General features: G+C 32.1%; 3 protein-coding genes, 2 long non-coding RNA genes and 3 pseudogenes across 6 annotated transcripts; 1 reads left to right on the top strand and 7 right to left on the bottom strand.

Annotated features, from left to right (window-relative positions):
- Positions 1-3,668: 3,668 nt before the first annotated feature.
- LOC114180420 (uncharacterized) lies at positions 3,669-5,017 on the bottom strand. The gene is made up of 3 exons (XR_003603691.2): positions 4,905-5,017; positions 4,255-4,682; positions 3,669-3,953 (listed from the first exon to the last, which is right to left on the bottom strand). It is a non-coding gene; the product is annotated as an uncharacterized LOC114180420 (long non-coding RNA).
- Positions 5,018-10,202: 5,185 nt separating this feature from the next.
- Positions 10,203-11,228, bottom strand: LOC114180386 (uncharacterized). Its single transcript, XR_003603685.2, has 3 exons — positions 11,139-11,228; positions 10,895-10,945; positions 10,203-10,713 (listed from the first exon to the last, which is right to left on the bottom strand). It is a non-coding gene; the product is annotated as an uncharacterized LOC114180386 (long non-coding RNA).
- A 4,780-nt stretch (positions 11,229-16,008) lies between these two features.
- On the bottom strand, positions 16,009-27,617 carry LOC114180828 (pectate lyase 1-like). Its single transcript, XM_085672065.1, has 6 exons — positions 27,608-27,617; positions 25,160-25,575; positions 24,712-25,067; positions 24,485-24,620; positions 24,087-24,278; positions 16,009-16,077 (listed from the first exon to the last, which is right to left on the bottom strand). The coding sequence occupies exons 2-6, from the start codon at positions 25,499-25,501 to the stop codon at positions 16,009-16,011; spliced, it is 1,095 nt and encodes a 364-aa protein (XP_085528191.1). The 5' UTR covers positions 25,502-25,575; positions 27,608-27,617.
- Positions 27,618-28,910: 1,293 nt separating this feature from the next.
- LOC146887217 (dirigent protein 24 pseudogene) lies at positions 28,911-33,751 on the bottom strand (annotated as a pseudogene).
- PKP-BETA1 (plastidic pyruvate kinase beta subunit 1) lies at positions 33,616-39,112 on the top strand. The gene is made up of 12 exons (XM_028069261.2): positions 33,616-34,063; positions 34,150-34,437; positions 35,034-35,199; positions 35,911-36,045; positions 36,191-36,301; positions 36,392-36,480; positions 36,604-36,666; positions 36,795-36,970; positions 37,298-37,400; positions 37,491-37,639; positions 38,037-38,145; positions 38,735-39,112. The coding sequence occupies exons 1-12, from the start codon at positions 33,827-33,829 to the stop codon at positions 38,840-38,842; spliced, it is 1,734 nt and encodes a 577-aa protein (XP_027925062.2). The 5' UTR covers positions 33,616-33,826; the 3' UTR covers positions 38,843-39,112.
- A 947-nt stretch (positions 39,113-40,059) lies between these two features.
- Positions 40,060-41,548, bottom strand: LOC146887216 (pectate lyase 1-like; annotated as a pseudogene).
- A 7,240-nt stretch (positions 41,549-48,788) lies between these two features.
- LOC146887215 (uncharacterized) lies at positions 48,789-50,524 on the bottom strand (annotated as a pseudogene). Its single transcript, XR_014994238.1, has 4 exons — positions 50,520-50,524; positions 49,842-50,262; positions 49,565-49,667; positions 48,789-49,488 (listed from the first exon to the last, which is right to left on the bottom strand). The product of XR_014994238.1 is annotated as an uncharacterized LOC146887215 (transcript).
- A 19,414-nt stretch (positions 50,525-69,938) lies between these two features.
- LOC146887214 (uncharacterized) lies at positions 69,939-70,481 on the bottom strand. Its single transcript, XM_085672064.1, has one exon. It carries the CDS (start codon positions 70,479-70,481, stop codon positions 69,939-69,941), a length of 543 nt encoding a protein of 180 aa, XP_085528190.1.
- Positions 70,482-72,089: the final 1,608 nt, after the last annotated feature.

Raw genomic sequence — 72,089 nt, 5'->3', positions numbered from 1 at the left:
CGGTTTCTCTTTGGGTGCTGGAGTGCTTTTTTCTTTCTCTTTGCTAAATCGAGCTATGTTTACTTGCATTTTAATATTTCCTATTCTTATTGCATCTAGCTCACTTTCCAGTTGCCCCTGATGCTTGACATTCCAGAATCTAACAAAACCAAATCTACGCCCCTTCCTGTCTAACCTTCTTGAGATGAATACCTCCTTTAGTCTCCCCCATCTTTGAAAGATCTTCCACATATCATACTCTCCAAAGTTATTTGGAAAGTTTGAAAAGAAAAAAGTGGTTTCATTGTTATTCATCTCTGCCACGATTTACCGTGTCAATGTGATGATGGAATCAGAAGAACTTGGTTACCAGTGACTGTTTTTTTGAGAATGAGCAAGATGGCGTATAGGATCAACACAGGTATCTATTTAGCTCACATATATAATCCTTCGTCTCCTTCCTTAAATCCTTTTGGTTATTTTATGTAGATTATCTCTTCTAAGTCTGTAGATAGAATTGTAATCTTAACATTTATTTGTTCCAACTCAAAGTTAAATCTTCATTTATCAATTCCTGAACTTCCATCCTTGTGTTTGAACATTCATTTACAATTGATCAACACAAATCCACGTACATAACTACAATTTCTTTGAATGACGAGTTATTTTTAATAAAGTGGCAGCATATGATAATTTACATAGAAGGGTGTGCATTTGAATAAGAATATTTGCGTGATGTATGAAATTAATGTAGAATCTGCTAGCCATTTATTTTTTTGGTATAAGGTGGTTGCACATGTTTGGAAGATGTGTGACTATCATTTGTACATCACAATATAGCAGCTTGACACTTCATTCAATTTGAACTCCTTCAAGGTATGAATAAAAATTGCAACAAATTTGTGGTGATGTATGTGGGTGGCCATTATATATGGTGCATTTGGAATGAAAGAAACAATATCATTTTTAGAAATGCAAAAGTTGATGCTGACAAAGTGTTCACTCTAGCTCAACTTAAATCATGGTCTTGAATACTATATAAAAATCCTAAAGCATTTTTTTATACTCTGATTTGTATTTATGTTCAACCATGTGTTTCCGATCTTTGTGTCTTTAACAAATATTAGGCTCTTTTATTTAGGTTGGTGGTGGACTTGTTTCTTATCCCTTGTATCAGTAGACTATTATATTATCTGATGGGGTGGGGTCGTGAATAATGTTCTCTGTTTACAATGGGTTCATAATGAAATTCTATCTATATATGACGTTGTGTTGCTTAAGTCTTTTTTGATTTTTGGCATGGTAAGAACCTACGAGGATAGCAGGAATAATTTTGTTGAGATAACTTTTTTTTTCGATTATGGAATATATACTTGTGTATAGGATCCAAACTGTAAAATTCCGTCCGGATATTACGAAATTAAAAAAATAAAATAGAAGTAAACAATTAAATATCATTTATTATAATTTCATTTCCCAAAAACGCGAGAAAATTAAAACGTTTATTACATCCGAAATTATTCCAAAATCTATATTTTATAAAGTTTAGATATAATATTTGAGTCTGGAACATAAAGTTTAAAAAATTATTCCAAAACCATAATACATAAAAACTCTGATAGATCTTTCTCCCAGAGTAGACGGCGGTTTCTGAAATTTTTTTAAACATCCATAGTACTACCCTCAATTCAACCTCCCCTTGGTTGCCTTTCTAAGAGAGGGTTTCAGTGCCTCTTCAAATTCAAATTTATGGCATACGAACTCAAATCCTCTCATACAATTGAGTACTCTTAACCATTTGAGTTAATATTTTTTCACATCAAAACACTCAACATTAAATGCCATAAAAACTTCTATTACCCTCATTTATTAATTATTTATTTATTTAATTAATTAAATTTCAGGGATACACAAACTGACAAGAAAAGTGATAGATCATGTTCATATCCCAAGTCTCCTTTTTTAGTTATCTTTTTTTTTTTTTTGCAATTTGGTGGACAATAATTATGGAAGAGAAAGATGTATAGTTTAAATTTGTTCTTGATGATTCTTTTTTCTTCCTTTTTTGTTTTTTGTATTTGAATTGGGGCAATCCTACTTTATTTGCTCATTCATGACTTCTATCCATTGAAATTTCTTCTTAATACTTTCTTTTTTATTAACAAAACAATTTAATAAACAAAAAAGTACTTGGGTTATTTTTCCACCATCCACAAATAATCCTAGTCATAGTTCTAACATATTATTCCTTAGCCAAACCCATTCATCCACTCATAATAATTTAACATGTTCTTGGTCTAAAAAACTAAAATTTATATAACATTTGTGAACAATAATTATAAACAAGTAAGAAATTTAAATTAAGTTAAACATGTTTTGGAAACAAGGGAGTATCAGTAAGGATTATTTCACTTATGTCATCAATTACATTAACTTCAATTTCAGCATCGACTACTTTCATACTCGAATCAAGAACTCAATTACAACTCAAATTATCTTTCCTTATTTAACAATTACATGCATTCCAAGTAACATTAGATGGAGTGCAAATAACTATAAGAAATAGTTGAAAATGTGCAAAATTAATTCAAGAAAAATATTGGAAATCACATAATGGAAAAATAATTACCTTGAGTAGAAACACTCGTACAAATAAAATTTCAATAAAAGCAAACCATAAATTTGACATGTGAGTAAGTAAAGTCCTACGTCCATGAATAAAAGTAATTTTATGTTTCAACATGTAATTTTTCTTATCAAAACTACAAACCTTATACAATCTTTTTTTGAAAAAATTTAAATCCTCCAATAACACATAATTACTCAATACTCAAGTTTCCCTAGACTCCAATAAATTTATTAAGTTGTGATGACAATACTCAAGTAGACTTTTTATTTTTATAGTAATTTTATACTTTTTCCTTCTTATTTCACAATGTTGGACTTTGGTAAATATCCATTTTAGAACCAACATATCTTCCATTAACCAAAATTCTCACGGATATAATAACTCCATAATAAATAGGCTTTAACATTATCTATTCTTCATTTTTTTAAACAAACATCTAACATACCATTAACAAATATGTTTGAACCACTCTTATCACTAATAATATACACATTGACGACAAAAAGTCTTTTCCCTATTATCGGTCCTCATGGTCTTTCACCTCATACTTGTGGTCGACAAACATACTCTAATAATCTACATCACTTAGTTTAGTCATCATTAATGTGAGAGGTTCGTACACCACTAGAGTCATCTAAATCATACCAAAGACTCAACATAAAACTTACAATGATGACTTCAAAGGTTTTGATTCATTACAACAATGTATATAGGACAATGACGTTTGCAAGTAATCCCAGGTCATATCTTTAACTGCTTCATCAACTACTAAAACACTGTCTACCTTATATGAATTATATTTGGGAGTACTACCTTCAATCACTTGGATAAAATTTTATAAATGATTTTATACAAACTTCCCACCAACAATATCGATCTATATTCATCTAAGTAAATATTGTTATCCATATCAAGTTTTAAAGTCATACATAACGCATTGGAAACCTTCGGCATTAAAAAAGAGTTTTACAATAAACTAATCTTATTATTGATATTTACTTGAAACGTTAAAATTACACTTAACAGGAGTAAAAGTAGAACTTCAATTTTATTTCTGACTTCTTTTTTCTTCTTACATGATAATTACTATGGGAAAAAAAAGTAACATTACATTAAAAAGCTAAAATGATGTTGTAAAGTTGGAATCTCCTTCATCTTTCTTTTCACCCAATCATATCTTTTGAATTGCACAACCCATTTCTTGCGATCTCATCATCACATTTTTCAAATAATGTGAAATTAGGAGGATTCATGGACTGCTGAATTAGTCATTAAGTATGTCCAGAGCATCCTCAATTTCTCTCTATACATTCAACATATTGATCATCTCGATTCTTCATCCTTCCTACAAACATGTTAGAGCATGTTGAGATAATATTGTACGAGAATAATATTAATAATGATAATTTACATATACTTTTTAAAAATAAAATAAATATGGTAAAATATAACAGATTTCAAAAGTTGTACCAACTAAAGGTTTAAAGCAATGAATTATTGTCAAATTGCAGAATAAATAATATATTTCAATAATAGGGAATTCGTACAATTAGAGAAATAACATGAAGGAATGTGTAGATATAATAAAAATTGAATCTAGTGGTCAGGTTCATACATCAAATCAGATCATACATTACTTCATTTACCTTGTAACGGTCAGGTTCAACCCTAGAACTATTCATGAAAGTCGAACTATTCATGAAAGTCTTCATAATTAGTTGCACCTCATCGATACCTGTCTTGAGAAACATTAAGAAAAAGGTTTATATTACGAAATAATAAATTTAGGACTTTAACTAAGTAATCAACAACAGTCTTACCCTTATATGTTGCACATCTCCAATTAAGAAAATTGCAGATGTGAAATTTCGAGCAACTACAATCAAAGTTGTTGGTAAATATAAACTACTTGTTCGTGATGTAATATGAAAGAAGAGATACGAAAAACCTAACTATCTCATATGGCAAAATCGAAATATAAAACTTAGAAGTGAAGTAGGAAACTAACCATTTATTGGGGAACAACCCCCAACTTTTTATCCGAAGGTTACCCCAGCGATCATAAAGGTTTCTCCTAATTTAAAAAGAGATATAGAAAAATCAGTAGTGTGATTATAGAGTTGGTTAATTGAAAGAAATTATAAGATGTAGTTTTGCTTTAAAGTTGCTTTAGTCAACTTTAATGGCGTCCTCTGCATAGGTTCTACATAAATGCAGAAACTCTTGTAGAGAAGAATAAAAAACAATATGTGTAAAAACTAAATGTGTTGAGTGTGATTAACTGGAAATCAAATACCTTTGGTATTTCCTTGATCTGATTTTGAGATTACGATCATCATTCTTCAAAAAGTATACATTGTTGTCCTTGTCGTCTTCATCTTTGCTTAGGTTGTCGCTGCCCATTTGATAACTTGACTGAGAACTCTTTGAATGTCACATATATATATATATATAGATTAAATAAGTAGGCCAAAAAAAAATTAAATATTTTAGTAATTTCTTTTAAAATGAATTATTATTTTCATTAAATTATTATTTATGATTTATAAAATGCATATAGCAATTAACAATTAATATTCTACCGTTTACTATACATACATTTATTTATCTAATGGGTGCATTCATCACAATTTCAATAATATTAATTATTGTATTAATTAAATGCAATATATAATTAAATGCATTAATTATATATGAGATAATATATTTAATCCGTGCAGTTAATATTATACACACTTTATTAATATAAATTAATACAAACATTAAATTATATTTAAGAACTATAACTTGTAGCAATTAATATTCTACAGTTTACAATACACCCATTTATTTATTTATTTAATGGGTGCATTTATCACAATTACAATATAATTAATGATTATATTAATTAAGTGTAATATATAATTATAAATATATATATATATATATATATATATATATATATATATATAAACAAATAAATAAAAGAAAATAGATATTTCATGTTAGCAGAAAAGTGACTAAAAAAATAAAGTAGATGATAATTAATTAATAGTGTTAAATTTGTGTTGCAGGGGATTACATCTTTAAAATTATATATATATATATATATATATATATATATATATATATATATATATATATATATATATATATATATATATATATATATATGGGATGTTAAATATGTTTTTAGTTTTTAAACTTTGATATGAAATTAAAATTCATGGTTGTTTCAAATTTTAAAAGTGAATGAATATAGTTTTTTTAATCCAATAATGTTAAATCCTTTTTAACATATCAAACTCATTTTATGCTAATATTTTATTTATTTACATTTAGTTTTCTCTTCAGCTTGGTGGTATTTTTGAATTGTTGAAAAATCATATTTCTTTTAGTCAAACCTCATTACAACTTTTGAAAGACCTTTTGATCTAACTATATATGTGAATTGTGTAAATTAGATGATGGACAATGATAAAATTGTTTTACAACATGCTCATTATGAGTGATAATTGATAAAGATTTGCCTGCATAATGAAACATTGATTTTTTGTGAGCTTTATGGTTATTATCTCTTATATCCTTTTAGGATAGAAGTGATATAAAGAATCATTCCATTCTATCTTGAATTTTTGAGCTTCAAGCGAAATTCTCTTCTACTCCATAATTAGGATTGCGAAGTCATTTAGTCTTATGTTATTTTGATAGGTTGACCTAATGAGTTTTTATTATTAATAGTTTTATATTTCTTAAGGACATGAAAAAGTTTAAGTGTGGGGTATTTTTATAATTGACATTATCAAGTTTTTTATTATGCCTATATTTATATTTTATGGGTATTTTTATTGTTATTTTTAGATAATTAAGATTTGATTAGATAATTTTGGAAAATATAAGTATTTAAATTTTATTTGTAAAATATTGTATAGATAAGTGGAGATCTCAAAAAATTGAAGAATAAATCAAGGATTATCATTCAAGTACATATTTCAAACCCATTCCAGATAGTACATTCACTGAGCGAGAAAGTTTGATTCGCTCAACGAAAAGGCCCAAGTTGCCCAATGACTCTAGCTCACACCCAACGACCAACATGTTACGAAACTCTTTAAATATAAATGTGTCAAAGAATTAGAAAACTATATTTTGGGTACATAGAACTAACCCTAAGAGAGAGACGACAAAGACACGTTCTAGAGCTTGAAGTCAGTCATCATCACCATTATTTTCATAATTTATCTATTTTCTAGTACTCATAATGGTTAAGAGTAACCAACTCCCTTATTGATTGGGTTGAACATAATGTAACTTTACTCTTTGTGATTTCTACTATTTAATAGACTTCTTTTTCATTACTCTTGTGTTTTATTCTTGTTCTTAATTGCATTATTATTGATTGCTTATTTTATAGTATCTAATTATTGGGAAATAGTTTAGAACCTTTATTAGAATAAAATTGTTAATATACTTGGTAAAAGTTTAAACATATGAACTTAATGCGAACTTTATTTTGATAGATTTTTATCAATTAGTCAATTTAAACATTTGAACTTAATGCAAATTTTTGGTAAAATTATTTAAGGGATTAAAATTTTTTATTATTAAGGTTTAGACTTGCCTCTAAAGAATTAGGGCATGTTAGCTTGTGGTATAATTGCTAGAGTAAAAAGTTGAAAGTATATTGTGTAGTGTATTTACATTGCATTAGAACTTGAAATCCAACTCTGACGAAGTCTCTACCACATAGTTAATTTAATCAATTTAATTGTTTCTAAAATTTAGAATTATTTTATTAAAAAACAATATTTTAATTACTTCAAAATTTTTAACCTTAATTAGTAAATAATCATAATTTTTTTCTGAACAAACATGAGTCTCTTGAAAAAATGATATTTGGATTCTCTACTTTATTACTCATGTGATTTAGTATACTCTTCAATATTATAACACTTTTTGAAGCTTGACTCTAAATAATGTAAGCTTAATTGATGTTAGTTCATCATTAATTTTTAAATTTTTAATTTTTAATTAAAACATTTTAATATCATTCAACATGTAAAAGTGGACACTAATAACCAATAGTGTTAGATTTCAATAGTTCTTCAGTACAACTTTAAAATTATAGACTTTAATTCATTAGTGTTAACTTTTCATAGCCAACTGTAAGTGGTGTCGACTCACTTGATGCTAATTTAGTACTACTTTAGAAATTAAAATTTTAATTAAAAGAATTTAGTGCTAGTTAGTAACACTAAGATTTCTTATCTTAAAAAATTCATTTAATTTAACGTGGTATGGTCGATACTAATGATAGTAATTTCAAATAAGAATTTCTCCTACAACGCCTACTTCTTTAATAAAATAAAATATAAAACAAAAGAATCGAAAAATAATTGTAGTGGATGGAGGAGATTAGCGTGAATGAAGACGAGGAGCAAAATGTGAATTAATAAGATGTGTGTGGATAAAACAAAGAAATGTGAGGAAATTATACAAAATGAGAGAGAAAAATTGTTATTGAAAAAAATTATCATCTTTAAATCTAGGCTTTTAGAATATAAATAATTTATGGTTCCTATTCATCGCGCACATATTCAAAACATATAAATTAACTTCGACTTAACTGACATTAACTTTTATATATATACCCAAAAGAAGTATTTATTAGCATCAAACATTAAGCATACTTTATTAGCATTGGCTAAATTGACGTTAGTACGGCTCTAACACAAATATTTATTTATTATATAAAATAAAGTAAAAACTAATTTTACGTTTTTAAATTTTGATGTTGCGTTATAATCAACTAGGCCATCTTTATTAGTGTCCACTATTAAGTGGACTCTACTAACCATTCCTATGAAAATGTTAAATGGCATATATATTTATTTTAGCATCTACTCAGTGTTGATGTTTTAATGCAATCATTTTTTTCCAGCTAGTATACTTAGTAGTTTATATCGATAGAGATTTGGTAAAATACATGATGTTTAAACTAGTTTGATTTAAAAAATATAGTATTTGAGTTGTGTGACAAGTATTTAAAACAATTTTGTTATAATAAAAAATTGAATAAAAACATGTTGAAAAAGACAAATATGATTAACAAGGTTGTATTCAATATGATGAAGACGTGGTGAGGTTAGACTTCACCATTTTTTCCCTCTCTTGTACCAATCCAATTATTATTTATAAATATGTAAGTGTTCATGTCTTGAGAGTTCTTTTAAAAGTAACTTTAGGTCCATTCCTAACACCTAGACCTAACATAATCAAACTTTTAGTATAAATTCTCAGTGACTACTTTAATGAATCACTTGCATTGGGATCAAGACTCTATATCTAGCTAGAGTCTTATATCTATTCCTTGCATCTAAAAGCACGAGGAGAATCATTTGAACCATAACTTGGAACCAGCTCTTACCCAATCCTAGCCCAATAAAATCATATGAGTGATCAATTCATCCAACAACAAGCATAAACTAATTCTTAACATGTAAACAAAAGCATACTTTAATAAATAAAATAATACTCCTACAAGAGAGTTTCAAAGGGTTACATCTTAACATCAAAACAAGAGAGGCTTAACTCCTCATAATGGATGTAAATAATTTAATGCTTTGAGTAGCCATGCTCTTTTATGCTCTATTAACATCAAGACAAGAGAGGCTTAACTCCTCATAATGGGTACAACTTTGTTTTTATAAACTATCCAGGACATTGCTCCACAGTGCACTTGTAGCTCAATAGTAGAGGTTTCTTTACTATGTGAGTTTTCTTTTTGGCCCATTCTCATGGTCTGGTGCTCAACTCCTGAGATAACTTCTTTGAGAAGGAGTCTTTATGGATATCAACCTCTAGTTTAGTGCTTGAGGTTTCTCTTCCAAGGGATTTTCTCTTTGTGGCTCATTCTCAATTTTGTCGCTCAACCGCATCAGTCACAGTTTTACCCAGAATTGCTTGAAATTCATCTACTTTCTTTATTTGTCTAGTTTAACTTTATTTTGGTGCTGGAAACTGCAAAACAAGCTATATCGGGGTAAATTTAACAAAAACTTAATATAATCAAAACAAGATAAGTATCAAATTCATCTCAAAATTAACTCAAATTAGACACTTATCACTCATCTATGCATTAACTATTAGTATTATGGAGGTTGATTTAGTCTCAATTCATTTAGTATTGTGAGATGTTGTTATCTATTTTGCTACATAAGCAACCATATGTAAAGCTTGATATGCACATAGAAATAAAATACTTCCTAATGTAGTCATGGACATAAACATACATATTATATGTCGAAACACGTTAAATTCTTGTAATGTTTACTTTTCTCTCTTTTATCGTCTTGTTCTCACTTTTATATTTACAAAAACAATGTGACCAAATTCATTCAAGCCTTTTATGACATGGAGAATAAATACCTTATTTCAATCAAATGCGATTTCATATAACTGAAATACATTGTTTAAATGTAGTATGAACTACGAACATTTTAGAATAACATGAAAACTAGCAACTATATTATATACATCACATCAAAATACTATACTTTCTGAATCATGTTATGTCAAATCAATAAATTAAAATGACACATAAGTTACCAGAATACTCGTTAAAGTGTTTATATATAATACACTTAAGTGTCTCAATCCTTGTACATATACAGTGATCAACATATGAAATGATTGAGAGTACATTAACGAAGTTATTTCATTCTCTATTTTCAAAACACCAACAAGACCTACTTCTATATTAACACGCTTATTGGGTCAATACATCATCTTATACAATAAATAAGTAATCATTTACCAAACACATGTAATTGGAAAAATTGATTATAGATAGTTGCAGCATTTTAATGAGAATTTGCTTCTCTTTTATCATCATTTGGTCATATTAGAGTTTAGTACATTGAAGATTTGTCCTTGTAGTGTAGTAGTGTAGTAGTGTCTCTTCTCCATTTGATTTCTGGCTTTTCCCAACTTTCCCAGTATCTTTGCTTCTTTAATCTTTTGTTCTCAACATTTTCTTCACTTCTCACTATTATTCTCCAGTATTCACCTCTATTTTAGTGTATACTGCAGACCTACCCTATCACAATTGGGAACAAAACTTGAACCTGCATAGTTTAAGTTTTCACACAAAATTCATCAATTCATAAATTTAGAGCATCAACTTCAGCGAAATTTGAAGCAACTGCAATCAAAGTTTTTAAATAATATAAATTACTATTGCCTGAGATACAATTTAAAATATACCACATTGAAAGCTAAAAATAAAAGTAGAAACTAATCACTTACAAAATAACCTTCAGCCCTTTATGTTCATTCCCTCAGTCAAGAAGTTTTGTCCTGATTCACAAAATATATAGTAAAAATCAGTAGTGTATATATAATCATAGAGTCAATTTAAGATCAATGCAATTTTTTATGAAAATCAATTTATATTATTTTTCTGGTGAGCACAAAATAACAAAACAAAAAAAAATGTATACAAACTAATATTGGTGTGGAATCAGAGTAACTAGAAATCATGTATATATACCTTTGGTACTTCCGTGATTTGATTTTGAGAGGAATCTCCTCACTCTTGTAAAAATATATATTTTCGTCTTTGTTTTTTTTCATCTTTTGCTTAATTGTTTCTGTTGAGTACTCTGTGTATATCCTCTATATATAGATGCAAAATGAAACATGTGAGATGAATAGCTCAAATAAAAGTTATTGATATTAATTATATAATTTAATAATTTTATTTTCTTTTAAAGCGAGTCATTATTATCATTAAATTACCATTTCAGTTTCGTTAAGACTTCTATAATCTCCGTTACATGTATTTATTATTAAGCATCATCTATTAGTTTTTTGATAAATTTAATATATATTCATATGTGTTACTTTTTCATGTTTTTATTTTTTTTAATTAAAGCCTGTTCTTTTCAATCTTTTAACTTTTCAATTTGAAGATAATATTATTTTTCACACCTTTAATTTAATCAACAGGAAGTAAAAATATTTAGTTATGAACAGAAAGAAAAATATATAACACACAAATGCACATTCAAATAAGAAAACTAATATAGGTATGATTGATAATTAACTTAAAATTGCATTGAAAGTAGAAAATTCAAAAATTTTCCTTAAAAATTTTTAAACTACAATTATAGAGAAATAATGATTTAATATTATAAACTGTTCATTACTTAAAATTAATGTAAACATTAAATAATTTATTTATTACATTTAGTAACTATAAAATGTAGAAATTAATATTTATGCTTTTTTTGCAATACACATTTAATATTTATTTTATGAAAGCATTAATTATAGGTAAAATAATATTAATGATATTATTAATTAAATTTAATACATAAATAAATATAATGTGCATTGAATCCTATAGTTAAGTGTAATATTAAATAAAATATGACCTAATAACCATTAATGTAACTTTATTCTATTTAAAGGACAAAAATATCCATAAATATTGTATAGGTATGTTTAATATTTTATTTCATGCTCACCAATAAAGTTAAAAAAATATTTAAACAATAAAATAACTATATTTTAATGTTGCTAAAAATTAAATATAATTAAACATAAAAAAGTTTAAACTAACAGAAAAGATCAACAAAAAAATAGTGTTAAACATATAAAAAGTTTACCAAAAAATAATTAGTAAAGATTTTTTTTTCCTTTTTAGTAGAGACCTTAAAAATTTTAAAGTCATTGTTTTGTATCAGAAAGTTATTGTCTAAAAATTTAAAAGGGTATTTTCAATGTAAAAATGATGGAACCAATGAACATTAATTATTCCTTAACCAGTACTCTTAGGACATTGGTTAGCATTGTGTGTGTGTGTGTATTTGTGAACGTGGGTGTGGGTTTCTATGTATGTTTATATGGTAGTGCATGTGTGGATGCATGTGTTTAGCAGTAAGTAGACAAAACTAGGCTCGCCAAAAATGGGTTGGGTTGAGCTGGCATGCCATTGGAAAACGGGTTGGACACTACAATCCACTCCGCCTCAGAGTGGACTGACAGTCTGGCGCCACTCCTTTTTTCTTAAGTTTTTGAAGTTTTTAAATTTTTTTTGAATATATATCTATATATATATATATATATATATATATATATATATATATATGTATATATAATATAGAAAATTAATTTTTTAGCCAGTTTGGTGGCTAGGCAAGCTGGTCCGATGGTCCTGACCCGCTTTGACATGCCTAGATAAAACTTTAATACTAATAATTTTAGTCAATGTAGGGACTAATTATTTTGATCTCTAAAATTAGTTGTTATTTAATGATTTTCTTGTAATCCATAATAGAAAGTCATTCAAATGTGACAAGGTAATCATTAGGGATGTCAAAAAAATTGGTACCCGCAAGTATCTGCAGATGAAACCCGCAACGAGAGAATATCTATACTCGTGGATACGCGTACAAATATTTTTTATACACATGTTAACGGGGCGGGTTCGGGTATCCTAATATCTATACTCGTGGATACCTGTACCCACTATACTCTAATTTAAATTAAAATAAAAAATAAAAATGATTAAAATATTAACAATTGATTTTGAATGGGTTATTTTTTATCAATTGATTTTAGAAAACTTTAATTTCTTTGTAAACTGTCATTCAACGCTATTTAAATAGGTTATTTGGACTTTGTTTAAAATTTAAGAATGTTATGTATTGTATTTTATTTGAATTTACGATTAAAAGATGTTAAATATTTTATTTTATTTTATTTGTAAATACCCGTGGATATCCATGGATATTAAAAAGTATATGGATATTCGCATAACATACCGGCACGGATGGATATAAGTACGGGGGACGAATATTTACCCAACAAATACAGGAGACTACCCGTATTCTATCTACCCCGTTGACATCCCTAATAATCCATGACCTACAAACATAATTCCTTTTAACACTACAAACTAAGTCATAATAATCTCCTTCAATTTTCACTAATTGATTTTTTTTACGTGAGTCGAGTGAGGATATCTCTTATATAACATTTATGTTATTTACTCATGGTAGTGGAACCAAATAGGCAGAAATTTTAACATTCGTTTTTGCTTAGAATTCTTTTTTCACAGGTTTCACTACTGATTATGCTAATTCATTAATCGCACTTTCCATTCTACATCTGCACTGCATAAAAAAATACAAACTAGGTTATTTCCTTCCAAATCCAGAGTTTAATGTCAACATAATCCCTGCATACACTACTACCACCAATAGAGTGACACCCACTAATTAACAATTGTAAGGCCACAATAGAAGTGTTATATTTTGTGCCATTGGATTATTCTAACCTATACATTATGTTAGTATTAAACCATGGGCATGTACACTAATCAGATAATGCAAATTTTGCTCTAATAAGTATCTTATGTTCATTCATGTCCATGCTTTCAATATTGAAATGATGCGACATCAAAGTGCAACTATGGCAAAACAACATTAGGTTGTCACTAATAAGCTAAAGACTACTTGACTATAATTAAAGGAATCTCATATTCATCAATAAAATCATTCCTTAGGTTTGAGATTTCACGAGGCACAATCCATCCAACTTTAATGGGAGAGTAAACCCAAATATAACATATTGATATTGAGGGGATCTATGAAGTCACTCAATGTCCTGAAGAAAATAATTCATCCTATGTCATCTATATGCTTGCTCGAGAAGTTGAATTTTGGAGGATAGGCATGAAACATAAGATAAAAGATACAGGAGAAAATGCCATTTTAGAAAGCTTCAAAGCAATATTTTTGGAAGAGTATTTTCCTAATAGAGTCGTATATCACTATAAGATAAGAAAATGTTATATTATTGATGAAAAAAGAATTTGTTGATAAAAAAGATTTATTAACAAATTTTAAAATTTTAATATTAATGAAAATATTTGTTGATTTGAAATTTGTTGGCAAATCTGTTGATATTATCTATCGATAAATTAAATTTCGTATTATCAGTGGAATTATTTGTCATTAACATCTGTTGATAGAGATGGACAGTGAGATGAAACTAAATGATCAAATCAATACGGTAAAACTAAGTGGTAGAAATTAATTTACTGTTTTACTTCATTCAAGATAGAGATGGACAGTGAGATGAAAAGATTGAAGCTCAAATTGAAGCATACCATGGTCTTGTACAGATTAGCTTGCAAAGAAAAGAAGCAGGGTCAGCTGAAAGCAGGTGACGTAAATTATGTGATAACTGTGAGAAGTAAGAAAACTCTACTTATGTGTTCATTCACTGCATCATGTGTAAAAAAGACTATTACTCCTTTACTGTAATAAACTATAAGGATAAAACAAGGATACTGATTAATGAGCTTGAATGTTACACTTTGATGAAATCAAGGAAGTGTTGTTAAATGAAATTACTTAAAGGGTGTTATGTAATATATAATATATACAATGGGACCTATGAGGCTAAGGAGATTAACCAACGGAAACTGGAGAAGGAATGTATGGCAGTACTTTTGTTTTAAGTTTCTGATTGGAAGATCATAAGTTAATCTTTGTTCTTAAAATTGGATAATTGGAAGATTTATTATAAATTGACCATGAGATTGGATGAATGAATTAAATTCAATGAAATGGAAGGTTTCTCTTCTTATTATGATATGTAATTTGTTGGTAACTACTGAAATTAATGATGGACTAGAAGTCTATAGTAAGAAAAGAATATTTATATTTTAAATTTGTAATGAATAATTTGAATTATAGTAAAAGTAAATTTTAATTATTGATGATTTATTTTAAAATTAATGAAATCAAATATAGAAATAAATATAAAATATGAAAGATTTTATAGAGAAATAAAACAGTAGAAAATATTTAAAAATAAATTATTATTTAGAGACCAATATAGTAATCATCTTTTGATATTTATATATTTGATCAATAAATTAATTTCTATATAATATGGTTATTAAATTGGGTTCTAGATAATATGATCGGAAATTGGTTTTTATATAAAATTGTTATTATAAATTGGATTTTATATATTTTGTTGTTAAATTGGATTTTATATATTTGATTTTTAAATTGGTTTTTAATGTAATTTGTTACTAAAATGGTTTTATTATAATTTATCGCTAAATTAGATTTTTAATTAAAAATTAAATTGGTGGTTAATATTAGTTAGTTATATTTTAACTAATTATGACTGTTCTATTCTAAATTAATCACTAATTGAATTATTGACTAATTTTATTATTTTTGTGACCAATGATTTTATTTCTAAAACCACATTTTTCTTGTAATAAAGGTGAAGTTAAACCACAAAAACATGTTATGGTTATGTTATTGTTGTGATGCCATGTACTCGTGTTAAACTACCCAATTATTATGTTCTTTTTTAATGTTGTTTTGATATTAAAACTGTACAGAATTTTTTTTATCAGCGAAATAAATTATATTAACGGAATATATAGAGTAGTCCAACTCATAAAAAAACAACACAAGAGTTATGGTCAAAACCCTAGTTCGGGAAGGAGTGGTTAATACAAAAGTTGTTGTTCTTATATCAGTACGAAATCAAATACACCATACAAAATCTGCAAAATTTAGGTAATCAATTTAGAATTGGAAGAGAAGAAAATTTGAAGACAATCTTAAATGAAATTGAAAAGAAGAATAATAAAGCATACATTGAGCTTTCATGTTTGTAACTTTAGCTTTCTTCTTAACGAGAAACTCTTTGACTTGAGAATCAATTCCCACGAGAACAATTGCAACAACACCAATTGATTTACTATTCCTCCTCTTATATGATAATACATTGAAAAGTTAAAATGACAGTTAAAAATAGAAATTACATTTAGTTTGAGATTTTCCTTTCTTTATAACTTGTAGGGTAGAAAGAATACTAAATAAATAATATTACATTGAAAAGTTAAAATGATACTTAGAAAGTTCAATCTTTTCTTATCCTTCTTTCGCTGCAACCATTTCTCTCTGAATACCCTTGCATAACCCAGTTTGTCTTTCTGAATCAGATGAATCAGCATGTTCTTCTGGGTTGTTCGTTTTTCCTACAAACATAACCAAATTACATCATTATTACATATACTAACATAATCATAATTTGCATATACTTTCAAAAGTAAAATAAATATTATAAAACATATAAGATTTAAAAGTTGTTTGTGTAAGTTTTAACAATGTTTGTAAATACAAAGTAGTAAAAGTTATGAATAGTAGAATGTGGTACCTTTGGTACTTCTTTGATTTGATATGGGATGAATATGTACTCTGTTGAAAGTAACTTCTTCTTCGTCTTCCCCTTTCTCTATGCTGGTGCCCATTGGTTGAAGCTCTAAATATTGAAAAAGATAGCTCTAAATGTTTTGTTTTTGGAGAAAAATAGATAATAGGTTGATTGAAAACTCCATGAGTGTACCCTTTATATAGATCTAAACTGACGTAGACATGAGTAGGAAGATTAAAAGATAATATTATGAATAAATTATTTTTAATATTTTTATCTTTTTAATGGATTATTAATGTTAAAATAAAAAAGTAATCAATGTGAAAATAAATTAAAACTTTGTCTTTCTTTTTCTCTTCTTATATTTGTATTTTTTTTCTCTTATTTTATTTGTTCATTTTCATTTGATGATGACATATTATTATTTATATTTCTCAATGAAAAATTTAATATATAAACAAGTAATATTTTTATGATGATAATAATTTGTAAATTTTTATATTAAAAATATTTAATGTATTTGATTTTAGTTTAGAATCACACAATAGTAATCATATATTTAACATGTTTTTAATTTATACATTTTTCGATATGCATATATTATGAATTGTGACCTACTATTTTTAAAATAAGTGCATCAAATGTGTGTCGTATCTGATACACGTATTTATGTTCATCATAGCCATATATATATATATATATATATATATATATATATATATATATATATATATATATATATATATATATATATATATATATATATATATATATATATATATATATATATTACTAAAAAATATTATATTTTCTGTCAATTTTGTTCTAAGAGATTGTTATGAAAAAATTGCAAGAAATTGTGACCAACTTTTGTTATGAAAAAAAAATTGCAAGAAATTGTGACCAACTTTTTTGCAAAAATATTTTATATAAAACACTTTTTTACAAAAAAAAAATATAATAAATATTTATAAATTTTATAATTTCGTAGAAAATAATTATCTATGAAAGAAATAATTGTCAATTGAAATTCTTAAAAAATGAATTTTTCTTTTAAATTATTCTAATAAATTTTCAAGAAAAATCTTATATAATACAGAAAATGTGATATTTATAACTGTATATGATATTAATTATATATTAACTGCAATAAATATAATGATTAATATTATTGTGTTTGCGTTAAATGCATAATTAAAACTCACAGGCTTTTAACTTTATATCATATTTAATAATATAATAAATAATGTTATTAATACAGTTTGCGTTGAATTAATTATATATTAAATTTAGTAAAATAAATAAATACTATGATTAAATTCATGTGTGTTTTTAATAATTATATCATATTGAATAATATATATATATATATATATATATATATATATATATATTTTGTCATGTATTTAATAAGCATAGTTTATTTTTTAATAAAATATTAATTTCATAAATATTATATTTATAAGGTTAAATATATTTTTAATCTTAGAATCTTGACGTGAAATTGGAATTTGTCTTTGTATGAAACTTTGATATACTTTTGTCTTTAAACTTTAAAAATAAATTTTTATAGTCTTTATAAACCTAATTACATTAAATTTTTTTTACATGTCAAATGCATAAATGTGTTTTATGTTAGTATTTAAGTTGTTTATATTATTAATATATTTTCACTTTAATGTCAGTTTCGAAACACGTTTGACAAATAAAATATATATATAATTAGATTAAAAGGATTATATTCCTTCATTTTTAAAGTTTAGGACCCAAATATATCAAAGTTTCAGACATAAATAAATTTCAACTTTGTGTAAAGTTCAGGACTAAAAATATATTTAAACCTAGTAATAAAACACAAAAATATATTTATTTTTTTTAGTTTTCATATAAATTGTTACATCTTCATAAATCTAGGTATTATTAAAATAAGGTGACTTCATTTGCTCTCTATCCATTGAAATTTATCCTTTGTACTTTCTATTTGATAAACGAAACCATTTGAGTAGTTAGGGTACAATATTTCTTTTATCTTTTTATTTTTGTATGATTTGTGTCTCCTTACTTTTTTTTCTTTTTAAGACTTTTTTTTAGAGTTTTGACAGATTACATTCCTTGAATCTCATATTGTCCATGTGTACCAATTTTTTCATCCTCATTTATGGTTAGTATGTTTTTTCTTTCTATTTGTGTTGTTGTGGTTTTTACTTTGTTTTGATTGTATTAAAATTTGAAATGTGTTTCTTTTGCCTATTTATTTAGTTGGAGCGTAATTCAAAGTTAGGCTTTTTGTAGAAAAATAATTCAAGTTTAGGAAAAAAGAGATTTATTATCGAGTTTAGAAAAGTAATATTTTTTTAATTATGAAAATATAATAAATAATTTTGCATAAAAAAATTCCAAAAAAATATTATTTTTTAAGTTTGTTTTAGACCTCAAAACTCTTTATATATATATATATATATATATATATATATATATATATATATATATATATATATATATATATATATATATATATATATATATATATATATATATGCATGATAGGTCTTTCTTGATTGAATGAACATGATTGGTCCGTGTCAGTGCGTAATTCCTTGGAATCTCTAGGTGAGATTTTTAGAGTCGTGCTTCAGTGGTCGGGACGTAATTCCATGGCCCTTGTTAGTGGGTGTCCATGGTGGTGCCACATCTATATAACTTGGTAAGGATTCAAGGTAAGGATTGCATCCTAACACTCTAAGGAGTCAGTTAGTCTCACTTAGAGTGGACTGACTCTAGTGGTGAGAGTAACAGAAGGCCTGAAACTCATTAAGGGTTAACCTTGTGTGTGAGGGAATTGATTCATTGTAACACTTGTAACACATAGCTCGGGGGTGAGCGGAGGTATCCACCACAAGTGCAAGCATCCGCTGAATCCGGCCAGGTTATATGTATCCGGATGAGTCGAGTCGAGTCTTAGTGTATTGTTTTGGAAGATCATAACATGCTTGGGTGATGTATGTATATTGGACTGCGAAAGTATATATGATTGCATTGATGAAATCTTTTGGCTCTAGCTTACCTTTTTCTTGTTTGAATTCTACTCTTGCGATGATCATCAATTTATTGATGGGAGCAGATGTGAGAGATACTCGTGGTCAACAGAGGAGAGATGATTCTGCTGCATAGTCCGCTTGGACTAGATCTGTATCTTTATGGGTTTTCTTTCTAGGCTATGGCTCATGTATTAGTTTACTATTTTAATGCCCTTCGGTTTGTTGTTGAATGTTGTAACTGGTTTACTTTGGCATCGTGGTGTGCCTAGGATCTTGTAGGGGTTGCATTTAATATCCCAAGACTGCGCTGCTATACTATTTGTGCGTGATGTTTCTTTTAATTACGCTTATTAATTAAATGGGACGTTACACAAATTCAAACATATATACATGTAGTGAAATATCAAATAGATGTCTTCCGGATGATATATAGTATATTCATTATAATTTCATTGCACAAATAATTGTACATCGAAGTTGTGTCTAGATGGTGCAAAATTTTCCCCTTAACTTCTTATCACCTAATATATTGATCAACGTGCTTTAGATAGTTAGTGAAAGAAAAGCTTCTTTTTCAATAATAGATTATTGTGCTTAATACTACGGACAAAATTATCATACCAACTTAATTATGTGACCTCAAACAATTTGATATAACAAGAAATCCGGTATTTCCCTGACAGAGATAAAAATTATTTACTCTGAATTGAATTATAACTGGATGGAAAAGATTTAAACTCATTGGCTTTTATAGCGTAGAATATGTTAATGAAAGAGATACAAATTCTGTAAAAGAAGAGTTTACAGGGAGAAGAGAGATGATAGGTGAAAAAGATGCATAGAGAATAAAATTTTAAAAAGAAGAAAGAAAGGGAAGAAAATCTTTGGCTTTGAAATGAGGTTTCCAAACAAATATATTTAAATTAACAAAACAATAACTAAATCTAGGATAACTCACAGTAGTTTATTTAAATTAATAATTTATATTATAAATTAAAAGTAAAGTTTGTATATATAATATGCGGATTAAATTAAAAAATTAAATAAACTCTAATTAATAAAAAATGTGTGATGGGCAAAACTCACTTCAAGATATAAATAAAATTAAATATTTAAACAATAGTATTAATGCAAATAAAAGATTCAAAAGTATAAGGTTAAAAGAGAGGCAGTATTTCTTGAATTTGGATAATCTGCTGGTTTTTTGTGTGTTGTTTTTCTACTGTGCTATTATAATACATTGATTACCATTAATTTTAATGTTTTAAAATATATTAAAAATATATTTAAAATATCATTACAGTATATTTTTAATGCCCAGCAGAGGACAACATAAAAAAAAACCAATAGAAAATCTGGACTTGTCTTTCTTCTATGATTACTAGGGTCGTATTTCTTCTTTGATTCTTATACCTATAGTCACAATAGGATGGCAAAACAGATTTGGGAGTCCGTTAGCTGATGTTAAAAGAGATGGCGGTTGAAGATTTTAATCCGTAAGTTCGTTTTGATATGACCTATTCAGTTCGTCAATTCGGGTCAAAAGATTATTTTTTGTATTATATTTTTTAAAGATATAAATATATAATAGTATTGTAATTTAAATTATTAACAATTACAAATTAATTTTCAATTATAGTTATAATAGAATAATTTAACATGTAAATGTAATAATTATTTTAATTTATCTAATTGAAAACATGAACTAATTAATTAAAAGTTTAGAAAATATTTTATATGATTAAGTATGTTTTTAATATTTATTTATATGTATATATAAATAAATTTTAAAAAAATAAAAATTTTGAAAAGAAATTAAAAAAAAATAAAATAAATAAAAAGAAGTGACGGACTAGCCTGGCTCAATCCGTTAACCCATCCTATACGGGGTGAATTATCATTATTGGTCGTTTCTGTTTGATGGATCAAGAAAAACAAGACAAGCCGGCTCATTTCACTATCCCTGTCACATGACTTGGTCTTGCTCTAGGTCAAGGTAAAAGAAGCTCACCGGGTTAAAAGATTTACACACGAAAAAAATATATGAAACATAATGTTAATATTACTGAACTATTTTTGTAATTTGTAATTGTTTTGATGTTCACATGAATAGAAGAAGAAAAAAATAGTTGTATTGGATCATGGGAAATATGAATATCTCAAGTCACCAATAACATCCTCTGATAATATGTATCACTTGAAGTTTAGTCATCATTGATGTCAGAGGCTCCTACACGGCTACAGTCATCTAAATCATACCAAGAAGAGAAAACTTACAAAGATGACTTCAAGGTTTTGATTCATTACAACAATGTATAGGACAACGACATTTGCAAGTACTATGACAATAATAATAGTATTAGTATGAAATCACTAACTTAGATTAAACATTTGAATGATTATTATATGAAGCCTAATAGGATGTGATAAGAAATAAATAACATTAGATATTGGAAAGGATATATACGAGGATGACTCTAATGTCATGCATTTAGGAGTTGTTGAATTCAACCAAGAGAAAAAGCTTGTTGCAATTGCTTGGACGATAATAATTGATGAAATCCCCTTTAGGTTTATGCAGAAAAGAATGTATGAGGCTTTTACGAGAACTCGGCCTTGTTATAAAATTTCCACTCATGTCAAATATTGCTTGTTTGTTTGCATTTTTATAATGAAAAGGTGAAGTTGGACTCTTTGTTATCAAACATATGGTTTCACTTACAATTGATACTAGAACATCAATTCCAAATCACAAAGTTGAAACCATATAGACATTCTACCCGATCTAAATCCATCTGGATGTATCGTTAGGAACAATCATCGTGTTTCCAAGATATTGTCCGCTTTTGAGCGTGAAGTTCCATCACAGCTTTGTCCTTAAAGGATACATCGGAGGATGGAGGGCAAAGGGAGTTGTCGATCCCTACAGATGATGTCAATGTTCCAACCTGACCTAAGTCCATCTAGCAGCATCGTTAGGAACAATCATTGCCTTCCTGAGGTATATTCCGCTTTGGAGCATGGAACTTTGTCATGCTTTTATCCTTAAAAGGTGCCTAAGAGAGTAGAGGGCAAGGGGAGTTGTTGGTTCCCAAACAGCGCCAATGTTTCGACTCAACCCAAGTTCGTTCGGAAGCATCAATAGGATCAACCACCACGTTCTCGAGGTATTGTCCATTTTGGAGCGTGCAGCTCTGTCACGGTTTTATCCTTAAAAAACACCTCAGAGGGTGGAGGACAAGGGAAATTATCAGTCCCAACAAACAACGCCAATGTTTCGACCCGACCCAATAATGACTTGACTTATTACTTAGACCCAACCTAATCCAATTCATTCAAGAGTGGGCTAATTTGGATTGAGGTTAAGAAAAAAATAAATGTAGATTTGTGAAGGATTAGATATCTTTTTAGTCCCTGAACTTTGAAGCGAAATTATAATTTGTTCTTATATTGGTACATTTTAGTCCCTAAACTTTAAAAATGAATGGATATAGTCCTTCTAACCTAAGTATGTTAAATTTTTTTTTTGTGTCAAACACGTCTCACATCTAATATTGAAGTGAGAACATATAAAAACGTATGAACAACCCAAATGTTAGCATAAAATATATTTGACATGTCAAAAAAATTTAACATAATTGGATTAAATAAATTATATTTATTCATTTTTAAGTTTAGAGATAAGAAAATGTATTAAAGTTTTGAACGAGGACGAATTTCAAAGACTAGAATTATATTTAACTTTTTTTTAATAAGTTGTATAATGGGTTTGTTCAAATGTTATCCAACCTGGCTCTTAATTTATTTATGTGAAATTAATATTGAACTATGATTTTTATCAAAATAAAACTTTAAAACGTAAAACGTAGTCTTACATAATTGCAATAGTATTGTCTATCCCTAAAATACCAGGAAAGAAAAAAAATACTTATTCTAAATCCCTAAACAACTTCGATAAAAGATTAAGTATGGAGCATCTTTCAAGATTTTTATCATATACTCCAATATAATAATAATACTTATATAGTAGATTTACAAAGTTCAGAATTTTAATTAAAAGCACAATTCAATTTTAATACAATTGGAGAAAAATTAAACTCTCCTCACTTATATAGTCTAAATCATAAGAATGCTAAATATTCAAAAGATAATCTCTCTTATATTTTTGTTAATCAATATATAGAATTTTTATTGTATTGCAACACACCAGATGAACGTGTCAACAATCTCACGAATTTGGCATCAAGAACTTTAAAATTTTGTTCTTTAGTATAATTCGGTTTTTTCACACCTCCTCCTTTTGTTATATTGAAAGAAGCTCCATTTTCAAAAGTATCCCTTACCGAATGAAAGTTCCATGTACCTCCACTTTTATCACTACTCTTTCTCCATGTAACCTACACATAATAAATAATTAGTATTAATAAAATTAATATTATATAAATATATATATATATATATATATATATATATATATATATATATATATATATATATATATATATATATATATATATATATATATATATATAAGCAAATACTTAAGTGATTGGTAATCAGTTGGATATCAAATACTTCAAGCAAAAATTTTAAAATTGATTACCTCCTTATTTCCTATCGTTGGTGCAACAAAGAGGTTAGCTTCACTTTTGAGACTAGGTTCCATGCTTCCACCAATGGCATATTGAAGCCATCCTTGATAAAAATTATTGGCTACATGTGCATATCTATGACGAATCCTAGAACACTAATTCTTTGTTAATAAGAGCAAATAGAATTGTTTATTACTTTGTGTATTTTTAACTACTTAGTATAACAATGCTTATTTACCTTGGCATACGTTGATTGCAATTAGGTCCAAAATGATTGTACACCACTGTAACCTTCATATTCTTGTCTCTCACATATCCATCATCATGTCCAAGAAGCATAACCTTATCTTGGTTTTTGAACCAATTATTAGAGATAGTCACATCAGTAGAACCTCGTGTTACATCAAGCAAACCATCTTGACAATCATAAAGTGTATTATGGTCAATCCAAATTTTTGAAGCAGTAACCAATCTTATTGCGTCCCCGTCTACATGACCTAAAGGAATCACCTTTCCTTCAGGCCCCATCACACTCCCAGGGGCTTGAGGTTTGCAATGGTGAACTCGAATGCCATGGATAATTATGTTGGTGGCCTGTAATCAAATAAGCAAAGTTGCATACATATTGATAATTTTTTTAATGTTTATTATCCTTACAAGCTTAATTAGTAGCAAGTATCAATTACCTTAAATATCATTAAGCATGCATTATTAGCGATGTGGACATTAACACCTCGACCATCGATAGTGGTAAAACTACTAATGAGAAGGGGTTTCTTTAGTTCAATTTGCATGTCTTTTTGGAATGTGATCCACACTTTACCTTGAAGAATAGAAGTTCCATATCTCAAGGTGTTGGGCTTGGGATTTATAGGATCATCACTAGAGTCAGTAACTTTATAATGAATGAGGTCATTACCAATGTTGTTTATCATCTTGCCAGCATAACCCACACAACATGTGGCTAATTGATATTGGTGTCTCCTCCATTCATGATTTTTTCTCCAACATTGGTCAATAACATTCATTTTCAACCCATTTATCCTTGATTGCTTTGCAAAACTAAGTTTTGAAAGGAAAAAGAAAATCAAAAGAGCCAAAAACAAGTATTGAGGTTTAAGAAAGGCCATAGCGAAGAATATTTGGTTTTAAGAAAAATCAAGATAAGATAGATAAAAGAAAAAAAGAAGGTGGTTTTATAGTATTTGTTTTTTTCTTTTTGTATGAAGTTGTGGTGTAAGAAAATGATTATATATATGCAAAAACATGTTATTGAGTTAGTTTAAGTTGTTTTTCCAAGCTACGATAAGAGAGACTTCCTCACCAAAGAAGCTATGAATATAAATAAGTGAGTAGAAATGTTTAAGTAGTTTTAAATCTTAACCTCTTACCTTAATATGTGTTAGCTAAAGAAGCCAATTTACAGAATTTTAATTATATTATTTTCCATGGCTGAATTTAATTTAAAATTTATTAAAAACTAATTTAAATTCAACATCGTGTCTTATGGGTATGCAATATCAATATCATAAATGGATATTGTGATGAGCATTAACTGCTTGTTTAGAATCACAACCAAAATTACAATAAGCTGACGAATTGAAAAATTATAAATTTTAAAAATAGAGATTTTAGAATCGCTACCATAGTTTATTTTGAAAAATTATAGAAACACCACAGATAAAGTGTGGTTTGTGAAACCAGATTTTGAATCCAAAAATTGGTTTTGTGTAGGGAAAGGTGTTATCAACCTACAACACTCGTTCAAAAACAATAACTTTAATTAAATATGCAAAATGGATATAGTTTTTCTAAATATTTAATTTTCCCAAAAAGAAGAAGAAAAGACTATGCGAAATAAACAAAACTATTTTTTAAAATTTTGGTTCCAACAAGGATCGACCTCATTCTTACCTATTTCTATTCAGAATGAAAAATCAAGGTTTATGTACTTTTAGATGAAGAGCAATTTGGAAAATGATTTTGAAATTTGATTTTGGAATTTTTTTATTGTTTTAGATGAACGTGACCAGAATTGACCTTACTTCTGCATATTTCTATTCATAATGAGAAATTATTAATCACATAGTTCTTAAAAGGGCTTAATTATCATTTTGGTCCCCTAATTTGTTGGGTTGGTTCATTTTGGTCCCCTTCTTATTTTTTGGTTCAATTTGGTCCTCTAATTTTCTAAAAGGTTCAATTTGGTCACTGTCGTTAAGTCAACTTTAACACCGTCTCCTTGACCTGCCACGTGTCATTTTGTGAAATTTTCAATTTTTTTATTTTTAAATTTTTTTTTAAAATCTTTTATAAAAGTATTTTTAATTTTTTAAAAAAAAATTAAATTGTCACGTGTCACCTTATGGTTGTGACACGTGTCAATTTGAGATTTTTTTTATTTAAAAAAATGTACTGCCACGTGGCAGGTCATGATTATGCCACGTGTCAAGCTAACATTGGTTGTTTTCAATTTAGTCCCTCTATGTACAATTTTGATTCAATTTAGTCCCCCAATTTTTTAAAATGATTTAATTTTGTCCTCTCTAATTTGATACCAAATTAGTAATTAAGCTTAATTACAACTTATATATACACATTAAAATAATTTTTATTATATTTATAGATTAAATTACTCCATCTAACTATTCAAATTATTTTTTTTTTACATGTATAGAAAATTTCAAGCGTAAAAAATTACAAGTGAAAAATGTAAGAAATAAAATAACATGAGTATTTAGGGAGTGATTTGATGTATAAATGGTAAAACATTATTTTAACATGAATATATAAATTGTAATTAAGCTTAATTATTAATTTGGACTCAAATTGGAGAGGACAAAATTGAATCATTTTAAAAAATTGGGGGACTAAATTGAATCAAAATTGTAAATAAATGGACTAAATTGAAAACAATCAACGTTAGCTTGACACGTGGCACAATCGTGACCTACCACGTGGCAGTACATTTCTTTTAAATAAAAAAATCTCAAATTGACACGTGTCACAACCATAAGGTGACACGTGGCAGTTTAATTTTTTTTAAAAAAATTAAAAAAAAAATTAAAAAAAAATTAAAAAAAATTAAAAAAATTAAAAAAAATTAAAAAAATTAAAAAAAATTAAAAAAATATGAAAATTCCACAAAATGACACGTGGCATGTACGGAGACGGTGTTAAAGTTGACTTAACGACAGGGACCGAATTGAACCTTTTTAAAGAATTAGAGGACCAAATTGAACCAAAAAATAATAAGGGGACCAAAATGAACCAGCCCAACAAATTAGAGGACCAAAATGATAATTAAGCCTTCTTAAAAGAAACAAAGTTCTTGGATGTTGATCTTTAGTTTTCTAAAAAAAAATATTTTTTGTTTGATATTTTTAAATTATTCGAAATTGGATGTCAAACAACTTGGACAGTCGTACAAACACCAACTTGGTCCCTTAATTTTTAAAAGTGTTACCTAGGTCCCTAATTTTGATATTTTGTATCAATGAAGTCTCTTCCGTTAAAATGACAGAAACGGCATTAAGAGAACAGTGACGTGGAGATATGAGACTGAAATGTGTCATTTATATTTAAATGCATTTGAAAACAGTTAAAAATTTTCAATATAAATGTGTAATGAATCATCCATAAATACCCCATTGTTCATCATTCTGCATGGGAAGTTGAAGAAAAAAGGTGGTATGAGTATAAAGAATGTTGAAGGTTGTGGTGCGAATATGAATGCAGAATACACTGTTGGAGTGAGGTTTGTGGTGGCAGGAGAAATTGAGAAATGCATGAAGTCAATTGAAAAAAGGCTTAGTGTGTTTACATGGGTAGTTGGCGTTTTGCGTGTATTCAATATAATTGTAGTGTATCTCTTGGTTACAAATCCATGACTGTTTGTAGTTCAGATGGTTGGTTTGTGTTATTTTTGTAATGTTTAATTATGAATGAAAAAATTGCAATAGTTGGGATAAAATATTGAATTATTTGAGTCTTCTTAATTTGTCGAAATAGCACTAATTTTTCATTTGGGCGTAATGAATTATTTCAGTCTTCTAAACTTGTCGAAATAACACAAATTCACAAATGATCTGTATTGAAAAGGACACCTGCTTATATTCATAAACATATAATGCTCCAGCACTTAAACAATCAGCATTACAAAATAAATTTGGTCCACTATGTAACCTTGTTACAGCACAAAAAAAGTGGTCCAAATATGGATGTCATGATCTACAAAACAAATATAACAGGTGCTATTAAGTGTCTAAGATAAAGTTTAAAAGGTAGAATTTTAAGTATGCAACTATTTGAGAACACTTGAAAATTTAGATATCCAACTGTCTGATAATAAATTTCCATTCATGTATAGAAAAAAGTTTTGCTTCTTTAACTACAAAGAATATGTAATCTGCCTTGCTAATTGCTATGATTTATTATCTAAGCTATGTATATAGTAATATGAAGAAGTGTTTAGAAGCCATTTGTGATATGTTGTTGAGGTGAAGGCAGTGTCTGAATTTTGGCATATCCTTTTGCATTATCATGTTTTCCAGTTCCTCCAACAGCAGCAATATGAGACTCCTTTGTAGCTGTCGTGTGCACACCAAAGAAACTAACAACATTCTCCTCATCATCACCTTCATCACCAAACACAACCGTAAATGCCATGGTTCGGCTACTTCCATCCAATGAGCTAGTCAAATGAAATCCATGTGCTTTACCAATAACCTCTGACCCAAACTCGTGCCCCTGCGTAATTTCATAGTCAATAACCGTTATTCTTCCGAACAAAAACTTGTCTAGTGATGCTCCCAGTGGATTCCTATCAATAACAACCTTGTTTTTGTCAATGTTTTTTATGACCATGGTGGTGCTTGAGTGTGTAGATTAGTGGTAGTGTTTGTATCAACTAATGGTATGACACCTTTAAAGGGGAAGATCCTGTTGTTGGGTTTTGAGAAGGGAAGTTTAGCTGTTTGAGTGTCTACAATGGTGCCAATAACGATTCTTTCTGAAGGGGTTGAGCGACCAATGATGTCATGCATAAAGAAAGTTATTGTAGGGGCTGGAGCATGCACCACATTACTGTGCCACTTCACTGTTCAGATTTCATATCTCTACGTCACTGTACTCTTAACGTCGTTTCTGTTATTTTAACTGAAGGGGCTTCATTGATACAAAATATTAAAATTAAGGACCTAGGTAACACTTTTAAAAATTAAGGAACCAAATTCAAATTTACTTACAAAAATTGGGACCAAATGAATAATTTAACCAACAATATATCAAGTACTAACACGATCGCACGTCTACTCGTATTTTTATTTTGAAATATTAGATTCCGTGAACAACCATAAACATTCAAAGAAAAAGTGCAGAAAATTATTTTTTAATTAATTTTTCAAAAAAAATAGTCACATACCAGACAATACACATATCGAAAATTTATTTTAAAATATATAAAACTAATTTTATTTGGTTAAAAGGAATTGTGATTTTTAGATTCCTATAAAAAGCTGTCTATGTTAAAGAGATTTTGTTATTGGGCACAAATTAAAACTTTGCATATATTTTTAAAAATAGGGACTATGCCGTACAAATTCCTTTTTTAATTAAGGAGACTTCTGCCTGCGTATCCGATGTGTTTTCCTATATTTCAAAACCTTCTTTAATTTCTAGTTTGTCCTACAGTAAAAAGTAAAATAGGAGTAAATTTTCTCTCTCCTAAAAAAATATGATATGGAGGTCGATATAAATATTATATGTTATATGTTTGCGGATGGATGTTGATATCTGTAATAGTGTTGATAGTTTCAATTGCAGATGTGCACATCCGCAATTTTTTTATTTTGATATATAATTTTTTTATTGCTTTGATTCTTGATCCATTTGATGTAGTAAATATTCTATAACATGTATAAACATTAATATAATACTTTTTAAATTTATCTTCAATTATATGAATGTGATTTAATTTTTAAAAAATTAAAAAATATTTTACTGGAAAATTGTATTGCGGATGTCGACATCCACAATAGAAAATTTATGAAGCGGATGTCGACATCCGCAACAGACTTATTTTTTTTTTAAATTTTGATATTTAATTTTTTTTTTTGCTTTATTCTTGATCCATTTAATGTGGTAAATATTCTATAACATGTATAAACATTAATATAGTATTTGGTGAATTTATCTTTAATAATATGAATGTGATTTAATTTTAAAAAATTAAAAAATATTTTGTTGGAAAATTGTATTGCGGATGTCGACATCCGTAATAGAAAGTTTCTGAAGCAAATGTCGACATCCGCAACAGACTTAGTTGTTTTTAAAAATTTGATATTTAATTTTTTTTTTTGCTTTTATTCTTGATCCATTTGATGTAATAAATATCATATAACATGTACAAACATTAATAAAGTATTTGGTGAATTTATCTTCAATAATATGAATGTGGTTTAATGTTAAAAAATTAAAAAATATTTTGTTGAAAAATTGTATTGCGGATGTCGATATCCGCAATAGAAAATTTCTGAAGCAGAGGTCGACATCCGCAATGTTGTTGAAAAGCGAAAAAAATATATGAAATGAATGTCGAGGGCTACACGAATAGAAAAGGAAAAAAAAAGGTCTAATAAACCGTGAATAGAGGAGAAAGAGAAAAATGGCTAGGTCAAAATGAAAATGAGATTGAATTTGAGGTGCAGGAGGTGCACTCTGATAAATACATAAATACACAAGAGTTGTTTCTTTTCTTTTACTTTTTTTAAAGGGCAAAATAGGAATTTTTGGAGGTGCAGAAAGAAAACTTGGAGATGCACGGAGAAGTCCCTTAATTAATCTGAAAAGGCCTTCCAAACCCAATGAAGTGGGCCCATTTAAAAGAAGCCCTGTAGATAGTGATTCTAAAAGCGGAATGTACATCGTAAAATGCCACTTTCACAACTGGGCAATGTGATTGGGCCTAAATCTCTCCATACAGACAAATCCAAATTGAAAAAAAATATGTTATCATCAAAAGTTTTATTGTAACAACTTATGCACCAAACTGTTACAAATTATCTCAAGTAAATCTAAACACAGAAATAAATGGGTCAAATGCACTGTACGGCTAGATTAAATTGCAATTGGACCCAAAACTGAAAATGGTCTAAATTGGCCTTCTCCAAAACTGAGACAAGATTTTTAATGGCTACAACTTCCTGAACCCTTAAGTTATAAAATCCAACTTTACCATCCTAACCCTAATCATATTAATCTTGTTTTGGGATGCCAACAGCACCCAAGTGCATATTTTTGTTATGACCTAGATATTCGTGACGAGGTGGTATGTCTTGGATTTACAACATCGTTTCAGATTTATATAACATTAGCCTTAAGGGTTGATATATCTTGGATTTGAGAATATCTTATCTTGAAAAGAAAAATTCATCAACATTGACACTAAAATTATGTTAATTATACTAAAAAAACAAATCATTATTATGTATAACTTCAATTTTATAAAAAAAATATTGATCTAATTTAAGAAATTTAACAAAAAATATCAAATTGCATCATATTTTCAAAAATCGAAACCAAATTGAAACTTACAAAATTTAAAAAATTAACTTGATATTTTTGAACAAAAATAAAAACCAAAAGAGTAATCTCAAAATTTTTATATAAACTACTAAAAATCTTGTATTTACTTTGTTATGATAATAAAAAGTAATAAAATTATTATTATTGATATTATTATAATTATAAAATTAGATATAAATAATTTTTATAATTTTATTATAATTAATTTTCATTTATAATGATCAATCTAAAAAAAATTCAAATAAAAAAATGTTAAATTAAACAAATGATCACATAATATTAATAAAATAATTATTTTAATTTTAAAAAATATTTAAAAAATAAATTGAAAAAAAGTATGAACAACAAAAAAAAGAAGACCTTTCTTTTATATATAGATATAAATATATAAATTGTTTTAGAATATCATATATATACACAATATATTAAAAATATTAAATTTTTAGAAAATATATTTAAAATTATATATTAATTATATAAATTTTAAAAAATTTGGGGAGAGGAAAGTAAAGTCGCTTTGGCATTACACAATTTGCTTGTTTTAAAGTCGTGTTAACTTAATACATTTATCCAAACTTGAAATATTTTTAAAGCTTGCACCATTCTTGTAATTGCAGAATAAAATTGCATCGGAATGGTAAAAAAAAACATGAAAATCTAACAATCAACACATCATGAGATCATGCTCAAGGACATTGCCTTAAAGAAAATCTTTGACTTTGTCCCCAAGTGGGTGAACAACGAACACAAAGTGACACTCTTAAAGTGACACTCTTAGTGCTTCATCTTCATGAAGATGTCCTTTCCTACCATTAGATCCACGATCCCAAGTTCATTCTGAACTATGATGTCTAGACCACCATAGTCATGAATCTCTCCACCACATCAACAACGTTTGTCACCACTTTTCTTGCAACGACACACTAACTAAATATGTAGAGGAGAATAAAAATGCAAAAGATTATTGATGACAAAAGAATAATTACAACAGAAGACTTGGCGTAAAAACATAAATGTAGGACATAAGAAAATGAAACAAGTTAGAAGTTTATTTAGCAATAATTGAATGAAATTTGATGAAATCAGTTATTAACAATGAGTTTAGCCAAAATTTTAGTAAAAATGGTTAATAATTATCCAGGATTAATAAAATGCATAAGTAACATACATTATTAGGATTATGATAATCACAGTTAAATAACCAATTAAAATTAAAAATTGTAGTTATATGTCTTGAAAGAATTTGTATTATTATTGATTTAATTTATTGAAAAAAGACTTTTAACCTTAGACGTACTTGACCATTATTTTCTAGATAAGTGGACAAATTCAGACCCTCAAGTAGGTTAGACCCTAAAATCCCTCTTCCAAAAGTACTCTCTGTCACCAGTTGAATTTTTTCAAAGTTGTTCAGTTTTACTTCTTAATTAACACAAATGATTTACTATTTTACAATTTGAAATAAATTGAGTAAAAAAGTGTCATAAATTGAGTAAAAAAGTGTCAGAGAGTAGGTTTAAAGAAACACAAATCATTTTTTCCTTTAATTAAATTCCCACATCAAACACGTTGAACAAGGTTCAAACACAGTGTTCATTGTTTTTCGATAGAAACTAGGCCTCCTTAACAAGTTGCCACTACCTTGCCTCTTCAGAATCTCCGTCAAACATAGCGGCGATTTTTCCAACTTCCATTTTCCCTTCACCTTCTTCTTATACGCCTCGCATTCCCTCTTTTCTCTCCCAAAACATTTTTCTCTTCCTCTAACTATGGCTCAGGTCGCGGTCTCACGATCCATTCAAGGCACCCTTTTGTGTCCCTCTTCTGGATCTGCACGTGACAGGTCTCAAAACCTGTTAAAGCCTCCATCTTTTGCTTCCACGGTGTTACCTCCCCATGGGAACAATAACAAACGCTCCCAAGTCGCCCCCAGAAGCTTTCAGATCAGTGCAAGGAAATCTGCCCCTTCTGAAGTCATCCCCGTGTCACCCGAAGATGAACCAAAGGTTCGTGTTTTTTGTTTTTTTATTTTTTCATTGGATGGGTTTTCTGGGAGTAATTGTTTTGACCCATTTTGTGTTGTGGTGATTAGATTGAGCAGCATTTGCAACATTTACGCGGGGTGCAGCCATTTGGGGAGAATTCGGTTGGGATGTGGTCGAAGCCCACGTTTAGGCGCAAGACAAAGATCGTGTGTACCATTGGACCTTCTACCAATACGAAGGAAATGATTTGGAAGCTGGCTGAGGCTGGTATGAACGTTGCTCGATTGAATATGTCTCATGGGGACCATGCTTCTCATCAGAAAGTCATTGACTTGGTTAAGGAATATAATGCTCAAAGCAAGGACAATGTGATTGCAATCATGCTTGACACTAAGGTTGGTTTGTTTTTTTGAACAGAGATTTGGGTTCCTGTATGTTTGCTTTGTGGCAATTTTGGATAGGACATAGTAATCAGAAGCCGTACCTGCTTCATTAAAAGTTTACTTTTGTCTACTTTGATTCAAGGTTTTATATTGCGGTTGTGTTTGCGATTTGCTGTCCTTGAATCAATCACGAACTGTTTTTATTGTGGGCAGTATTCTACTGTCAAAGGATCAAGAGCAGTCCTTAGCTCATGTTTAGAATTTTAGCACTTAGCAATGCAATTAAATTGACTAGCTAGCGATTAGGCTATGTAACTTGACTACTGCTTATTAGATTGTCAGCTTTTTCTCTTGGTTGATTTATTGTATTCAAGCTATAAATAAGAGTGCATGCGTGGTGATTTCATTAAACTTTAGAGTGGTCATTTTCCCTTATAAAACCTCTCAGTAAGCTTTTCATATAAGCTGGTTCACAAAAATAAGCTAATATGAACATACACAAGATCGAGGATGCATCATACGCCCACAATTCCTCTTAAACATTCTACTTTTCAAATCAAGAGTATTTGATTCTGTGTTATCTAATATTTATCTTTCTTCATTCTCAGGGTCCTGAAGTTAGAAGTGGGGATTTGCCACAACCTATTATATTAAATCCTGGGCAGGAATTCACTTTTACTATTCAGAGAGGTGTTGGAACTGCCGATTGTGTTAGTGTGAACTACGATGATTTTGTCAATGATGTGGAAGTGGGGGATATGCTTCTTGTTGATGGTATGATGGTTATCTACTGATCAATTAGAGTGTCCAAAATTCCTTAAATATTTTTGTTATACTCTTGGATTGACAAATTAGCACTCCAACATTATGATGATTTATGCATATATTTAAATTTCATTGAAACTTTTTCCCCTGAAATAGGGGACTAATCTCGGTCGTTACAGAGTTAATGCTTTCTTCTGAGATTTGCCACTTGAGGCCACCTACTGGCGAAATTATGCTATAACTTGTTTTTGAGATACATTGATAATCTTTTTGATCCAAGAAACTTGTTCTGGTTAAGGCCTTAATCATGAAAGCATTTGCTTGTATACAAGTATTGTAATCTATTGCATATTGTCAGTAGGTTTGCAAACAAACATGTGATAACACTGTTTATTCTGTCTTCCATCTTTCTTGATGGTTTGTTTAGCTCCATTACATAAATTTCAATTGACTTATTAAATGAACTAAACTGTTGAAAGATGCAAGGCTAATGTTATTCCCAAGAAGAATATTATAGACTAGATAGAATGTGTAACATATTAGCAACTTGAACTCACAAGGGAAACCTTGTGCTATAAAGTTCCCACTATTTGGGGTCCAAAAAAGGTTTGGACCCATTATTTAACACTCTTATAGTTGTATACGCTTGTCCTTTGCACTTAAAATTGTGGAACTTTTGGTTTAAAGCTAGTGTTCCTTACTTTTTAATGTGTTATGTAGGTGGTATGATGTCTATGGTGGTTAAGTCTAAGACAGAGGATTCTGTGAAATGTGAAGTTGTTGATGGAGGAGAGCTCAAGTCTAGGCGACATTTGAATGTTAGAGGAAAAAGTGCTACACTGCCTTCAATCACTGGTCAGAATTCAGATTATTAATCCCAATGTTGACAATATTCTAGTGTATATCTCTTTGTGTGCTTCAGTTGGGTGGGAGGGTAGTTACTGGGGATTGATGTTATGGTGGTTTCCTATGGCGTAATATTCACATTCATTTGTTGCAGAGAAGGATTGGGATGATATCAAGTTTGGAGTTGATAACAAAGTTGACTTCTATGCTGTTTCCTTTGTTAAGGATGCTGAAGTTGTTCATGAACTGAAGAATTATTTGAAGAGTATATATCTAAAAGAATTTAAAATATATTCGATTAGTTTGCTGTGAATTTAGATTATATATATGATGAATTTCTCATTCAATGTCGCAGGAAGTGGTGTTGATATACATGTCATTGTAAAAATTGAAAGTGCAGACTCTATACCAAATTTGCACTCAATTATCACTGCATCTGATGGGGTGCTAACCTATTCCTGACATTATTTCTTTAGGCTTGCGTTTTTGTTATTTCATTTAATTTTCTTAGTAGTTCTAACTAATATAATTTCTGTACTGATTGTTGATGCTTTCTTGCTTTTTTAGGCCATGGTTGCCAGAGGAGATCTTGGTGCTGAGCTCCCTATTGAAGAGGTTCCACTTTTGCAGGTAAACTCCTTTTACCTGATAACTGAGGATCTGTAGTAATGCTAATTCTTGATCAGTATCATGTATTCCGCTGGACTGATGTCAACTGAGTTGAGTTCATTTAACAATTGTAATGCCCGTCAATGTAGGAAGAGATAATCAACTTGTGCCGTAGCATGGGAAAGGCAGTTATTGTGGCAACAAATATGCTAGAAAGCATGATTCTTCATCCAACTCCAACCAGAGCAGAGGTGTCAGATATAGCAATTGCTGTTCGAGAAGGCTCAGATGGAATAATGTTGTCTGGAGAAACAGCTCATGGAAAGTAAGTAAATCGTTACATACACGCATATAAGAAGCATATCATGTCAGAAATGAAGAGGAGTGAGTGTCAACCATAGATCTCTCACTGCTCCTGTTCTTAATAGATACTAGAAGTATTAACAGAAAGCATGGTTGATTATAAATGAATAAAATGCTGTGTTTGGTTTGTAGTAGCATGTATATGACTTTGTGACAAATATGGGTTTTTTGAGGTAATGTTTCTAAGGTTTATAAGAAGCAGGGGCATGGTTGATGCTGTGAAAATAATACAATTATTTTTTATTTTATTGTTGAGCCAAAAAGAATGATTCAACGTATGATACTGCAGGTTCCCACTAAAAGCCGTAAAAGTAATGCATACAGTAGCATTGCGGACAGAAGCCACTATTCCGGGTGGTCAAATGCCACCTAACATTGGTCCAGTGTTCAAGGTATAAGTCAATCTATGTTGTTACCATGTTGAATTTCTATTTAATCCATTGCACTTCATTTGATTGTCTTTTATTTTTGGTTCAATGTAGAACCACATGAGTGAGATGTTTGCTTACCATGCAACAATGATGTCTAACACCCTTGGAACTTCAACTGTTGTCTTCACTAGAACGGGTTTCATGGCTATCTTATTGAGCCACTATCGTCCTTCTGGCACCGTATTTGCTTTTACAGATGAGTGAGTTCTTTTTGTCCCTGTTCTCTTATTGATGAAAAGACCTTTTTAAAAGAAAAAAAATTAAACTTATATTATGTTTTGATTATTTTCCCTTATTTGGTATTTGTTCAAAAATTAACTTGAAGATTTTTCAATTTTTTGGTTGAATGTCTGCAACATACAGAATTTTTTCACTGGTCACCGCATGAAATTTTCTGGTTTTTGGAGTCCTAGGATTTGCAGAGAATAGATTTGATGAATCACTACTATTCCAGTTATTGAGAAGCTATTAAAATTATCAGTTACACAGGATTCCATTTTTTCAGAAAATACTTAGTTTTTTTTTTTAGTTTTTTTTTTTATCTATTTTGTATGCTATGACTGATTTATTATCAACCTAATTTTGCTGTTCTTGCAGGAAGAGGGTGCAGCAGAGACTTGCTTTGTATCAAGGAGTCTGTCCCATATACATGGAATTCTGTGACGATTCTGAAGCAACCTTCAAAAGAGCCTTGGACCTTCTGCTGGTAATATTTTTTGAGGACGTGCACAATAATTTAGTTGTCTTGGATTCAAATTACTTGTCCCGAGTAACATGGTTATACTTGTTTGAACTGATTTGAAAATCCCCATATCGTTCTCCAGACTCAATAGCTTCAGGGTAGTAGCTTTTACATTCAAGATTTATGCTTTTAGATTTTTTAAAAAATGGATTTTAAGCGTAACTCAATCCTACAAAACTAGCTTGTAGGGTTGAGTTAGGCTTCAAGTTCACTTCTTAATATGATATTAGAGTTATGAGTTTAGAGCCTATCCTAACGAAATTTGTTAGGTATATCATTTCACCCACTATCGGGACGTTATCGGATCACTTATTAATGTCTAGTCCTACGCACGATATATATATACCTTGGCGTGAGTGAGATGTGTTGGAAGTTCCGCATCGACTAGAGATAAGGTCAATTTAGAGTATAATAGTGGATGCAATATTTGTGAACCTCATGTCCCCTGATGTATGCCAATGCTTCACATGGAAGAAACCTATGGAAATGTCTGCTATTTCTTTTAACTAACCTTGATTATGACAGTCATGTTTTTGTTGATTTGGATGTGCAGAAGCAAGGAATGGTGAAGGAAGGAGAAGAAGTAGCACTTGTACAAAGTGGTAGGCAACCCATATGGAGGTTCCAATCCACGCACAATATTCAGGTTAGGAAAGTGTAAGCCAGAGGAATGAGAGCCACAAATAATGTTTCAAGACACGGCAAAGTTTAGCATCATAATTAGAGCATCATAGTTTGTTTGGTTTGTTTAGGTTTCATATCCTCTTTAAAATATTATTGCTATTATTTTTTTCCTCTGTAATTTTGTTGTGTTTAAAGTTTATTGAAATTTTGGTTAAGAAATTGAAATCAGAAACATGCTTTCAGCATAATGGACTAACTTGTTTGATACCTTGTTTGGATGAATGACGCAGTGATTTCAGAAGTTAAATTTTGGAACAGTAGTAGCATTTGAATTTTTAAATTTGAACAGTTATGAAAGCAACAAGTTGTCTCCCAAAGTAGCATTGAAGCAGTATCATGATATCAGAACTGTTATTGAGGAGTTACTTTAATTAACTTAAAATTTCTGGAGAAAAATAATTTCGCATTTATTATTAGTCTCAAAATCAATTCTCAAACCAAAGAAAAAACGTCTATTATGACTTTACTGTTTTTTTAGTGCTAGTTGTCCAATGAATTTAGTTATTTGTTAGTTGGCATTATATTTAAGAATATTTTAATTCCATTTACTTATGTATGACAATTTTTTTATATATATAAAAGACGCATTCTACAACTAGAAATTTGATATCCCAATAAAATTCCTACATGAAAACTCACTTTTCATAAATATACAAACCTGTATTTGGGTAACTTTAATATATTTCTAAAACGAATCTATTGGTCATGTAAGCACATCCAATTTGTTATAGTAAAGACCAAGATAAATTAAATATTTATTAAGCAATAGATTATATGAAATCTCATTTATATTTGAAACTTGTTAAAATAAAACTTTAAGAGTTTTATTAAGGGTAGTAAATTATGATCTCACAAATTGCAAGATCATATTGTCATCAACAATTTGAATGTAAATAATATTTATGGAAATATTTTTATAAGTATTGATATTTTTCCATCTTAAATGAATAGTATTTTCTCTCATAAAATATTATTAAAATTATAATAAAATAATTCAAAAAATTTATCCTAAGAGCATGAAGTAACTTTGATAAACTTTGGAAACAAGATTATCACGTTGAAGAGTTCAAATTTGTGAAAAAAAAATTGTAAGATCGGAGCACCTATCAAGATTTTTATCATATAGTTCAATATCATACCAAGTTTACAAGGTTTACAATTCAAAATAAAAATACAATTTTATATTTTAGTTAATTAATATATACAACTTTGTAGAATTTTATTGAATTGTAACATGCCAGATGAACGTGTTAGCGATCTTACAAATTTGGCATCAACAACCTCAAAATTTTGTTCCTTATTATAATTTGGCTTTTGCACACCTACTCCTTTTATTACATTGAACGAAGCTCCATTTTCAAAATTGTCTTTTACCGAATAAAAATTTCATCTATCTTTGTATTTTTCATTACTCTTCCTCCATGTCACCTGTACATGATAAAAGCCAAGTACTAATAAAATTTTATATATATTATATATATAATACACAAATAATTAAGTGATTAGTTATCAATTAGATATAACTGGTGAAAATGAAAATTCTAAAATTTGTTACCTCTTTATTCCCTAATTTTGGTGCGACAAAGAGGTTAGCTTCACTTTTAAGACTAGGCTCCATGCTTCCACCAATGGCATATTGAAGCCATCCTTGATAAAAATTGTTGGCTACATGTGCATATCCATGTCGAATCCTAGAAATTTAACATGTTTGTTAATAAGAAAAAAATAGTAATTCTTATTATTACTTTATGTATTTTTAACTACATAGTTTAGCAATTATTTACCTTGACATACGTTGATTGCAATTAGGTCCAAAATGATTGTATACTACGGTAACTTTCATATTCTTATCCCTCATATATCCATCATCATGTCCAAGAAGCATAACCTTATCTTGGTTTTTGAACCAATTATTGGAGATAGTAACATTAGTGGAACCTCGTGTTACATCAAGCAAACCATCTTGACAATCATAAAGTGTATTATGGTCAATCCAAATCTTTGAAACAGTAACCAATCAAATTGCATCACCGTCTACATGACCTAAAGGAATCACCTTTCCTTCCGGTCCCATTACGATCCCAGGGCCTTGAGGTTTGCAATGGTGAACTCGAATTCCATGGATAATTATGTTGGTGGCCTGTGATCAAATGAGCAAAATTGCATACAAATTGGTAGATTATGAACATAATTTTCAATGTTTGTAGCACACAAGTTTAATTAGTAGCAAGTATTAATTACCTTGAAGATATTAAACATGCATTATTAGCAATGTGGACGTTAACACCTCGACCATCAATGGTTGTAAAACTACTAATGAGAAGAGGCTTCTTTAGTTCACTTTGCATGTTTTTTTGGAATGTGATCCACACTTTACCTTGAATTACAGAAGTTCCATACCTCAAGGTGTTGGGTTTAGGGTTATAGGATCATCACTAGAGTCTGTAACTTTATAATGAATAAGATCATTACTAATGTTGTTTATCATCTTGCCAGCATAGCCAACAAAGCATGTGGCTAATTGAGATCGATGTCTCCTCCATTTAGGATTTGGTCTCCAACATCTATCAATAACATTCATTTTCAAACCATTTATTTTTGATTGCTTTGCAAAACTAAGTTTTGAAATGAAAAAGAAAAACATGAGAGCCAAAAACAAGTGTTGAGGTTTGGGAAAGATCATAATGAAGAATACTTATTCTCAATGAATGGAAATTAAAGAGAAAATTGTTAAATGAGAAAAGATGTTAATGATTTTCTAATATTTTTTGTGTTATGGTATAAGGAAATGATTGTATAAATAGGCAAAGAGTACTATTAAAGTTTGTTTAAGTTGTTTTTTCAAACTATAGCTATAGGAGTGTTTCGATAAGAGAGAAGCCATGAATAGAAATAAGTAAGTATGAATGTTTAAGTAGTTTTAAATCTTAATCTCTGACCTAAATTTATACTTTAGCTAGAGAGACAAACTTATAAACTGTAATACTTTAATAATACTGTTTTGAATGCTTGAAATTTAATTTAAATTTTATGAAATATTAATTTAAATATAATGAGGTCCTATGAGTTTGCAATTTCAATGTCATAAAAAAATATTATTTATTTATTTATTTATCAACCAGATTAAAAATATAATGCATAAATAGATTAATATCCCTATCATAGTTACCATATACAAATCATTTACAAGCAAAATATAATGTACAAAAATAGTTTAACGAAACCGCTTATTATAAAAGATATCCATAATATTTCAACAAAAAATTATCTTCCATCCAAAATAACCCAACAAAAATTTAACTTCATGAGCCACCATAATTATAGAATAAACAAATGAAGAAATTATCTGGATTATTGTTGTTTTATAAAAATATCTACTTTACTATAGACAACATGAATAATTCTTTGAAATATAGGAAAGACAAATATCGGGTCAAAATTGGAATATTGTCTTTGCCTCTTTTATTGCTCACTGTTGATATGATTATCTTCTCATCTTCTTGTTTGTTGTCTCAATGATGCATTTGCATATATTTGTCTTACTATTTAGTTGAATGTGACCACAAACACCTATTTGTACACAAGTGAGTGATTTATATCCATGAGGAAGCCTTCCTTTATACTCAAATTTTTTAATAATAAATTAAACAACTTAATAGAAATTAATGTTAGAAATTAAATCATAAAAAAATCTTAATTATTTAAATAGTTGAATTGCAAGAACAATTTTGTATATTTTGTCATTATTATAGGAATAATAACGTAATTATAGGGATTATACATATTAATTATAGATACTCTCTCTTGTATATATTTTTGTTTTTCTTTTACATAAAATACAACACAAAATTCTTTTTATTTGTCTCCATTACATGGTATCAAGAGCATCATGAATGATCATCAACTCAATTATTCACTTTTTTTTTCTTTTCCTATCCTTGCTTCCATGGGTAACGACGAAAAAAAAAAACAAAATTCCAATAGTTCTTATTCTCTCCATCATTATGACCATCCCAGAATGGTCCTTATTTCAAAACCTCTAGATGGAGACAATTTCTTGACTTGGCGTAGAGCCATGGTCATCTCTTTAAATGCAAAATCCAAATTGGGTTTTATTGATGGAACTCTCAAGGCACCCTCTACGAAAGACAAACTAGAAGAATATGCAACATGGAAAAAAATGTAACGACATGGTATTATCTTGGATCTTTAATTCTTTGACACCTGATATTGTAGATAGTGTTATTTGTTATGACACTGCTCATGAAGTTTGGAAAGATCTTCAAAATCGCTTCTCTTAAAGTCATGCACCACAAATTTTTCAGATTGAGAGAGACATGGCTTGCTTGGCTCAAGATCAAATGACTGTCACAACCTATTACACAAAGTTAAAGAAATTACGGGATGAGTTAGACTCCTATAGTAATGCAACATGCACTTGTGTAGCAGACAATAAAAGACACAAATTGATGTAGGGTTGAATGACTCTTATATAATCGTGGCCAACTTCTCTTAATGAATCCATTGCCTGATGTTACACAAGGTTATTCTTCCACCATTCAAGAAGAAAATCAAGGACATTTGGGCACCACATGTGACACAATAGAAGCTTCAGTCATGGTTGTTCAAAAGAATGAACCAACAACCCTTGTTGTTCGATGCAAACAAGGTCCTCCTTCTTGTTTTAATTCATCTAATCGAAAGTCGTTGCATTGATCTCATTGTGATAAAGATCATCATACAATAGAAACATGCTAGAAGCTACACGATTATCCTCTTGAACACCCAAGGCATGGAGTCACCTATAATGCTTATTCTAAGCCCAATGAGAATACTCAATTTTCAATAAAAAATGTCACAGCGACTCTAGTGATGCAACAGTTGTAGTCCATAATGAATGGATTAACTGAACTCAAACTACAACAAATATTGTCTATTATGCAGGGTAATGCATCATCTCCGTCAACTAATCTAAATGTCAACAACGCTAATGTTCCTTCTACTTTGTCACCACCTAAACTTATAATTGATAGTGGCGCCACCAATCACATTATTTCTTCACAACCTTGCTTGTCAACAGTAAATAAAATAGTTCTTTACCACGAATTGTTATGCCAAATGACCAAGCCCCTATTATCTCTATTGGAATTTTACCTTTAAGTTCAATTGTTTCTTTAACAAATGTGTTTGGGGTACCATCTTGCAAAGTAGATTTAATGTAGTAAGTCGGGTCACAAAAGATTTAAATTGTCAATAACTTTTTTTCTATTGGTGTATTTTACAAGATTTGATGAGGAAAATGACAATTGATTTGGGTAAACAACAAAGTGGACTCTATTACTTGGTTGTAATGACATCAAATAAGTCACACACTCTCATTCCATCACTCGCAGCCCATGTCACTAAGTCATCTCCTCCTTCAAACACTTCTACTACCGGCATCGATGACTAGGACATCCATCACCATGTAGATTAGATTTCATGGCTAAAACTTTGTTAAACCTCTCTTTAGAGTCAAATAAAATTTGTGATGTTTGTACTTTTGCAAAACAGACACGCCTTCCTTTTCCAAATAGCTCAATTTCTTCCATTAAACCTGTTGAATTTCTTCATTGTGATATTTAGGGACCATAAAAAGTTCCTTCTATTTCTGGTACATGGTATTTTTTGACTGTTGTGGATGATTTTTCTCGCTTCACTTGGATTTTTTTCATGCATCATATCAAAACACATTTTAATACCAATATAGCCAATATCCGAGTTGATAATGGAAGGGATTTTTTTTCTAAGCGAGTTTTTTTACACAACAAGGAACAACTTACCAATATTGCACTTACACACCACAATAAAACAGAGTTGTTAAGCGTAAACATAGACATATCCTTGAGTCAACACACACTATTCATTTCAAACTCATCTTCCCTTACACTTTTGGGCAGAATGTGTTTCCACTGTTGTCCATATTATTAACAAGTTGCCTATGTCTCTTTTATCACGTCATACACCTTTTGAGTGCCTATATGGTAAAATCCCTTCTTATTCACATATTCGAGTTTTTGGATGTCTTTCTTATGCTACTAATGTTCATATTTCACATAAGTTTTCTCCTTGTGCCCAAAAATGTGTTTTTCTAGGTTGTCCTCTTGGCCAAAAGGCTTACAAGTTATATGATCTCGAAACTCACTAAGTCTTCACTAGTCGTGATGTTGTCTTCCATGAGGATATTTTTCCGTATGAATCCATTGGCACTTTTTCCACCACCATAGACCATGTCATACCTAATGTTATCCCAAATAATCCTCCACCTACGGCTCTTCCATACCCTCCATTACCACTTACAGTAAACACAATTGTTGTGAGTTGACTTGGTTATGATCATTGTTGAAAGATTTACGGATATTGCATCCTAAACTAACATTGTTGTATTGTGACAATAAAGTCGCCTTACACATTGTTGCTAACATAGTAATTCATGAAAGTACTAGACACATAGAGATGGATTGTCGCTTTATCGTGATAAGATTCAAGATGGTTTAGTTGCAACAAGATATGTACCTTCCGCTAACTTGAGGGAGAGCGTAAGAAATTAAATCATGAGAAAATATTTTAATTATTAAAATAACTAAATTATAGGAACAATTTTGCACGTTTTTGCATTATTATAGAAATAATAGCGTAATTGTAGGGATGCATATATTAATTATAGATACTCTCTTGTGTATATTTATGTTTTTCCTTTCCATAAAATACAACAGAAAATTTCTTTTATTTGTTTCCTTTACAATTAATAATTAATTTGTCAAATCAATGTTAATTAGCAAATCAATGTTAATTGTAAAAATATCATTATCCTTAAAATAATTTGAATCGACTCTTATTCTTTTTTCAAGTTAATTTTCTTCACATTAACTTTACCTTGTATAGCTTGCTATTTTAATTCAGATTTTAATTAACATCAAACTTATACATCAATTATGATTTTGTTATAAAAAACTATGCTTTTTACCACAAATAATGAGAGATAACAAAGGTTATGCACAAAACTAGGGGTGGCAATTAGGGTCAGGCCCAGCGGGCCGGCCCGCAAGCCCGCACAAATTACGCAGGGCGGGCCTGGAAATTGAACCCGTAAGCCCGATCTGGCCTGGCCCGCATAGGCCCGCGACCCGCATAAACTTGAGTTACTGCACGTGTACTACTACTGCAACTGAGTGAGAGTGAGAAATCAAGCAACCCCTAAAGCAAAAACATTCTGCCCCTTTCCTCACTTTCTTCTGCCCTAAAAACATAATCAACAGTGCATCCATCCAATTCCTCACGCCGCTGACCAACCCAATCACGACCAACACCGCTGCCACCGAACAGTCTCCTTCCACCGACGATGACCACTGCACCGAGAGTCACAAGAGCGCACCCCTCCACCCTTTCACGAGTCACGCGCAGCGTAGGAGCTCGAGCTTCTCCCTCAATCCCTTTCACGATTCACGGCCACCGCATCGCGATGCAGCGCAGGAGCTTCTCCCTCCATCCTTTTCACGATTCACGACCACCGTGGCGCAGCGTAGAAGCTTCTCTCTCCACCACTTTCACGATTCACGGCCACCGTGGCGCAACGCAGGAGCTCCTCCATCCCTTTCACGATTCATGGCCACTGCACCGCGGGAAAGCAATTCCTCCACCCCTTTGTTGATTCCCAACCACCGCAGCGTAGTAGCGGCTCTCCTCGACCACTTTCACGATTCATGATGGTCACCACACCGCAAGCCATTCACGGTCGTCACCGCACCAGCAATCACACAGGTTTGAGTCTTCCCTTCGATTTCATTTTTGTTGCTTTCTATGAATCTGCAATAACTTGTATTGCTTCTGAATCAGTGTTTATTGTTGAAGTGGTTTGCTATTGAAATTGAATTGGGTTCGTTTGAAGTGTGTTGCTTTACATTGTTACTGCTTGAAATGTGTGTTGTTGCTGTGTGCTGCCCTTGCCCCTACTCAATTGCTGGCTACTACTGATTTCGTTTGGTAATGTGTGTATTGTATCAGGAAATTGAATTAGATTAATTTAGAAAAAAGAATGGCTGATAAGGATGATGTTAACATACCTCTTTGTGAAAATGAAATTGAAGAAGATGATATTGAAAAACAGTCTGAAACGGTTGAGATTGATAAAAGGAGAAATAAGGCTAACATAGTTGATTGTTGGAGGTATTTTAGTAAGATTGGGGAGGATAAGGATAAGGCAAAGTGTAATGGTTGCAACAAAGTTTTTGTGTGTGGTGGAAGAAAATATGGAACTTCACATTTGAATCGGCATATTATGAAGTGTGATAAAATCAAAACTGAAGATATTGGTCAAATGATGTTAGATATGCAAGGAAAATTGAAGGCAAAGAAAATAGATCAATCAGTACACCTCAGTTGTTGTGTGAACTAATTGTTAGGCACAATTTGCCTTATATATTTGTTGAGTATCCTGAACTTAGGAATTGGATTAGGTACTTGTGTCCTGATGCAGTTATGGTTAGTAGAAACACTATTAAGGTAGATATTGGGAGACTCTATGACAAAGAAAAGTTAATTATTAAAAATCTACTTCTTTCCATTCCTAGTAGGATATGCTTGACTTCTGATTTGTGGACATTTATTAAAAGAGTGTGATAATGAATTAGGTAATAGACTTGGAAAGAATCAACTTGAGACATATTTGGAGGAACCAAATCTAGGTTTTCGATTTATGGAGCACATGGATGTCTTGGAATGGTGGAAAAATAATAGTCTAAGATTTTCTGAGATATCAATAATGGCTAGAGATCTCCTAAGCATTCCAATAACAACTGTGGCATCAAAATCTTCTTTTAGCATTGGGTCTCGGATCCTTAACAGAGTTGACTCTTACCCGAGAATGTCGAATCCAATATTTGCCTTTCTAGTTGGAAGCATGGTTTTGTTGAGGGTAATTATTTGATTCTTACTTTCTATTATTTTTATTGTCAAGTAAATTCATTCCTACTAACTATTTATTTTTTTGGTTTGAATATATGCAGAAGATGTAGAAAATATTAGTTACAAAACTCTGGTGGTAAATGAAGGGTCCTCCGGTGTTGCTTCCAATGTTATAAGCATGGAAGACGAAGAACAATAGACTACAACCATGAAGATGTTTCTATGTTGGACTATTTTTTATTTGAACTTTGTTGGTTTGCTGTTTTCGTATTCTAGGACCACTTTTATGGACTCTTTTATGTTGTTATTGCATTTCCTATGATGTCCAGGACTTGTTTGTTACACTTGTTTAATGCTCTAAGACTTCATTTTATGGATTGTTTTTTATGTTGTTTATTGCACTTGTCCAAGTTTTGGTTGATTGCACTGTTATAATACTCCAACAATCGTGTCATTGCACTGTTTTTATGTTTTTACTGCACTATTTTTATGTTCAAAATGGTTAGAATGCTTTTAAGTAAAAAAAATTGTCCAAACTGTGCGGGCCAACGGGCCAACGTATATGCGGGCCTGGCCAGAGTATGCGACCCGCATAAAATGTGTGGGGTGGGCCGGGCCAACCCGCATTGTGCGGGCCTTATGCGGGTCGGGCCTAAACGGGCCGGGCCGACTCACATTGCCACCCCTACACAAAACCGGCTTTGTTGCACAAAAGGTTACGTGTGTCTTGAAAATTAGTAAAATATAGGAAAAAGCTTAGGAAGCCACAAGAACAATTAGGATGGTGTGGTTTGTAATCTAAATGATATATAGGTCTAGGAGTTTAATCCCTCGCGAATTGAATAATTTATCTCTAGCTAATCCCTAGCAAAATCATAGCAAATTGCATCATTCCAAAATATTCCATACTTTTTTTACCTGTACCTTATGAAATGCATTTTAACATAAATATAAAATAAAGTAATAAATCTTGCCAAACATTTTATATGAAACATGTCAAATGTTATCACATTCAAAATACTAAAAGTAATGAGCATAATAAAAGTAGTCTTTACAATTGTCAACATACATCATTAAGTTTAAAAACAAAACAAAACATCATCATCATCTTCATATTTTGTTCTCGCCATGTTTCTTGACAGACGGTGGTGATGATATCTTTAAAGCAGGAAATATTTGTGTCTTGAAAAACTCCATCTGTGTTTGCATTTGTGTATGCATTTGTTGTTGTAAAAGTTTTTGCATTTCTACTTGTGCTTGCATTTGTGCTTGTATTTGTGCTTGAAATTGTGCATGCATATCTGCTTGTGCTTTCAACTGAGCTTGCACCTGTTGTGCATGTGCCTCTATTTGTGCTTGTAACTCTATCTGTAGTTGCTTTTGAGATTCAGTTTGTAAATCTAACTGTGTCTGCATCTGTTGTTGCATTTGAGACATTTGTGTACCTATTGCAGTGATTTCTTCAGTTGGAGATGCATGATTTGGATTTGTGGAAGGACCTACAACTGATGAAGATGAACCATTCACATTGATGATGGCAAGTTCCAAGCTACGACCGATACCGTGAATTCTACCTTTCTTATTTTCACCTCCCATTTTCATCCATACTTTAGAATCAACTTTAGGATGCTTTGATACATCTTCTCCATATTTTTCTACCATAGCACTTTGATATGATTCCTATATAATAAATCAATCATTTTGTAATATAAGATTAAATAAGTGAATAAATTCTTACACATGTAATAATACTTACAATGAAATTTTTTGCTTTATTGGAAACATATTGATCGTCTTTTTTTTTTATGAACTTTGTTGTATAGTTCACCATAAGAAACAGACCCATTACGCTCCGCCTCCTGTAAAATAATATGTAATTCTAGATAATGAATACTATCAAAATTCAAATGTATATCAAAATTTATAATAAGTATGTTTATATATATATGATTGATGCATTAATGATATCCACCAAATGTATAAAATATATAAGTATTATTATAAAGTCATAGTTATTACTAGAAAATGAATACCATCTTTTTCAAGTGTTGTCCAAAGCTTATTGACCCTCCAGTGTGCACCATAGCCTCTGACTTGGCAGCCCTATTGTTTTTACCAGCAATAGATTTCTTTTTCCAGTCTTGTGTCATCCATATGTCAATTAAAGCGTCCCACATCTCAGTCCTTATTCCTCTTGGCCCAAAACCTTTTAAGTCTTCTATATTATCTGAGTTTGCTCTTTCTCTTGCCTTTTTTCTTGCCTTAGCTAAAGAGTCAGAATAGCGATCCACCAACAGCAACAACACCACCAATAGCAGCAGCAGCAACCAGCCATTGATGATAAAGTTCCTAGCAATGTTCCATTGGCAAACAGTGGTGGCTTTGGAACTGGTTGGTCCGTTGTTCCTGGACACGAGAATGTTCCCAAGTGGTGTTGTTCCTATCAATTTGATTCTGAGAAGAACAGATTTGAAGTGGATGACTCAGGATTGCCAATTATACTAAGTTTACCCTTTGAATCCAACCCCATTTGGCCTATGCCTAATTTGCCACAGAGAACACCACAATATCAACATCAATCTTCTTCATCAGTGGTAAGACACTTGTTTTTAGTTTCATTTTCCATATATTCATCACATTCTCTTCCCATGAAATAAAAGGATTATTTTTTCTGCATTTGTTATCTCACTTTTCGACCACAGAAAACTGACCCCATTCTCGCATTAAATGAACCCTTAAGCACACTCATAGCCCCTGCAACATTATTGTTGTATCATGTTTAATCATCTTTCAGTTCATTCATGATGGTGACTTCAGTTGTTTTGCTAAATGGCTAGTGTTGTTTAAATCCCTTCTGACTTCTTGAGTTGACAGATGATGAGAAAAGAAAACAACTTGATTGGAAAGTAAGATTAAACATTATCAATGGAATAGCAAGAGGTCTTCTATACCTTCCTGAGGACTCTCGACTCAGAGTAATTCATAGAGATCTGAAAGCTAGCAATGTTCTATTAGACCATGCCATGAATCCCAAAATATCAAACTTTGGATTGGGAAAGGCATTTGAAATTGGACAGAACCAAGCAAATACAAAGCGAATAATGGGCACTTAGTGAGTTCTACTTATACCAAACATAACTTAAAAGTAGGACTTTTGAATGCTTATTTCAGAGTTTAATTATTGAAAAAAAGATGAAATTCCTTGTTATAAACTTCAAATAAGAGAAATTAACAAAGCTTTATTGACTTGCATCAATGGATACATGGCTCCTAAGTATGCTATGCAAGGATTCTTTTTAGTGAAATCTGATGTTTTCAGCTTTGGAGTTCTAGTTCTTGAAACCATTCGTGGAAGAAAAAATAATGGATTCTATGTGTCAGAACATGATGAAACTCTTCTTTTACACGTGAGTAATCCCTATGGTCTTATTAACAAATTATAATCAATACTTAGCAGAATTATAACAGTATCATTCAATACGTGAGTATAGGAACCAATCTCTCTACTTTTCAATCATTTTACTCGCAATGTGATATATAAATCAAAGTATGATAAAAGTAATTTGACAACATTAAAAATTAAAAACACAAATAAGAAGACCAAGTCACATTTTAGGCTAATTCTATATTTGCATCTTGATAAAATAAGTAGTATTTTGTTGTGTCTGTAGTGCAGCAAATAACAGTTAGTGCTCTAACCTCTAACAGTTGAAGAAATGGCAAGCTGGTAGAGAACCAATCGATCAATCAATCACTCCAAATAATCATTTTGAGCTCGATGACGTTGTTGTAACCTCCTAAACCTGGATCTCTTCAAAATAGTTAATCCATTAGGAAACTTCATTCTCTAAACAAACTTTAAAGAAGGTGAACAAGAAATGATAGATGCCAAGCTAATTAACCTGGTTTTAGGAACCGACGAACTCGACGATGCTGCCTTCCCTTCTTCTCAGTATTGTTTTCGTGTTGATCAAAACCCTAACGGTCGCACTTCGTCACTATACACACTCCGACAACCTTCGTAGAGCGAGCTTCAGTGCCTGTGAGCTTCTCAGTACTGTTTCTGCGCTGATCAAAACCCTAACGGTCGCACTTTGTCACTGTACACACTCCGACAACCTTCGTAGAGCGAGCTTCAGTGCTTGTGAGCTTCTCAGTTCTGTTTTCGCGCTGATCAAAACCCTAATGGTCGCACTTCGTCATTGTACGAACTCCGACAACCTTCGTAGAGCGAGCTTCAGTGCCTGTGAGCTTTAGTTGAGTCTTACGAGCTTCAGTGCCTGTGAGCTTTAGTACTGTGAGGTGATCTTCGAAGGTTTTGTTCGAGCTTAGAAAGTTTTTGAAAAATAGTAATGTTTCAAATAGTTTGATTATTTTAAGGTTTCAAAAGATTAAGTTTTACGTTTTATGTTTTTCATTTATTAATTTTTATATTACATTTAATATCATTCTCTTTCATTTGCGGTATACATTAATATTAATAATTATTTTTTTAAAAATTCTTCTAATATAAATATTTAAATTTTAAATGAATTTTAAGTGTATAATTAAATTAAATTAAATATTCATATTTTATAAATAAAATACATACATACAATTTATTTTTATATATAATGTATCAAAAATAATTTATTTCATATTTAAAATGTTTAAAAAAATAAAAAATAAAAGAAAAACATACCATAAATATAATAATATATAATATATAACGATATAAATTAATTAATAATCCTTTTATTTGAATAAATTAACATATAAAATAAAGAGAAGAAGCGTAAAAGATAGTAAATAATTATCAAAATAATAATTAATCATTTCATTTTAAATATAATTAATAAGAATATATATATAATTTATCAAAATATATTGTATTAGTTATTATGTTAATATATATATATATATATATATATATATATATATATATAATAATTAACAAATAAAAGATTAATTTATATAATAATAAAATATATTTTTATAATTTGTTAATACATTGATAGTTTTTAAAAATTTATTTAATATTTTTTTTTAAAATTTCATATTATATTTTTTAATTAGAAATTCTATTTATTAACTTTGAATTAGTAACAAAATCATTAATCATAATTAATTAGCTACAACTTAGCTACCATATTATGTTGTGTTTAATCCCTAACTAATTAGCTACAACTTATCTACAATATTTATGTTGTGTTTAATTCCAAACTAATTAGCTACAACTTAGCTACCCTATTATATTGTGTATAATTCATAACTAATTAGCTACAACTTAGCTCCAATATTTATGTTGTGTTTAATCCCTAACTAATTAACTATAATTTAGCTACCATATTAGGTTGTGTCTAATCCCTAACTAATTAACTACAACTTAGCTACCATATATTGTGTTGTGCTTAATCCCTAACTAAATAGCTACAACTTAGCTACCATATTATGTTTTGTATAATCCCTAACTAATTAGCTACAACTTAGCTACCATATTATATTGTGTATAATTCCTAACTAATTAGCTACAACTTAGCTACAATATTTATGTTGTGTTTAATACTTAACTAATTAGCTATAATTTAGCTACCATATTAGGTTGTGTCTAATCTCTAACTAATTAACTACAACTTAGCTACCATATATTGTGTTGTGCTTAATCCCTAACTAATTAGCTACAACTTAGCTATCATACTATATTTTGTATAATCCCTAACTAATTAGCTACAATTTAGCTACAGTTTTATTTTCTCGCTAATCCTTCGCTAATTAGCGACAAATTAGTGAGCAAAAATTTCCCTCGCTAATTTCCCTCGCAAATTAGCAAATTTCTTGTAGTGACTTCAAATGGTGTGATTTTTAAACCTAACACTAGGTTTTCATACACAAGGACTCCATTTATGATTACAAAATTTGCAAATTGTGTATGAAAAATTATAAAATTCAGAGGGACATATTGTATACTTGGAGAAAAATGTACCAAAATAAAGAGTTAGAGATTTGAGATTGACCCACCTTTCTTTGGTGAAGTTAATAGAACTCTAAGATTGAAATGGAAGGCTCAGAGTGATGCATTTCATTATTTAGCTTACCTCTCTAGAAACTTTAAAAAGAGAAAAAAATCATAATTTACAAAGTAGGACTTAAGAAAAATAAGTAAAAATAAATTTCAACTCTAGATTTGATTAAATGAAATTATATGAGTAAGAATTTCAATAAATAGGAAAGGAATAAAAGAAAAGAGAATAGAAGAAAAAGGAACAAAAGAAAAAGAAAAAAAAAAAGAGAAGAAAGTTTATCTTAGGCCTTTCGTTCTCTAATTGTAGAAATTTGTGAGAAAGGTGTGGAGATATTGTTGTATTTATAAGTAAAGTTCTGCACAAGAACAAATACAATTTGTAAGAGAAATATGTTTTTATCATAATAATTACATTTGGAAGGTTGCAATTGGAAGAAAAGAAAAAAAATCTAGTCAAACTTATCATTTACATTAAATTTGCAATGTCACATGGATAAAAGAATCTTCTTACTTTATTCTTCATGGGTGCACCAAATTTAAGAGAAAAATGGGTTTGACCCACTTATTTATATTGTTTTCAATTGGGACCAAATAATGGGCTTGAGCTCATGGGTTTGTAATACACATCTTGCTATTTTAACCCCTAGTAAACCCAAAATCATGTTTTTAATACAAAAAAAAACATTTCAAAATATTTTTAATACATTCTAACATTTATTTCTTTTGGTTTATCTTAATTTTAATTTCTCTAAGATTTTAGAAAAAATTTATGAATCTTATTTGTGATGGATTTTGCAATAAAATTATCAACAAAATTGAAAAATATATAAATTTTAGTTTAAATTCATACTAAAAATCAAATAAGAAATAAGTATCACTATAAATTTAATAATTTTATACTAAATGAATAATTTTCATTGAAATTTTAAGTATTTGAAAAAATCAACATAATTAGGTGATCAACATAATCCAAATCCATTGGACATTGAATTTTCTTTACCTTGTAATTATGATTAGGTAACATGTTAATTTTTTGGAAACATCTCTTTCAACAACGCTAACAATTCTGTTAAACTTGTATTAGTCCATCAATTTCTTACTTTTAAACTCAACAATTTCAAACTTGTCAATAATTGTGTAAAGTTAGCGCATCTTGGATACAATTTTATCTTTGAATTAGACTTCAAAGAATGATATGAATTAGCTCTTCCAAAATTTTCTTCACCAACATTAGATACCATGTTATCTAAATTATAATTTCATTCATTCTTCAACATATATTTTTGTTTATGACATCATAGGCTTATTTAATACTTCTCCATGTCAAGTTCAAATTGTATAATTCCTGACTATAAAAACAGGTGATAATAGATTTTGTCGAAATCCTAAATTATCTGATTTAAACAATGAACGCAAGGATAATAATATGTCTTGTTCACAAGTCTTATGTGTTCTTGAGCATATTTAAAGAACTTAATAACCACTTTTTCATAGTCTTCACTAACATGACATGCATTCATCCAACTTTGATCCATAGCTACGTTGGTAACAAACTCCATCATTCTCACATTTGTAATTCTCACAAGGTCTAGCTATTATAAATATAAATTTTGACTGTTGGTAAAATTCATCAGTAATTATCATGATTTGGTCTTCTTCTTCCTCCTTTTCCTCTTCTTTTTCCTTTTTTTATCATTTTTCTTCTTCCTCGTCCTCGTCGTCCTTTCCTCTTGGCTTTTCTCCTCTTTTACTGTCATAGTTGCCTACTACTTTTGGCTCCTCCTTCTCTTCCTTTTTCTCATCCCCTTCTCTTCTTCATCCCCCTCCTCCAACTTTAGCTCCACCGTCATTGAGCCACCACCATGCCTCTTCCTCCCCCTCCTCTTCGTCTTCCTCTTCCTCCTTCTCTTCTATTTCTCACTCATCTCCTATTAATATATAAAAAAATCTCATCAGACTTGACAGGAAATTTGTTGCTCATTTTACTGACAGATTTACAAATGAAAAAATTCATTGGTAATAGAAATTACAAATTAATGACGAAATTGAATGTTGGATATATTATCGAAAATATTCGTCAATAATACAAATTATAATTTACTAATAGATCATATTAATGAATTTTACTGACAAATTCATTATCGACAAAAGTATTCATTAATAATTTAAATTCTAAAATTCATTGGAAAATTTGAGTTTATATATATTTATTTTTTGTCAGTAAAAATTTGTCGATAATTCTAAAAATTCTGTAATAACATACAATGTATAATTTATGATATGATATGATGAGATTCCAAATAAGCTCATATTACACATCAATTAAAGTTTAACCTTGGTTATGTACGTTGAAATCTTAAAATCCAACAATTTTCATCACATAATTTTTTTTATTAAAATAAAAATAAACGTAACATCATACTAAATGTATGATAAAAAATTACATCAAATCAATTATGAAAACTATTTTAAATAAATACATAGAAACCATGTATTGTTCCCTATAAATTTATATATTGTTCTTCATTAATAAAGTCAATATTCAATTATCATTATATTTTATGAGTTCTTTTATTTTCTAGATTTTGAGAATTTTTTTGTCACTTGTTAATTTAATTGCTTTGGGTTTGTGAGATAATTCAAAGTTTTCAACAAAAATATAAAATGTAGAAATTCTTTACCGCAATCTTTCAAAATAAACGTAGACATATCGTTTTTGAGATTTTAAAATACGTGTACAAAATGATTATGGATTAAAATAAATATATAAATAATTAAAAAACTGGGCCCCACTTGGATATTGTCATTCTAAATAAATTGGAATGTAATATATTATAAATGAGTGGCCACAAAAGTTTTCAACGCAAAATAAATGTGCTAGAAAACATCATTTTCACTTGACAAAGATAAAACGTTATTTTCTATACAATAAATTTTATATTTTAATTTAAAAAAGAAAGTAAAATCTTCTTCCTTTACGAAAGTTGGTCTCGTGACAAATTTCTTTTGTTAATCACACACACAATCACAAACAAATTATATAAAAGATCCAAACAACATAAAATATTACAATAATATATTTATGTGTTTTTTATAGTGCTCAATGTAGGTGAAAATTTTTATTTAACTTAGTCTATTGTATGTGTTAGCAAATTCAATTTTGAATAGATTTAACGCAAAATATTTACCCTACTTATTTAGCCATATGTTTACCTTAACATATTAGGCTCCCTCAGTCAGAAATTAAGCATATTAAGTTTTATGAAAAAGATACAATGAATTGTGATGTGATCCTAATATGTGAGTGTGGACCTGAAGTTCCGTGTGATAATATTAATACAACAAAATACCTATCGGTGGAAAAAGGTAGGAGAATCCTATGACGTGTGAATCATCACATACCGTAACAGGTGTCCACAAAAAGTTTTCAACAGAAAAAGCATCTTTCAGAAAACTTTTCAGAAAACATCATTTTCACTATGAATATATCGAGAATAGTTAATAGTTCAATAGTTAATAGTTCAAGTGTAAGTAAAAAAAAAAGTTTTACATCGGATAGAAAAGTCAAAGTTAAATACTATATAAGAATAAAGATCCATAACAATATTGTCTTAAGATTTTTGTATAAAAATAATGTCTAAGGTCTTATATGTGTAAAACTAATGTCATATAACCATATAAAACCACAATCTCTCAATAACCATAACTATAATTATATACCATATATATGATGAAAATATATATAACCTATCAGACAATAGAAAATAACCTTAACACTATTTTGTATTGTTCGATAATATCTTGAATATTTTGAAAAGTTTTACACTGACGCCGTAAAGTTTTCTACACTTATGAGATATTTAACAAGAAATTAATTTTTTTTTATTTTATAGTCGATTCTTCTCAAATAATTGTATATTTTAAAATAAAAATATATGATTGGTTTTGCATGAATATTTACTAAAATATGAGATATTTGTCTCTCATCACTATTATCAACGGATGGGAGCGGTATTTGTCTCTCGTGACCCAGTTTCAACAATTCATCGTACCGAAACTATATAAAAATAACTTAATGTGTTGCAATTGTTTAATGTATTTTGGAATAAAAGAAATGGAATTACTTTGTAAATGAAAAGATAGATATGTTAAGGATATGGACTTTCGTTATGTTTGTAATCTTTTTCAATATAGGCAACTTAGTTATTTAACTTTCTGGACACAATAACATTGATATCCTTCACGAAGGTCGAACGTTTATAAAATATTGTGGAGTGCTTAAATTTGCTAAATCATGCATTGAGAGATAGAAAACAAGAATTAACACAAAATAAAGTAAGTGGTTAGCACAAGTAATACAAATAAAATTGTCAAATAAACTTTACCACTTCTTACGTGTTTACACTCAATTCTCTCGTGTTTCACTTTTCAAAATGTATTCACTCTCTCTCAAATTCCTATTTAGCTTTTTAAAGAATCTTTAATCAACCCAACAAGAATTTAATATTAAAGTGAAAGATCTAACAGATCTAGCTCGACTTAAGAGATCAAGGAAAGGAAAACTCTATGACAAAACCAAGGAAATTTGAAGACAAACTAAAAAGCACCAAAATCAAGAAATGGTTAAACCAAAGAGAGTAAATTTGTGACAAAACTAAGACTATGACAACGAGAATATCACTTTTAAAGACAAAATAATCTAAATAGTGTATTTAGAACTACTACTAGAAATGTGAAACAAAGTGCTCAAGCTAAATTGTGATGATCAATTCAAATTCCCACAAGCAATATTTTCAACAATTAAGCTCAAGGTACATTGTCCTCACAACACAAGAATCCAAGGAAAATCAAACTCAGAGAAATGATGGACAAAAGACTCAAACAAAGTTATGAATCAAGATAGATGACTTATATTGACAATAAATTTGCCCCAAAAATAAGTACCATATACACCATGGATAAAAACCATAACAATGTCCATACTACCACAAAAAGCAACAAAAACCACCTTAAATAGAAGCCTAAATAGTAGAAAATATCACCACAAAATCATGTCAACAGTTAAACATGAATAAAACAACAACAATTGATTGTTGTTCCAGGTCTCAAATCAGCACCAAAACCAAGGGTAAGACAACATCAACTTGTCACCAAAACAACATTTATTATGTTTGTTTCCAAATTAGCAGAATCCACATCCAAACACAAAAGAAAAACTGTGTTGTTCCAGACTTGAAAATTGTACTTGTTAAGCCACTAAAAATCACCAAAAGTCACCTTAAGCATGTCTCTGTGCACATAAAAACAAACATGAACAACAAACTCTAATATCAACTGATGTAAGTCTCGTTTCAAATGATTTTAGGGTGGAAATCATCTTCGACAAAAATGGGGATGAACCCTATAATAAAAGAGGGAAATTGGGGACGTCGATTCGAGAGATTTCGGAATGGGAGGAAGTCACGCCACTTGAAGGATATTCCAAAATAATTAAGGAAGATTCGCCACTTTGAATCGAAGATTCAAATATAAGGATTGATGGTTCGAAGAAGAACCTCAAGACTTAAGAGAAAAACTCAAATTTTCTTTTACTCAAATATGTCTTTTACAAACAAGGTAGCCCATTATTTATAGTTCGAGGGTAAGCTGAACTAAAAAAAAAATTAACACGCCTAATCACAAGCAACAAATCTAAATGTGTGGGCCTCCTAGACCTCGTTCGCACTCGCTCCTAACGCCAAGTGCCACCTTGATAGGAAAAAAGGATGGCCTCTAGAGCTTTGGCGGTGGGCGCCCTTCTACTGGCGCTGGGTGTTGTAGTAATCCAAAATATATTGTAACAACAATAACTGATTATAACAATTACTCGTTATTAAGTTTAGTTCTGTATAAAACCTCTTGTATCATTTAGTTTTTGGTTAATGAGAAATACTCTCTATTTTTCTCCTCTCTTTCTTTGTTGTACGTGTGTTTGATTAATTGTGTCAATCATTATCTCATTATAGTAGTGGTATCCAAAGCTCACGTTCAAACAAAAGGGTTGTTTGGTGTGGTGCATTTCAGAAAGAAATCACCAAGGGGTGAAATGTAAAGTTTGTTGCGCGTATTGGCTTTCATGGTTGCTGAAGGGTTGATTCTTGGTAATTTGCCTTTGTTCGATGACCAAATATTATGAGGATTGGTACGTCAAAATGGAGGCAATTCTTGGCTTCCAAGAAATGGATGAGATAGTAAAGAAAGGGTTTCAAGAACCCTCCAAGAATGCCACAGATGAAGTGAAGAGTGATACAAAGAAAGTAGAAGATTAGACTACTAAGCCAGAATGTTATTGCATCAATGTGTGTGTGCTTCCATCTTTTAGAAAATTTCCAAAGCCACGACGTCAAAGGAGTTATGGGATATTTTGCAGAAAACTTATGGTAATTCTGGGAAGGTAAAGAAGGTTAAATTGCAATACTTACAAAGACAGTATGAGCTATTGTGCATGTTAGAACAATAGTCAATTGCAAAATATGTTAGAATACTACAAGTGTTGGTTAACTCTATAAGAACGTATGATGAACTAGTGAAATGCACCAAGATAGTGGCGAAAATACTCAGAACCCTAACACCTCAATTTGATCATATTGTTGTGAGGAGTCTAAGGATCTTGAGATGATGTTCGTTGAAGAACTACAAAATCTCACTGAAGCCTCATGAACATAGATTAATTGAGAGAAAAACAGGGAGAAAAGTGTCGATCAACCTTTCCAAACCAGAGTTGATCATCAAAGATTTAGAGGTCGTGCTCGTAGAATGTTAAGACTTTGGCAAGTGTACCAAGTCGCGCAAGTAGTAATTAGTAAGACCGGGATATCGTTTCCCAAGAGACTCGTGTATACTAAATAATCGTGCAATTAATAATTAATTTAAACTAAAGAATGAATCCATAATTTCAGTTTTTGTACATGAAAGTAAATTTTGCATAAACAGGTAAAAGGTGAACTTGGATATTTGAAACTCTAAAATATGGAAAAGACTAGAAATGCAATGGATTGATATTGTTGGAGTTAGATTTCATCGACTTCACTCTGACACATATAAAACACTAAAAATTTTCTCCATTAAATTACTAATGTCAACCCACAAGTCTACTCAAACCGTAATCCCTTAGTTGAATGAGTTTAGATTTCCTTATTAAGAAGCAAACCGGCTTTACACACTAAAGTTTAAGACAACTAATGGGTCAAGCTCCATTCCTAGATACAAGTTCCATTAAGTATCTTGTTCCAAGTCTAGGTTTCAAGAGATATTTTCCAATACCTAATGACCCAAATATTATGCAATGAATAGTCAAAACTATGTAAATATTAAGTAAAGAAACAAAGATACTAGCAATTAATGAAAGAAACATATATATATATATATATATATATATATATATATATATATATATATATATATATATATATGTACACACTCATATGTGTATTCAAAACATTCACAAATACATGAGAGTTTAGTGGCTACATCTACCCCCAAAAAAATGGGTTTAGCTTTCCATTGTTATGGAGGGCACAAGCTTACAAAATGAAGATGGAAGAGGAAGAAGATACAAAGAGCAAGAAGGGATAGTTCCCACAAGCCTAACAGTCCTCCAAGCGCTCCAAATCGTGTTGTTTGAGCTCCAAAATGTTCAAGATGAGTTTCCCTTGAAACAATTAGAAGAAAAAGGGCCAACTTGCCACACAAGCGAAAGTGCCACCTGGTGGAACCTTACACTACCAAGTGAGACCTCAAAATGAGAAGACAAGAACTGTGTTTGCCGCTCGACACCCTACAAGTCATGCTAGGCACTGGCCCACTGGAATGTGTGTTGCCTGGCGGGAATGAGTGTGCCGCCAGGCACTGACTCCCTTGAATCAGGCTGGCACATGGTCCTGGTTCGCCCGATGATGGCTTGGTCTTCCTTTTTATTGTATTTTTTATCTTCTTCTTGCTACTCAAGGTCATTCCTTTGTTTGGGTTTTGGAACAAAGCTTCTTGTCTACAAATGGATACAAAAAATGGGGATTAGTGGTAAAATTATATCAATGTAACCCAAAATGTATTTATTTACAAAAGCAAGATAAAATTGAGGATTCAGTAGGTTAAAAGCTATATAAAAGTTGATTTTGTTGATAAAATATGACTCAGATAATGGTAAAAACTAACATTATCATAGAAGAGGAAGATCGAGGGGTGGCAGAAGTGGAGGAAAAAATGAAGAGTTCTCTAAGTAATTCAGTGAGGAGAATGTAATACCCAGAAAGAAAGTGCTCGTGCTAGAGGAGGCAAACAAGTTAGAGGTAAAGGCAAGAAGCCCTACGAGAAAAGAAAGGTCCAATGTTATACATGTGATAAATTTGGTCATTATTCCAATGAATGTCGGCACAATAACACGATCAAAAAGAACAAGAAAGATGATAAAGCACATCTGGCATAAGATGAAGGCAATCCTAACTCAGAGCGTGTACTATTAATGGTCCTACAAGCAGTAGTGAAGATGAATCTTGTTGTCACTCGGATGTGTGTGGCCCCTTTGATGTTATCACTTGGAAGTATCAAGTTTTTTTTGTCTTTGTAGATGAATGGACTAGAAAGATATGAATTTATTTGTTGAAGGAAAAGAAGGAAGTTTTCTCCTATTTTTGTGAAATTTTGCACTCTAACAGAAAGGAAATCTAGTTTAAAATTAAAAATATTCAAAACTGATGGAAGGAATGAGTTTAACTCAAGAGAAGTTATTGAGTTTTGTGAACCAAAGGGAATAGAGCATGAAGTGATAGCTCCTTACACACCCCAACATAATGGATTAGTCGAAAGAGGAAACAAGATATTACTTGACATGACCATATGCATGATCAAGGGAAAGGGGTTGCCTCATTATTTCTGGGGAGAGGAAGTTTTAACTGTTGCATATATGCTAAATCGATGCCCTACAAAAGCTTTTCAAGAGTGTACACTTGAATAGGCAAGGTCTGAAGACAAACCCTCTAAACATTAAGGAGTTTTGGCTCACTTTGTCATAGACATATACCAGACGAGAGGAAAAAGAAGTTGGAGGACAAGAGTGAGGCTCTCATATTAGTTGGATATCATCCAACATGGGCTTAAAAACTGTATAGTCCAGATAAGAATAAGATAGTTAATCAATAGAGATGTAATTGTTTATTAATCTACAAAGAAGAATCCCTTATATTCTTGAACATAAGATTGCCACTCTAATTAGTGGCACAAATGAGGCTCATAATACCAGAAGGTCACAGAGGTTGAGTTTTCCTTCCACTAGGCTCACAGATCATGAAGTTTTGGCTGATAGAAAGGTTGGAGACACTGGTAAACTTGTGCATTTGGCGTTTCTGGATGATGCATAAACATTAACGTGGAAGCAGACTCTTAATATAAGAGAGTGGAATGAGGGTATGCTTGAAGAATTGAAGTCAATTGAAAAGAACAAAACTTGGGAATTTGTGAATTTGCCACAACATAAACATCTTATTGATGTTAAGTGGGTGTTTAAGACCAAGTTCAAGTCAAATAGTAGTATAATAAAGCATAAAGCCAGGCTAGTTGCAAAAGGCTTTCTGCAAAAACTTGGTGTTGATTTCACAAACGTGTATGCACCAATTGCAAGGCTAGAAACAGTGAGACTTGTTATAGTTGTTGCTAGTTGGAGGAATTGGGAGATAAGTCAGTTGGATGTTAAATCAACTTTCTTAAATGGACCTCTAAAGGAAGAGGTTTATGTGAAACAACCACCAGGATTTGAAAGAAGAGCAAAAGAACAAAAGGTGTTTAAACTGCAAAAAACTTTATATGGCCTGAGACAAGCACTACGTGCTTGGAACAAATGTTGGAACAAATGTATTGATTTGTTTTAGCTGTAGATTAGATTTAGTAAATGCATAGTAGAGTATGGTATATATGTGAAGGCTATCTCACATCAGAATTTTACTAATATGCTTATATGTTGACGATTTGATAGCAACAAGAAACTCACAAACTGAGATCAAGCAATTCAAGGAGAGAATGAACTTTGAGTTTGATATGACTGATCTTGGAAGTTCTGAATTACTCTTTAGGCGTTGAATTCAAACACACTCTAAAAGAATTTTGAATCGTCAGAAAAGGTACATTAGTGAAATTTTGAAGAAATTTAATATGACAAGCTACAATTCTACACCAATACCAATTATTGCTAACTTGAAACTTATAGAAGAAACAAATGAGAAAGATGGTTGATGTGACTTTGTATAAACAAATTGTAGGACCACTTAGATATGTTTGTAATAGTACACTAGATATTAGTTATGGTGTTGGACCGGTTAATCAATTCATTAGTGACCCCAGAGCACCACATTTGACTGCAGCAAAGCATATAATAAGATACCTAAAGGATACAATAGAACTTGGTTTATGTTTCCAAGAGAAACAAATCAAGATGAAGGGATTATGAAAGTCTAGTCCGAAAATGTGGAGATAGAGTGATAGAAGGAGTACTTTTGGCTACATCTTCAAATACATGCAAGCACAAATTTCATAGTGTTCTAGAAAAAAGAATGTAGTGGCATTATCCTGGTGTGAAGCATAATTCATTGTTTTAGCAAAAACAATTTGTCGATGTTTGTGGCTTGAAGCATTTATTGAAGAGGTTAATCTTGAGTGTAGAATACCATTTAGCTTTTGGTAGACAATAAGTCTGTTATTAGCTTATCCAAAAACCATGTGTGTGTCATGGTAGAATTAAAGACATAGAAACAAAATTTCATTTTTTGAGAGATCAAATTTACAAGGGCAGATTGAAGCTTGTATACTGCTTTACAGAAGATCAAGTAGTAGCTGATAAATTCATAAAGTTTTAAGACATAACAAGTCTCTCTCTCTCTCTCTCTCTCTCTCTCTCTCTCTCACACACACACACACACACACACACACACACACACACACACACACACACACACACACACACACACACACACACACACACACACACACACACACACACACACACACACATGTTTGATTAATTGTCTCGATCACTATCTCACACGTACTCACACACACACACACACACACACACACACACACACACACACACACACACACACACACACACACACACACACACACACACACACACACACACACACACACACACACACACACACACACACACACACACACACACACACACACACACACACACACACACACACACACACACACACACACACACACACACACACACACACACACACACACACACACACACACACACACACACACACACACACACACACACACACACACACACACACACACACACACACACACACACACACACACACACACACACACACACACACACACACACACACACACACACACACACACACACACACACACACACACACACACACACACACACACACACACACACACACACACACACACACACACACACACACACACACACACACACACACACACACACACACACACACACACACACACATACACACACACACACACACACACACACACACACACACACACACACACACACACACACACACACACACACACACACACACACACACACACACACACACATGTTTGATTAATTGTCTCGATCACTATCTCACACGTACTCAATTGACTTGTTTGTGAAAATATCGAGTATGATAAACAATTTCCTTTACAAAATTTTATACGTTAAATTAATAACAATATTAATATCAGTTTTATAGTTAAAATACATAAAGTTCGTAACCATATCTAAGAAACCCAAAACAATCAAATTAACCAGATTCACAAAAACAAAATCTCAAAATCAAGAAAAAAAACAAAACGAAAAAGATATAGAATAATTAAAAGTCATATATTATAATAAACTATATAATATAATACATATTATTATTATTTTTAAATTGATTTCTTCTCTCAATGTATTTATATTTATATCTATATAATGGAAGCATGAAAATTCATCGAGAGTAACTAAAACATTTACTAAGAGTGATGAATTATCTAAAACGTTTTTATTTATTTATTAATAACTAAAATACAATTAAAATCAATTAAAAAGTACATAACCTACAGTTAATGATTTTCAATAAATTTTAATTATGTGAAAAGGTGTAGCACACAGAATGAATTAGAATAGAGTTGAAACAAAATGGAATATTTATACAGTAGTTTCAGTACATATCATTCTAGGACAATAGGGTAAAACAACCTCGTAGTAATCGTATTGTCATATGCAGAGTGAAAATGATGTTTTCTAGCACGAGTTTCGTGTTGAAACTTTTGTGGACACTATTCATGGTATGTTTACATTTTTTATAATTGAGTATCATAAAATATTATATTTGTTTCGGGGTAGGGGCCAAGAACCTACTAAAAGAATTCCTCCACTTCACGATCTCTTCCTCTTCTCCAGTGACTTCCGCAAAATCCACTCCTCAGCCCGATCGGGGTACCTGTCTAAAATACTTCGATGCTTAAGTTAGAAGGGACCGATCGGTGTGTCGGATCATCCGTCGTATTAAATGCGCAATTAAGATTCTTACCAACCTACCTTTGGGCCCTATTTATAGCTTTCGTCATGGGCCTGTGATTAAGGTTCCTTAATCACGGCCCAATGAAACCTTAATGAAGATTAGCGACCCGTTTAACCGATAATTAATAACTTAAGTTGTATAACCGTGCGACCGATGGCCGCTTGGCTGGGTTGATGGTGCTATGTTTCCCGCAAATTGATAGTGTGTCTTACCGATCCACCGAACGGAGCTTACGAAGGCCCGCTGTTGCTTTATCAATATACCGATGGCCTATGTAGCTAGAAGGTCCACCAATATTGTTTAGCCGATGAACCGATAGGCGCTCAACGTTGAAGGGTCCATCGCTGTTACTTTACCGATGGATCGATGTGATCCCAAGGTTGGAGGGTCCATCGCTGTTGTTTTACCGATCGACCGATGGGCTCTCAAGGTTAGAGGGTCCATCTCTGTTACTTTACCGATGGACCGATGGGCTCCCAAGGTTGGTGGGTCCATTGCAGTTGTTTAACCGATGGACCGATGGGCTCTCAAAGTTAGAGGGTCCATCGCTGTTACTTTACCGATGGACCGATGGTAACCTGGGAGTCAGTAATGGCCGATTGACCGATGGGACGTACTGTACACAAGCCCCCCCAGCCTCGAGCGATGTAAAAGAGTCGAAGAGGTTTTATCCGGACCGTGGTGCCGACTGACCGCTGGCGTTTCTCAACGGTTACATTGCCTCGTGGGTCGTGCCTGGCAGTTAGGATTTGAAGCGTCGCGAAGCTGCGGCCGTTGATCCGAATGTGATCGTAGGGTCCTGGGGCTGCCACGTGTCACCTGGTCCCCCCTATAAATAGGTTTGTGTGGCTGCCGTTATTTTCACGCTTTCCTTTCTCTTTCTAGCCGAGCCTCCGATCGTTTTTCTCTCTCTGCAGGTAAAAAATGTCTTCAAGCGCATCGGATTCAGATGGTCTGTCGGGTGGAGCGGTCGGGTGGTCTGGGGACGCCGGGTCGATTTCCGCTTTATTTGAGTCGTCTGAGTCGGGGACTTCGCTCGGGGGAGTGTCGAGCGGCACGGATTCACCAATACTGCTAAGTGGCAGCTCTGAGGCCGAGCAAGAGGTGGCGGCGGAACAGGTCGCTGCTTCTGATGAAAGTGGGGACCTGATCGGGATCGACGTAGATGACCAGGGGGACGACGTCAATCTGCCGGAGATATCGGGGTACGATTGGGCCCCTTATGAGCCGCGCACGCTTGCGACAAGGTTTCGTTGGGGGAACGACCTAGGGGATCTGGTCGAGCGGACCAGAATATTTAGCGAGGAGGTGGAGGATCGGCAACTTCGGGTCAAGATCTGCGCCGGCAATGATAGAGTGTGCCACGGGAAGGGAGAGGCGAAGCTTGACTTCTTCTACGTGTACGCCTGTCTCTTCCAAGATCTACGCTTGAACGTTCCCTTTGCCGATTGGCAGATGGCCGTCCTTCGCCAGATTCAGTGTGCGCCGACGCAAATTCATCCGAACGCCTGGGCGTCCATGCAGGCATTCGACGTTCTTTGCCGGGCGGCTGGTCTCACACCCACCATGCCTCTATTCCTCCATTTCTATAAGACACGGCCGACGGCGTCCAAGGGTTGGGTCTCGTTCTTGGGGGCGAACAAGAGCCTACTCACTCTTTACCTTGTGTCGTACAAAGGTTTTAAGACCGGGTTCTTTAAGGTGGCGATTACTAGCAAGGGAAGGAAGTATTTCTTCGACGAGCAGGATCGTCCTAGATTTCCTCTCTACTGGACGGCGTTCCCTCCCCCCACCGATGCCTGGGCTGAAGATCTGATGACCCCGACCGAGCGGGCCGACCTGGCCGTCCTTAAGACCCTGCCCGACAAGATCCACCCGCGGCCGCTGATCCAATGCATCCGCTCCCCCGACCTGTCGGGGGCGGTTTATGGTTAGTTGTTCTGATATTTGCCGATCGTCAAATTTGGTCGCAGTTTAACTTAATCGTTTTGTCGTTTTGCAGATATCATGGCTCGAACGACTGCTGCCAACGCTGAGTTCGCTGCTCGTGCTAAGGCTCGACGACGGGGGAGAGACACCGCCGAGGAGGTGGTTCCACTCTCGACCGTTCCAGCTGCCCCTCCGACCGGTGAGGGTGCTCCCGCCGTCGCTCCCGCCGGCACTTCTGGTGCGGTCCCACGGCCTCGCTTGGTCATGAAGCGACCAAGTTCTGGTATTGCTGCCGCTGCTGCCGGGGACAAAGGCAAGAAGTCCAGAAGAGAAGACCCCCCGGTCGTCCCCCCGTTCAAGAAACAAAAGCACGGGGAATCGTTGTCGTTGGCCGACACTTTCCTCGGTGGCGGTGGTCACCTGGACAAAGAGGTCATCCTCCAATTGGGACCTCGAATGACTGAAGCTTTGAAGGACGTAACCGAGGATGACGCCCTTCGGACCGCTGGGGAACTCACCCTCAGGTTGGCTGCTCTATACACCAAGTTTCCTCGTCCCGAGCGGAGCAGGATTGAGGCTTTGGAGAAGGAGCTGGCAGCGGCAAAGACCGAACTCACGGAGGTGAAAGCGTCTGCAGCCGATCTGAAGGCCCAGTTTGATCGGCTTAACGGCATCAAGGCTGAGCATGCCAAGTGTGCTGGGCTGCTGAAGGCTGCTGACGATCGGGCCAAGGCGGAGCAGGTCAAAGCAGGTGAAGCCGTTGAAGAACTGCGTAAGCTCCAACGTCGCTTCGACGATCTAAGTCTGGAGCACCTGGCCGCCTCTGGATCAGCTTCAGATTGGCAGAAGAAGGCCACGGACCTGGAGGCCGAGCTGGAAGTGGCCGATGAGCAAGTGTTTGCTCAATATGAACTGGGCTTCCAGAGGGCCGTCGACCTGGCGGTCTTCTATTACAACTGCTCTCCCGACCGGTTCGACGTGCATATGGGAGTAGTAGATGGGAAGGTGGAGCGAGTCTTTGACCGGTTGGACGAGGTCAACGATCCACCCGCATAAGATTTTTTTTTTTTTTCTTTTTCTTTTTTATTTTTACTTGTATATTTTGATATAACCGATCGAACCCGATCGACCGTTGGATTGATCGCGTTCGCTCGGTTATTAGGTTATTTTTTGACAAACACTTTTGTAAATTTATAGCTTCCCATTTATCTCACCTGTTATCCCTTTCGTTTATTTGCTCGCTCATTACTTTGTTTTGGCGATCGGCCTTATTCTCGTTGTTTCTTGGTATTGGCGGTCGGCCGCATGTTTGTTTAACTTGTTGATTTTGCTTGGTTGCGCTTAGTATTGAGTCTCCCGGACGCTCGGTGTGGAATCATTATGTTTGTTGTTCAATTTGTTTGAGATCGTTGGTGTTATACCCCGATCGATCGAGACAGCTCGTGTCACTTGTTTTACCCGTGGGGTATTTAGATCGCTAGGATCAGTGCTGACGGAGCGGGAGTCCCTCTTGGGGCCCCTGTCTCGATCGGTCAGGCTTTTGTTAGGGTCCCGTAGGGATCCCCGTCGGTTAGACTGTTAGATGGAGTTGTATGAAACGCTCATTTTATTCATGATTAACTGTAATACATCTTGAGGTGTGATGCGTTCCATGTGTTGGGTATTCCTTTGCCGCTCAAGTGTTCCAGCCGATAGGCTCCATTTTGCAAGCTCTCGGTCACGCGGAACGGGCCTTCCCAGTTTGGTGCCAGCTTTCCCTGTGTTGACTTCTTTCGGGCATCATTGGTTTTTCTCCAGACTAAATCTCCCTTGACGAAACTTCTTGGTTTGACTTTCGCGTTATACCTTCTCGCCACCATTCTCTTGCACGCTTCAGCTCGAACGGCTGCTCGTTCTCTTCGCTCGGTCGTCCAGTCTAACTCCTCGCGCATTCGCCCACAATTCACTTCCAGGTCCTGCATTTCCCGTCGAAGGGTCGGTTCTCCTACTTCGACCGGCAGCATGGCGTCTGTACCGTAGGTCAGGTTGAAAGGAGATTCCCCCGTCGTCCCATGAGGCGTGCACCGATAGGCCCAAAGGACTTGTGGCAGCTCGTCGACCCACGCTCCTTTGGCTTCTCCCAACCTCTTCTTTAGCTCGGCCACTATCACCTTATTCATGGCCTCATGGCCTCAGCCTGACCGTTGGTTTGGGGATGCTCGACCGAGCTAGTAACATGCCTTATTCCTACCTGCTTGTAGAAATCCCTCAGCTTTTTATCAATGAACTGACGACCGTTGTCCGTGATGATCGTGTGCGGAAGACCGAAGCGGCATATGATATTGCGCCAGACGAAGGAATGGACCTGCCGAGCGGTGATATTAGCCAGAGCTTCTGCCTCGACCCACTTAGTGAAGTAGTCGACTGCTACGAGTATGAATTTCTTTTGTGCTCGGCCGATCGGAAAAGGTCCGACGATGTCCATGCCCCACTGAGCGAACGGCCATGGAGCTGCCAAACTGTGTAGCTCGGTCGGAGCCTTCTTCATATCATTTCCGTGGGCTTGACATCCTGCGCACTTGCGTATCATGGTTTCGCAATCTTGCTCCATGGTCGGCCAAAAATATCCCGCTCGGAGTATCCTTGCTTTCATCGTCCGCCGACCGGTGTGCATTCCGCAGATGCCGTTATGGACCTCGTTCATGACGTATGCCGCTTCATCTGCAGATAAGCACTTAAGGAGTGGCGCTGTGAAGCCTCTCTTGTATAGATCTTCTCCGATGATTACGAAACGGAGCGCCCTCTTCCTTTCCGTCGGTCTGACCTCTTCCCCGGCATCGCACCTCTTTAAGAGCTCTCGCATCTCGGTAGTCCAATCAGCCGATCGCTCTGTTGCAGCGCATTCTCCCGCCGAAGGTCTCACCAGGGTCTGCTTGATAATCGTCTTCAGTTGACCCTTCTCTTTTCCGTCTGCCAGCTTCGATAGCCTGTCGGCTCGGGCGTTCTCCGCTCGAGGGATGTGGTGGATGGTCACCTCCTCGAACTCCTTCATGATTTCGATAGTCTTGTGATAGTACTGGAGCAGTAAATCATCTTTAACCTGATATTCTCCCTTCACTTGTCCGACCACCAGCTTAGAGTCGGTGTTACACCTCAGCCTCATTGCGCCTAAGTCTTTTGCTAGTCTTAATCCGGCGATCAGCGCTTCATACTCTGCCTGGTTATTCGAGGCTTTAAACTGGAACTGCAAGGAGTGCTCCACTGTGAAACCGTTCGGTCCTTCAATGACAATTCCCGCTCCCGCACTTCGTTTGTCCGACGACCCGTCAACGAAGAGAACCCACGTTTGGTCGGACGGAGGGACCGATCCGTGGAGTTCGGCTGTGAAGTCGGCCAGATGCTGCCCTTTGACCGATCCTCTAGGTTCATACTTAAGACCGAACTCAGACAGCTCAACCGACCAAGCGATCATCCTACCAGCCAAGTCGGGCTTTCGGAGTATCTTGGCTATTGGGTGATCGGTTCGGACGACCACCTGGTGACTCTGGAAGTACTGGCGTAACCGTCGAGAGGCCGTTAACAAAGCCAAAGCTACCTTCTCTATCAACTGATACCTCATCTCTGCGCCCTGTAGAACTCGGCTGATGAAATAAACGGGTCGCTGCTCCGGGGCTTCTTGTACTAGGGCTGCACTGATCGCGTCGTCTGAGACCGATAGGTATAACTGCAGGGGCAGCCCTTCCATCGGTCGGCTCATGGTTGGGGGAGTGGTGATCATCTCCTTTATT

This window comes from Vigna unguiculata, chromosome 4 (genome assembly GCF_037176805.1).
Source record: "Vigna unguiculata cultivar grain cowpea cultivar isolate G323 ecotype 2 chromosome 4, ASM3717680v1, whole genome shotgun sequence".
NCBI classification, from domain to species: domain Eukaryota; kingdom Viridiplantae; phylum Streptophyta; class Magnoliopsida; order Fabales; family Fabaceae; genus Vigna; species Vigna unguiculata.
The sequence above is the reverse complement of the archived record's forward strand: the minus strand, read 5'-3'. Positions and strand labels throughout refer to the sequence as shown.

Excerpts from the sequence above, each read along its gene's own strand:
- LOC114180828 (XM_085672065.1), bottom strand. The coding sequence starts at position 25,501 with ATGAATGTTATTGACCAATGTTGGAGAAAAAATCATGAATGGAGGAGA. Across the intron at positions 25,068-25,159 it reads CATGCTTAATGATATTTAAG|GCCACCAACATAATTATCCA; the intron begins GTAATTGATACT and ends ATTTGATTACAG. Across the intron at positions 16,078-24,086 it reads TGTTGACACGTTCATCTGGT|TTGGACTACTCTATATATTC; the intron begins GTGTTGCAATAC and ends TTTTTTTATGAG.
- PKP-BETA1 (XM_028069261.2), top strand. The coding sequence starts at position 33,827 with ATGGCTCAGGTCGCGGTCTCACGATCCATTCAAGGCACCCTTTTGTGT. Across the intron at positions 37,401-37,490 it reads ACATTGGTCCAGTGTTCAAG|AACCACATGAGTGAGATGTT; the intron begins GTATAAGTCAAT and ends GGTTCAATGTAG. Across the intron at positions 37,640-38,036 it reads GTATTTGCTTTTACAGATGA|GAAGAGGGTGCAGCAGAGAC; the intron begins GTGAGTTCTTTT and ends CTGTTCTTGCAG.
- LOC146887214 (XM_085672064.1), bottom strand. The coding sequence starts at position 70,481 with ATGAATAAGGTGATAGTGGCCGAGCTAAAGAAGAGGTTGGGAGAAGCC.